The 60948-nt window shown below is 30.3% G+C and overlaps 2 protein-coding genes across 15 annotated transcripts; one reads left to right on the forward strand and one right to left on the reverse strand.

Moving 5' to 3' along the window:
• Positions 1 to 14740: 14740 nt before the first annotated feature.
• On the reverse strand, positions 14741 to 16198 carry LOC119603159. Of its 3 annotated transcripts, XM_037955119.1 has the most exons (5): positions 16069 to 16194; positions 15773 to 15989; positions 15355 to 15711; positions 15169 to 15290; positions 14741 to 15108 (listed from the first exon to the last, which is right to left on the reverse strand). In XM_037955119.1, exons 2-5 carry the CDS (start codon positions 15875 to 15877, stop codon positions 14904 to 14906), a joined length of 789 nt encoding a protein of 262 aa, XP_037811047.1. In that variant the 5' UTR covers positions 15878 to 15989; positions 16069 to 16194; the 3' UTR covers positions 14741 to 14903. The 3 variants fall into 3 exon arrangements, with proteins under 3 accessions (XP_037811047.1, XP_037811039.1, XP_037811054.1); XM_037955111.1 differs by having other exon boundaries at positions 15773 to 16198; XM_037955126.1 differs by lacking the exon at positions 15773 to 15989 and having other exon boundaries at positions 16069 to 16162.
• Positions 16199 to 24983: 8785 nt separating this feature from the next.
• LOC119603179 (embryonic polarity protein dorsal) lies at positions 24984 to 60681 on the forward strand. Of its 12 annotated transcripts, none has more exons than XM_037955200.1 (11): positions 25061 to 25423; positions 26493 to 26599; positions 43110 to 43159; positions 50784 to 51197; positions 51271 to 51449; positions 51519 to 51913; positions 51979 to 52057; positions 55005 to 55109; positions 59054 to 59116; positions 59191 to 59705; positions 60115 to 60681. In XM_037955200.1, exons 4-11 carry the CDS (start codon positions 50803 to 50805, stop codon positions 60415 to 60417), a joined length of 2034 nt encoding a protein of 677 aa, XP_037811128.1. In that variant the 5' UTR covers positions 25061 to 25423; positions 26493 to 26599; positions 43110 to 43159; positions 50784 to 50802; the 3' UTR covers positions 60418 to 60681. The 12 variants fall into 12 exon arrangements, with proteins under 12 accessions (XP_037811074.1, XP_037811067.1, XP_037811071.1 ...); XM_037955192.1 differs by having other exon boundaries at positions 26533 to 26599; XM_037955210.1 differs by lacking the exons at positions 25061 to 25423; positions 26493 to 26599 and adding an exon at positions 30445 to 31000.
• The last annotated feature ends 267 nt before the right edge of the window (positions 60682 to 60948 follow it).

A 60948-nucleotide genomic window follows, 5' to 3' on the forward strand; every position in this document is an offset into this window, starting at 1 on the left:
AGTCTAGTCTATAGTCTAGTCTATAGTCTAGTCTATAGTCTAGTCTATAGTCTAGTCTATAGTCTAGTCTATAGTCTAGTCTATAGTCTAGTCTATAGTCTAGTCTATAGTCTAGTCTATAGTCTAGTCTATAGTCTAGTCTATAGTCTAGTCTATAGTCTATAGTCTAGTCTATAGTCTAGTCTATAGTCTAGTCTATAGTCTAGTCTATAGTCTAGTCTATAGTCTAGTCTATAGTCTAGTCTATAGTCTAGTCTATAGTCTAGTCTATAGTCTAGTCTATAGTCTAGTCTATAGTCTAGTCTATAGTCTAGTCTATAGTCTAGTCTATAGTCTAGTCTATAGTCTAGTCTATAGTCTAGTCTATAGTCTAGTCTATAGTCTAGTCTATAGTCTAGTCTATAGTCTAGTCTATAGTCTAGTCTATAGTCTAGTCTATAGTCTAGTCTATAGTCTAGTCTATAGTCTAGTCTATAGTCTAGTCTATAGTCTAGTCTATAGTCTAGTCTATAGTCTAGTCTATAGTCTAGTCTATAGTCTAGTCTATAGTCTAGTCTATAGTCTAGTCTCTAGTATCTATAGTCTAGTCTATAGTCTAGTCTATAGTCTAGTCTATAGTCTAGTCTATAGTCTAGTCTATAGTCTAGTCTATAGTCTAGTCTATAGTCTAGTCTATAGTCTAGTCTATAGTCTAGTCTATAGTCTAGTCTATAGTCTAGTCTATAGTCTAGTCTATAGTCTAGTCTATAGTCTAGTCTATAGTCTAGTCTATAGTCTAGTCTATAGTCTAGTCTATAGTCTAGTCTATAGTCTAGTCTATAGTCTAGTCTAGTCTATATGTCTAGTCTATAGTCTAGTCTATAGTCTAGTCTATAGTCTAGTCTACAGTCTAGTCTATAGTCTAGTCTATAGTCTAGTCTATAGTCTAGTCTATAGTCTAGTCTATAGTCTAGTCTATAGTCTAGTCTATAGTCTAGTCTATAGTCTAGTCTATAGTCTAGTCTATAGTCTAGTCTATAGTCTAGTCTATAGTCTAGTCTATAGTCTAGTCTATAGTCTAGTCTATAGTCTAGTCTATAGTCTAGTCTATAGTCTAGTCTATAGTCTAGTCTATAGTCTAGTCTATAGTCTAGTCTATAGTCTAGTCTATAGTCTAGTCTATAGTCTAGTCTATAGTCTAGTCTATAGTAGTCTATAGTTAGTCTATAGTCTAGTCTATAGTCTAGTCTATAGTCTAGTCTATAGTCTAGTCTATAGTCTAGTCTATAGTCTAGTCTATAGTCTAGTCTATAGTCTCTATAGTCTAGTCTATAGTCTAGTCTATAGTCTAGTCTAGTAGTCTAGTCTATAGTCTAGTCTATAGTCTAGTCTATAGTCTAGTCTATAGTCTAGTCTATAGTCTAGTCTATAGTCTAGTCTATAATCTAGTCTATAGTCTAGTCTATAGTCTAGTCTATAGTCTAGTCTATAGTCTAGTCTATAGTCTAGTCTATAGTCTAGTCTATAGTCTAGTCTATAGTCTAGTCTATAGTCTAGTCTATAGTCTAGTCTAGTCTATAGTCTAGTCTATAGTCTAGTCTATAGTCTAGTCTATAATCTAGTCTATAGTCTAGTCTATAGTCTAGTCTATAGTCTAGTCTATAGTCTAGTCTAGTCTATAGTCTAGTCTATAGTCTAGTCTATAGTCTAGTCTATAGTTTAGTCTATAGTCTAGTCTATAGTCTAGTCTATAGTCTAGTCTATAGTCTAGTCTATAGTCTAGTCTATAGTCTAGTCTATAGTCTAGTCTATAGTCTAGTCTATAGTCTAGTCTATAGTCTAGTCTATAGTCTAGTCTATAGTCTAGTCTATAGTCTAGTCTAGTCTATAGTCTAGTCTATATTCTAGTCTATAGTCTAGTCTATAGTCTAGTCTATAGTCTAGTCTATAGTCTAGTCTATAGTCTAGTCTATAGTCTACTCTATAGTCTAGTCCAACGGTTCCCAAAAGGGGGTCCGCGGACCCCTAGTGGTCCGTAGCAAAATCCTAGGGGGTCCGCGAAGACGAACGAAAAAAATCATGAATAATAAATATTCTCTATATGTTAGAAAATATTAAAAATATCTCCAAATTTTTCATAAATACTAAAATACACAATTTTTATTCAATAATCCCAGGTTTGTTGGTGACTTTTTGAATTTTATTGTTTCGGTCGTTTATCAGGATGAAGCTAGGCCCTACAAATTTATTGTTTCACTTTTATAAAGTAAAGTATTACGTGATTTGTAATTTTTATAAATGTATATGTATCGAAATAAATGTTTTTATATCAGACGGATAATGATTTGCCTTAGAATTAAATACTGATACTGGTATCCCGGAATATGAAGTTAGGTCACATTTCATAATATTTTTTTTAATTGGAAGCAAAAGTGTTATTCTAGTTAATTTTAAATATAAATATTCCATTCCGACGTAATACACAGATTTTAACTTCATTTTGTTGTCCAATATTATTAATCAACATAAGAAAATTCATAGCGTTTTGCGTAAATAGTCAAAACCACGCAGTAAAATAATTCGTAGGTATTTTAAAATTCAAATTTAAGATCCAAATTCACAGTACATTCGCAAAGAGTTCAGGTCATATTTTATGTGGGTAACGCATTCCGCATCAACTTCGAAGAAGTCTAACTTTCACATATTTTCCCGAAAACTTAGCTTACATACTCACCTCACTCCTATGCAATCGCAAAAAAATTTAGAAACATGACTCTTTAAGCACATGTCGACAATACTTGATAAAGAAACCTTTTCGCTACCTTGACGAGAAATGAACATGAAAGCTCTCACGATCATAAAATTAAACATCATGTTAGAAGTCATTCTATATTTAAAACCATGCAATTGAAAACATCTCCGAAATACTAAATATTCTCAATGTACGGGAATATTTTATAGGGTTTATGGACCAGGACTAAGACAATTTTCGGATGAACAATTATTTATATCAATAAGATATCAAAATATGTATGGGGGTCCCTGAAATTAAATAAATTCCTCAAGGGGTCCGCGAAGTAAAAAACGGTGGGAACCGCTGGTCTAGTCTATAGTTTAGTCTAGTCTTGATCAGTAGATCAATTTTAATAGATATTTATTCAATCCTGCTAAAATGATGGCGATGCAAAACTGTTAATAATACAATAATGTTTAAATAGAAACGGCGTTTTATAGTTATTAATAACTATCGGTTACTAATTTTGCAGCAAAAACTGTTTTTTATTCTGGTGATTTTAAACTGATTTGTAAAAAAAATATAAATGAAAATATTTGACAAGTGAAGGGTGAAAGAACTTCTGAATAATCACCAAATCATGATAAGGTAAGCATAACAGGACCGGTAGCGGCCTATGTGTATTTTTTTCGCCGAACATTAAAATATTTTCCTTTAAAAATTATTACACTATTTATACATAATAATTGTACATATTTTTTGTTTTTCATAAAACTAGTTCACAATTTGTGATACATTTAATACTTAAAATAAATATCACACGCATTTTATTAAATCTCAAAATAACATATTTTGTATGTCCAAAATAAATGAATTTACCAATAATTTACAAACAATTTAACACTCGAATTTAGTTAAAATTAAAAAAGTAAATACTTATTACTTGAAATATTAATGTTTCTTGCGTTAAATGTTAGTAACATTATTTAATGAATAGATACGTCAAATAGAAATTAGATTTTCATACAACAATTTTCAAATGATGTAATAAATTTGAACGAAAAATTAACACCAAAAACCACTCTCTGTACTTTGCGATTTGAAAACCATTTTCAACATTTGTAATATTGTCTACTGTGGGCTGCATAAACATTTGTTTTGATTATTTATTTTTCATTTCGTATTTTTTTTATTTAACATTTTTAGTGAAAGTATACAATTTGTGGCTCAAAAAAGAACCAACAACAACGACAACGATGGGACTTTATGGTTGTATGTACGTTGTTGGATATAAAGTGTTAATTGGGGTTCAACGTCTTACATTTATGTAAATTTGTTGTATTTTAATGGTAATATTCGATATAACTTGTAAATAGAAAAACTACTAATTTAAATACGAAATAATATGCTATTTAAATAAGATTATCATTAATTTCTATAAAACATTCCTGGAAATAGCTAAAAGGTTTTGTTATTGGTCTGCTTTATTTACATTAGGGTCTTGACTATTTTTTACAAAAATGCTACATATTATTACGAGATAGGCAACACTAAGCTAAATAAAAACAAGTAAGAAATTATAGTCGGGCGAGGCCGACCATATAATACCCTACACCTGTTACAAAAATAAAATGTGATTTTGTTTTCATAATAAAGCATTGTAGTTGAATTGTACATTGACTCAGATATATTTAAGCCATTTATTGTTGAATAAAATTGTGGGCATTTAAGTCAAATTTTGAAGGGGGCTTTGTAAAGGTGCTATGGTCAAATGAGACCCTATAATTATAAAATTCAAGAGAGTCATCAAGGCTAGTATAGCACTTGGTTTTGCAGCTTTTTGTTGAGATACGAGTATATTAAACATAATTATGAATTTAAAAGTCCTATTCGTCGGGTTGGGGGCTAGGTGAAATAATGGACCGATGTTAACCATTTTCAATAGGCTTTGTCTCCGGTACCATAGAATATCATGTGCCAAATTTCATTGAATTATCATCAAAATTGCGACCTGTAGTTTGATTACAAGGTTTACAAGCCCTATTCTGGGGTTCAATTGTATGGGGGCTAGGTGAAATAATGGACCGATCTTAACCATTTTCAATAGGCTTCGTCCCTGGGACAATAGAAGATCATGTACCAAATTAAATTATCTTCAAAATTACGACCTGTAGTTTGATTACAAGGTTTACATGGACGGACGGACATAGCTAAATCGACTCAGAAAATGACTCTAAGCCGATTGGTATACTTTAAGATGGGTATAGGACCAATATTATTGTGCGTTACAAACATCAGCACAAACCCAATATACCCTCCCCACTAAAGTGGTGTAGGGTATAAAAATTGTTATTGGATAATTTTGTCGAAAAATCTCACGAAGCAAATGTCTGCCCCTCCGCAGATTTGTTAAAATCAAGAATATCAGATTAATTAAGTTGTTAATCAATGAGAAATTCCAAATATTCAGAAAAATTGTTTTGATCTCGGTTTAAAACAGCTTATTTTCGAACTTATTTCGAAAGTCAATATCAGTTAAAACTATCGAGCTAGATTGGCTGCCGTTACCTCTAAGCTATTGTTAGTGATAAAATAGTCCAAAATAGCCTTACCACTAAGATACCATTACCGATATAAGCATAAATACAGTGATCAAGTCAAACAAGTCTTACTACCGTTACCGCTATATTTTCAGCTATTCGAAACGGTTGCTAACAAGAATATATCGTGATTTAACATACTCGCAAGGAAATTTGTTCCCAATTTGAAAAAACAAAACACTTGATCATCACAAGCGTGTAAGTTTCTTTTTTTTTCTACATTTTGATACTTGATTATTGACACCATTTCGGTTAACCAATTCTATTATGAAATTTCTTATTTTTGTTTTTCGTGTTTTATTTTTTGTTTCGTTTATGTTGATTCGATGTTATTTTTATCTTTTCATAATAAAAAACATAATTTGCAAATAAAAAAAAAATTCAGTCGATGGATCAAAAAGTTCAAGTTTTAGGCATGTGTTTTTTATCATTTATTTATGTCAGCCGCGGTAGGCATTTTGCGTTAAAGAAATAATAATAATAACAAATAATTTTAAGTGTTTTTTACTTTTCTTTTTAATTGTGGGCAACTTATATGGTGCTACTGCGAAAAAAACAACCTTTAGGCTAAAAAGTGTGAAATGTGTAGGCCACAGTTTGGCATTTTGCAGTACCAGTAAAATTGCAGTAAAAATAAGTTTTTACTGTTTGCTGAAAAAATTTTCAGTATTCAGTATAGTTTTACTGATTACTGAAAAAAAAAATTCAGTATTCAGTAAGTTTTTACTGGTTACTGAAAATATTTTCAATATACATATTCAGTAAAATTTTAGTGAATACTGTAATTTTTTCAGTAAAAATTTACTGAATACTGAACATTTTTCAGTAACCAGTAAATATATACATACTGAATACTGAAATTTTTTTCAGTAACCCAGTAAAAATTTACTGATTGCTGAAATGTGTAATGCAGTAAAATTATACTGCAGTGTGCCCATGTATGGTGTAGGCATAGTTGCGCATTTCATTTATCCATAAAATCGGAAGTTTAAGTTTTTTTAACTAATTAGAATACCCTGAGTGCTTTGCTACCCTAACCAAAATTAAATACATACAAAATTTTGATTAATTTTATAGAAAATTTTAATTTATTATAAGTTTTTTTAATGTTTCTGTTTTTACGTTCAATACTATTGAAATTTATCACGTGAATATATTTTTTAATTTCAGTCGTTAAGCTTCCATATTATGAAATTTCGAAAGCATTATTTGAAGAAGTAAAAAGTACTATAAAATACCTATTAAAGATTCTCATTCGATCAAATGTTTCTATGTTCAATATTATAGAAAATTAAAAAAATATTCAATAAGGACCGTCTATATTTAATAATCATGTGTTTTGAATTCATATTATAGAACATAAAAAGTGTATCATTTAAAGAAAAAAAGTACCAAAAGTGGAATAAATTCTACCTTTGTGGAAAGTACTAATAAAAAGAATACCATTTCCCCCTTTTCATCTAGCAATATACATTTTCGAGAATTGAGTTTACTAAATATTCCGTATTTAAGTCTACATAAATATCACAGATAAAACTTATACGATTTAACTCAAACGCATTTATTTGTTCCAGAAAAATTGTGCTTTCACAAAATACCAAACAATTTACCTGAGATTTTAAAGAAATTGGTTCAATTAGTTTGAATAAATTAAATTTCCCGTTTGTCCCCTTTTTGGTTTTATTAAACCAAATTATATTACAGAGTTAGTACACTGGAAAACTTGATTTTGCGCGAGAGAGAAAGAAATATCATTCATCTCCCTCGCGGTACGGAGTTTCTTATGCTCGGAAACTTGTTTTGTTTTGTTATTCTTCTCATTCGTGCAAAAACAAATCAATGCAATTAATACGCAGTTTCTGAAACAAAAGTTTCTATGTGTAGACATTAAGGAAACTTCAAAAGAGAATTAAGAAAAAGTGTCTCAACAAAAGTTTTCCAGTGTGGACCAGGTCTAATTTAATAAGTATAGGTCAATAAAAAAAGTACCAAAAATACAGTTTTCTCCTTTTTACACCCAAAAAGGACTGAATTTTAAAAAAGTACGAAACAGATGTCTCATAATTTTGAAAGATGTATCCAAAATCTTTACAAAAATTTTATTATGTTTTTTAGTTAAAAAGTTATAAACAAAAAGTTACCCCTTAAAAGTACGAATTTCGAAAAAGTACCAGACACCCATCTGCTCTTTTTAAGAGTAGAAATAGATGCATTTAATTTTTTTGTATCACAATATTGTGTAAGATAATCAAGAAAACCTTTTTTACCTGTTTTCCCCTTGTTCCCCCTTTTATACCACAAAATATAAAAATATCCAAAAATCCTTCCTTAGTGGATCTACCTACATATCCAAAAAACATCTATTGTCAAAAATTCATGATTCTAGGTTTAGCCTTTTGGGCTGTGCGATGATGAATCAGTCAGTAACGCTACTCTTTTATATACATACTAACATACCCTGGGTGCTTCGCTACCCTATTCGAAGTTAAATTAAAATAAAATTTAGATTACAAAAGTATAAAAGGATCAACAATTTTATGAAAGAAAAAGTACAAAAAAATTATCTCTTATAGATTGTCAGACTGTGTAGTTTTACTTCCATGTTCTTTGGTTCTATATTATAGAAAATTCAAAAAATAAATATCTTACAGATTTTTAGAACCTTGTTTATTTAATTTTATGTTTGTAAGTTCAATAATTTGTCTAAAAGGTACCAATTGATGAACCCAAATGTTCTCTTTTATATGTTATAATTCAATAAGAACGATGTGTGTTTAAGTTTATGTTTCTATAATATACCTATAGAATCTATAGGTTCAATTTTATCGAAAATTGAAAAAGTACCAATTGAACAACCAAACCAACCAAAAAGGTCTCTCATACAGATTTTTTTCAATCAGGACCCTACGTTCTTGATTTTTAGTTTCTAGGCTCAAAATTATCAGTTAAACAACGATAAAAAAGTAATAAAAGGTTTAATTTTTTAGATTCTCATTCATGCTTCGTGCTTAATTTTAGTTCAATATCAATAGAAAATTCGTTGAATAATAAAAAATGTACTTCTTACAGATTATCATTCATTTAGGACTCTGCATGTTAAATTTTATTTTTATATGTTCAGTAAAACATAAAATTCAAAAAGTATCAGTTAAAGAACAAAAAAGTTCCGACATATACATATATATTCTTTTAATCGGGAGGTTAGTGGTTTAAGTTCTAGTCTGGTAGTCTGGGTTCAATTCACACCTGAGGCACTGGTAAAAGAGCGCACAACAGGCCCGATAGAGGCCTAGGTGTACATCTTCGGATTTGATATATAGACATCCTCCTTTCAAACTAACTATGTACAAATCAATAAGTAGAAAACAATGTTTTACAAAAAAGTACCAAAAAATAAAATAAGATCTTTACCCATTAAACGTCCGAATTTCCCAAAAGTACCAAACTTATATTAGTAATTTTTCAATAAGGTACGAATGTGATATAAATTTTATTTCTATGTTCACTGGTTAAAAAGGTACATAAGGTCCAAAAAAGTACCAAAATACAGATTATACCGATTTACTCCTAAAATGAACCGAATTTCGAAAAAGTACCAGACATCTGTCCCAATAAACAACGATAAGTGTAACGTTTTTGTTGTATCTCTTTTAGTTTAGGAGATATTAAGTTACCAAATTTACCCGTTTTTACCCCCTAAAAATTTGAATTTCCAAAAATCCCAGTCCCAAATATATATATATATATATATATATATATATATATATATATATATATATATATATATATATATATATATATATAAGATGTATATAGATAAATAGATAGGTAGATAGATTGTTGTTAATAAGTTTTTAAACGATTTTAAATTTAAGGCGTGGAGGGGAATACTTCAAAGAAGGGCCATAGCAATACATATAGCAACACATAAGTTAGCCGTTTTACATAATTATTTTATACTTTTAATATAGAATTATAATTTTATAACTTTAACTATTTTATATAAATAATAATCTAAAAAACTAATTAGTTAACAAAATTGTTTTCATATAAAAAATTATCATAAAATCCTTATTCAATTAATCTTGTTTGTACAATTTTAATTGTTTTTTTCACAAACTAATTTATTTACAATTGACGTATGTATATGCAAAATAAGCTTTAGTTGACATACTATCTAAATATTTACTGTCCAAAAATTTGGACTGTAAAACAATTATATAGTTTTTATGTTTTGTAAACAAATTTGCAAAATATGTATTAAACGATCCGATAATAAGCGTATTTAATGTTAGAGATAAAAGCTTAAGTTAAATTTTACGGTAATTTTTTTCATATTGTGTATTCGAGAAATGTAAACAATTGAATTTGTATTTATGCTGGGGGTTTTAAAATATAAACACAACATACAGTGGACACATCCGTTCAAATATTTATAATAAAAAATATCACACAATGATGTAAAAAATTTTTGCATAAATAAAAAATTTTTACAAAATTAAGAGTTCTCCAAAGAGCAAGGTTAATCATATGAGATGATTTATAATATAATACAAAATCATTTTATTTTAAAAATGGAGTGAATTGAGGGGAAGGGATTTATAAAATAACCCTCTTTGACATTACATACTTTTATGCCACTGTGCATCGACTTAATCGTTCAAACAATGCTTTGAAGAGATTGATGTTTGTCAGCTGAAAATTAAAATTCAAGTTGAAGGCGCATAGTCTCGCATAGTATTGATTGTTTTTGTTTTACAGTCTCTAACAAATAGTACTTGAATTGAATATTTAATTATTTTCATTGGCTTTTGTATGTTTTAACGCACACTCGTGTTCGCCTCATTTGTTTGAATTCAATATGTATTTTGTTGCGCCCATAAAAAAACGTTTCCTCTGACGGCAGTAGTTACGATCTGTAGACATTTATGGTAATAACGTATTATGAAATACTATTTTTCTATGTTTTTATACACCTCACTACAGTTAAGTATATGGAATTACCTACATATAAATACATTTTTAATTCCAATTATATATATTAAAAATCTGAATATAATATAAATTTGTTTACATATATAAGTTCTTCAGACATCGTATATAGAGAAGTTGATTTAGACATGTCTATGTATGGATACATATTAGGCTTTTTAAGATCCTAGGTAGATAAAGACATTGCGCGTCATTGCCATTCCTTCTTTACAAAGACCTTCGCGTTTTCTAAGTTTTTTATTTATATTTTGACAATTTAACTTTTGTGCTTGTAACACAAAGTATACAGAGGTGTCACTTTTGACATTTGAAATAGTCTAAAATCAGTTTTTTTTATTTTGAAATTGCTTTGTGAGAAGAGGTATATAAAATACAGGTAAAAAAAGCATTGAAATGGTTTTGCGCGAAAGAGAGGGAAATAGTTTTTTTGCTCGAGACGCCTCTGTATACCCTGTGCTTGTAACTTGTAGCACACAACAACATTGATTCTACTTTTTTGACAGCCGCATAGAATGCGAAGAAGCGTTGAACGCCTGGTGTGGACCTCCAGCTTTAATGTGTGGATTCGACTAACTGAAACGAAGTTTTTTTTTTTCGAAGTTTATACATATGTATATTAACCCAACTTTTACATGATACATGGTGGAGTACCAAAGATCTTAATCGAGACCATAAACACATTAGGTAAGTCCTATACTATGTATAGGTAATTTTCGTATTTATTGGATGAGACTTGCTGGATTGTTAACCTGAAAATAAAATAAACTTTAGTCGGTATAATCCGACTAGGTTAGGTTACATAAAATCCGAAGAAATACACCTAGGCCGCTATCGAGCTTATTGCGCGCTCCTTTTCATGAAAAAAACTTTGTTTAGAAACTCAGTTTCCTGGACGTAATTGCTAAGAATTTTCCATTTCAGGCGAATGTAGAGCATGTGGAGAGGACAGTCAAACTCTGGAGCACTTTCTTTGCCACTGCCAGGCATTCGTCGAAGTTAGATCCAAGTATCTGGGAAGTGGTGTTATTCCGAAAATAACATTCCTAACACTGATTGGAAAATTCTTAGGAATTACGTCCAGGAAACTGAGTTTCTGAACACTGAAAAATAATTCATTCAGCCCCAATCAACCTAACCTAAGAATTTTTCAATCAGTGTTAGTCAGGAATGTTATTTCCGGAATAACATCACTTCCAAGATACTTGGATCTAACTTCGACGAATGACAGTGGCAAAGAAAGTGCTCAGAGTTTCACTGTCCTCTCCACATGCTCTACATTCGTCTGAATCCGCACGGCCAATTTTGTATAGATGTGCTCGTAATACTGTGTGTCCACTCAGAATACGTACCATCATACTAACTTCAGACTTGCTCATTTTGAGAAGATTTCTCGCCTTGTTCTCATCAGGGTCACCCCATAAGATCTTTGTGGTTCTACCCACCGTTTCATTATTCCAAGATGACTTATGGGATTCTCTCATCCATATTTTTAATTCAGCGTTTGTTGCGTCGATTAGTTTTGCGTTTATTAGGTTAACTATCTCGAGCTCCCTTCCCTTTAAATCTATTATATTCGCCATTTCGTTGCGACTACTCCTGAGTGGCCTGGTACTTTTATGATGTAAACCTTATTACAATTCAATATGGTATTAGATTTAATTCTATAACCTGATATCGCGATAATAGAGATCTACACGGAATTCCTCATTTTAAAATTTTCCGGATTTAAACTCATCTGGATTCGCTGAACTTACTGGATGTTCTAATCGGCAGTCCTCCAAGTCATGCAAAATATTTAAAACAGGGTAGGAGGCAAAAGACAGAATTACAAGTTTTGTTCATTGAACGAAATTGGCAAAGTTAAGAATGAACGAAGGTGATTCAAATGTGACCCACGTTTTTGCTTTTAAAAATTGGATTAGCCAGTTAAAATTGGCTAGAGCTAAGACGGATGTGTTAGCGCAATTATTTTTAACACTTCTAGAAAAATACGACCCTCTTCAAAACGTGGATGGTGACAATTTGAATTTAAATCTTGTGGAAGAGCGGTTGATGTCGAAAGAGGTAAAGCTTGCCGATCGTGAAACCGCAGAAGATAAAACTGCATTATCTAGTAAGAAATCCCACAAGAAGAAATTTAAGGGAAAATGCTACAAGTGTAATACAATAGGATATAAAGCAAAACATTGCTGACAAGGTGAAGCAAAAGTGGATAAAACTAAAGCAGTATTTTTATAGAGAATTTGATTTATAAATCGTGATCTGAAATCAAACATACGCTGAAATTTTTAATTGAGATGATACAAAACAATGGGATAAAGCTGTTGCAGATGAATTGAATTCATTGAAGATAAAGATCTAAAGTCAGTAAGTGGGGTAGCAATTTGGTTGAGGGGAATGATGCATAATTAAATAGATGAGAAATCAAATTATAATTCTTGCATAGGAATGGCAACTAATTTAGGAACCAAACATGTAAAGCATGTTGATATTAAACATAATTTTATAAGATACAATATTACAAGTGGAAAAATCAACCTTGTCCCAATTCCTACCGAGATCCAGTTGGCTGACATTTTTACAAAGTCTGCACATTCGAGTTATATTATTAAATTGAAAAACCAGCTTGGACTAATCGATTTAGAGGAGGTGTTGAAATAAGTTTTTCAATTGTTATAGTTTTTGTTTTTAAATTTTTTTATTTCATTGAAAATTTTGTCATTCTGAAAAAACTATTTAAACTAAAAAACGTTCTTCAAGTTTACTTTTTTATAAATAGTCTGTGACGTTATTTTCGGGTACATTACAATAGCTATAATAACATTTTTCCTAGATTTTCTGGTTCTCTTTATATCATTTGTTTTCAGATACTAAAACACCAAATAAGTTGCAACCATAACTTGTTGGTTGGTGTAGTGTAAATGTAAAATATAAATTTTTACATACACGTTTGTGTGTATTTTATATTAATTACAATTATTTATGTGCCAAATACAATTAAATGTCACTTTAGAAATTGTTTGTTTTCGTATATATTGTCATTTCCCAATTTTAATTATATTTATGCAAGTAAAAAGTAAACAAACATGCAATAAATTAGGATGGCTTATTTTGTTATTTTTTCATCTAATTGTAGGCACTGACAAATTAAAAAAACATTCAGAAAGAAGCCTAGGCAAAATTTAAACCGAAATAAAAAATATATTCCCTGAAAATAACACTCCCCTAATGTACATATTTACATATATACATTTAATACATGAAGTATTTGCTTTAACCATCTACGGATGATTAAAAAATGTGCCTTAGAAATACATATAAATTTAAGTACATATGTATGTATGTATGTATGTATTACATACATAAAATACTTGACATTGAACTTGAATTTCTGAACAAAAGTGACTTTTAAAATCTATTAAAGATTTGAAGTATTAATTATATTTAATATGAGTTAGTTTCCATAAGGAGAAGCGTACGGTTTAAAATACATAACAAATGTCAATCGAATTTTTATTATTGCTCATTATCGCATGTCACGCCCTTTTTTGTATAACTGTTTTAAATGAACTTTGGCATATCGATAGGCTCAAGTACAGATTTTGTAAAACAATTATTATACCAAATTTACATTTACACCACACAAAAATACTGAACCAAACTTGATTGGTTAAGACAACACAGAAAAAACCGAACAGATTACTGGAGATTCGGTATCCAAATGATAGAATAGGTAAAATCCCAATGATCACTTCAATTTGCCAATAATTTTTTATATGTAAAACTTAAAATCGGCAAGGTTTTTAGATAAACCGGACAGCTAGTTTTAAAATATTTAGAAATACGCGGTTTAAAGGTTTTGAAAAATAAAGTCCGATACTTAAAGATTTGTATATTTACTTTTAATCCGGAGTTTTGCTAAACTGATTGAGTTGTTTTTAACAGAAATATTTTGAAAATATGAATGATTTAACTTAAAACTAAATTTCCATAAAAAATTAATTATAAACCGTTGTTTATTTAATAAAAAATTGTCTATGAACAAGTCCTTTACTATTTAACGTTGGTTCTAAATGGGTTATACAGACACGTTTATAAATTAGCTACATACCACTAGATGACGCTTATTCAAACAAATTAAATTAGTAAAGACACAAACCAATAGCTGTGTTTATTTTGTACACAGCTATAACTACACAGTAAGAAATGTAAGGTAGATTCTGTTGTTAAAAAAGTATTCAAATTCAAGTTGGAAAAAACAAAATTCTAATTTGTTTTACAAAATTAAGCAGTAACAGTGTAAAAGTTGCACAATGTACTGTATAATAATAATTCATAAAATACTCAACCTCCAAATTTTGGTATAAAAACTGTCAAATATATTTAAAATAGACAGAAATTGAGATAATGGTGCTAAAATTTTAATTACTTTTTATTATATGTAATGTCTATCATATTACAGATCTGCAAACATCTTATTCTATTTAAAACTAAGATATTTGCAAAACAAGCTGCAAAATAATAGCCAAAAACGGATTTAAACAATGCAGTGTTTTAGATGATAATTAGACAATTAAATGAATCAATTAGATCAACTTTTATGTGAATTTTGCCGATGGTGGTGGCATAGCGGGCAATAGATAACAAGTTAAAATATGAACACAACGTAAGGTATATTTTGGATATTCCAAGAAACGTGTCCAGTACATACCAAAACGTCGTATGGGCAGGCTTTTTACACCCACTTTTGACAATTCCTCGGAAGCTTTCGTTGAATTAGTAAAATTATCAAAAATATAATCTCTGAAATACATCAAAAGTTAAATGTTTTGAAAGTGGAAATGTTAATATGTTTTTACTTACTTTTGAGTATCAATTAATTTTGTCTGACATTCCGCCACCGAGTCTTTAACTGTAATAAGTTTATTATCATTAACATTTAACGGTTCTTCTATTGGACGATGTTCTTTTTTAAGGTTACATATCTAAATCGCAATGAAACGGTAGATGAATATAAATTTTTAAACAATTATAATGGCTGCTTCCAACCTGCATTGTGAGATCCTTTTTTTCAATTTCCAAGGACTGCACACAGTGCTGCGCTTTGCAAAGCTCCATTTGCAAATTTCTTTGTTCCATCATGGATCGGAATAGTTCTGTTTTGGTTTGTGACAAAATTTCATGCAGAGCTTCATATTCCTCGTATCTATTTTTGAGTTCATGTTCCAATAGAGCTTTATTTGTCTTTAAATTGGATAATTTCATTGCAGTGATTTCACAGGATTCTGCTTTGCGTTTTAAATTATTCAAAGTTCTTTTCAGTTGAGCAGTCAGTTCATCGTTTCGACTTTGTTCTATTCTCATTAGAGTGCTGTAGACATGAATTTGATTTTCCGATCTCATACACTGAAAAAGTAAAATATTTTTCGAATTAGATCCAACCGTACGGGTTATAAATAAGATTTACCATATTTTTTAAATCTTCCATAGATTGTTTTAACTGTTTAATTTCCTTTCTACCTTTACACCAAACGTGCATTAGAATGAAGGCAAATATCTTTAAACCTGCCATCAATCTAATGTCATGTCTGTTGGGGCGACTAAAGTTATAATTGTAACTGCTATCGCCACATTTTTCATGATTAGATACAATACAGTATTCGGATCTGAAATTTGTAGGTGAACTGATGGCACTTGAATGATTAAAATTCATCATACAATTTCCTTTATTCCCTCTAAAAATTTTAACTATTTTATATTTACGCATATATAAAAACTGCCTATAGATTATACAACCGGAATATGGACCAAAGGACTAATTACAAATATAATTTTACTTATTTGAAGTCAAATATTTATAAAAAATTTAAATGACAAAATAATTAACACAAGATTTACAAGATATTATAATATTTTTACAGGGTTGACGAGTACACTGAATATATCGGGGTTGTCATAGATTGTGACAGTGATTTTTAGCTAACATTAAAGAGAAAAGTTATGTCGATCTTAAAATTATTAAGATTAATTAAAAAATAATGCACTATAGCTCAAAATCAACTAATTATATCCTAAAATTATGTATCTTCCACCAAAATGTTGTAAATTCTATTCTTTATAAAACGTTTAATAATTCTGAATGCGAGATATTTGCAAAAAACTGATTCATGTAACCTTTGACCTCCAATTTCGCTTTAAGCATACACTATATTTACGGTTACTTTTAATCCCTTATTAATAATGTTACGAAGAAGCTACATATGTGCTTATTTCCATTTAAGAACCCATATTTTCCTATAAACTATAAACCATGATCTAAGGCGGAATAGAAATATCTGGAGTTTAATATCACTAGGTTCGCTTTACCACTCAATTTATCTGAATTTTAAAATAATCAGGCATGTGAAATTTTATTAAAATCGGATAAACTACTTAAAGATAGTTTACACGGGAACATAAGTAATATGATCCGTCAAATTTTTGTGTAGAAGAGTACGCATGGGATTCTCTAAACGTAAAATGAAAATGAAAAATTTGAAATGATTCAAAATATAAGATCAGAGATGTATTTTTATGTAAACAAGTGAAGTTATTAGACTTTACGTAAAGTGTACTCGTCTAAGATGGGCTTTAGAAATTACAGATTTAATTTCCGTTTTAAAAGCTTATAAGATTAAATGTCCATATTTTCCCTTAAATAATGAATTCAATATTTACATGTCCTTGTCAATAATTTGCAGGGTGGAACAAACTCAAACAAGGTTTCCTACTTTTGCTTTCCGGTAAAGTCAACGTCAAGGTCGCCTTCTGCAGAACTCATAGACGTACAAACCAACTATAACTACTATATACTGAATGTATGTACGTATTTGCAATTACCTCGTTACAGACCTAAATAGGTAAAAACAAGAGAAAGAGTTTGAAACCGATGGATTACTATTAAATTCAAAGGAAAAAAGGAGGCATGTTTGCTGAGTTCGTTGCCATAACATCAGAAGGAAATCAATAGCAAAAACAAAAACCACAAAAAAATAGCAAAATATATTCACAGTGTGTGGCACGTGTTATAACTACGTGTAAAAGTGCAATAATGGAAAGTTACATACATACATATGTACATATAAATATGTGTTTGTAATATTTTAAAAAGTAATTAACATTAGTAAAAAACTACAAATTTCAATAACGTTCAATTAATAATTTGTAAAATATTGTTGCTTACAGTAGTACAAACGCTTACAAATTTTCATTTCTTAAAAATAGTGCATTTACAGCAAAATACAATGTTATGGGTTTTTACAAAACCAAATTTAAGAACGTTTAAATTTTAGTTGTCGAAAACTTTATTACTAATATATTTTTATATCATCCTCGATGGTGCATAGGGCCACAATAAGGTGGTTCGAATAATCTAAAACGTCGGCTCGATGCTTGAGTTCGTTCCACTTCATGCGAAACCTCGGTATTAGCTGATCTCCATATTTGTCTTTAATTGGATGGGTTTTAATTTGTAATCACCTGCGGACTGCTGGGTCTGAACTATACAACAAAAGAGATTTTAACACTTCGTGCCTTATTTATGAGACTCAATATATGTATCTGCTGCTGTATCAATTGTGCTACCTTGGTAGCAAATGGACTTTACAATTTCAAAATCTTGATCGAATACGAAGAAACTGCGTTACTATTGATCCGGAGAGATTTTGTTTTGGGTATATTTATTTTCAGCCAATCCATTTGAGAATGTGTGAATCGGCACTATCTTGTTAAGTATGCTATTGTTTAGACGATCCCATTCGTACTATTACTTGTGTTTCAGTGTAAAGCTAGCTTTAGTGCCGGTTCACACAGGGAAACTGTGAATTTTGTGTAAGAGGGATGGAAGTATCAATTATATCTATCGCGGTGCGAAGTTTCTTGTGCTCGGAAACTTGTTTTGTTCTGTTATCTACCCATTCGTACAAAAACAAATTAATGCAATCAATACGCAGTTGCTGAAACAAAAGTTTCTCTCTGTGAACCGGGACTTGTATCACAAAAATCTGGAAGTTTTTTGTTGGTAAAAATGAAAATTTAAATAGATTTTCATTATCAAAACAACTTAAAATTATTTCGACTTTATTGTCATATAAAAATTTAATACCTATTTATACTTGTACCACTGTGCGTAATTGAAATGTAGGTTAAACTAAACAAATGGTTGGGATTCCAATTCCTTAGAATAATTCATGTTTTATTAAAACTAAATACATACGTATGTATGTAATATGTTCATATTTCGTAGAATTGTTAGTCAATTACAGCTACTTACTACATTTTTTGTCCACAATCAAAAGGTATCATCAAAAGTTGTTTGATCGATTTTTCATTCTAAGTACCAAAATATAACTAGGTACATACCAAAACGGTTTAGTTGAAAATAAATATGTTTGTAGTTAAATGGAAATTTTGCATTTAAATTTTGTTAGTGCATATACGTATGTAACATATATTGCATATTTACGTATTGCTTAATCAACTTAACTAACAAAATTTACAGGAAGTTCTTTAATATTTTACTAAATTACTGATTTGTCTGAATTGTATTTGTATGCGAAAGTAGTACAATAATCGGAGATACGGAGCTTAATTTCACACTTTAATGATAATCCAAAAGTGCATTTAGAATCATCGAAAAATGCAATTCCAAGATGCATATCCAAAGTATGCTTTTTGTAAATTTTCAGATTTTAATCTTTAGAACGTTATATTACGAAAATCACGAAAGTTATAAGTCCCAAAATTTGTCATTATACGAGTTATATAAGGGGGATTTCATGTCGACTGACCCTACTTTTGCCACCGATGTCTTCCGATTGGGATGAAATTTGCATCAATGTCAGTTCTATTGAAGAGTAGTTTAGACAATTTTTCAACAAGATCGGCGAAGAACTTTCTGAGTTACAGTGGCCAATTACTTCGAATTCTGTAATATTTTTTAAATAGTAGACACAATGGCCGTATCCGCGTTGGTTATTTTTTACTTAAAAACAATACTACTTACTTAACTCCTTATTCGTAGGCGATCGTAGTAAGTACTTACCTAACCTCCTATTCGTAAGCGAGTGTGGTAAGTACCTTCCTCCAATGTCATCACCGTGTTAAAATAATGACTTTAAATGCTATTGTGTAAGTAAATTTCAGCATTTTAACCCTTACTTTTCAATGTAAGTTTTTGCTGTGAACATATGGAGACAACTTGGGACAACTGAGGTGTGATTTCACCATACACGATGTATGGGATTTTTGACAATGTCCATCATCATATGGTATTGGGAGAGTTGGTACCATCCTAGCTATACAAACTATCTAAAAGATGACCTTTCAAATTGGAGATGTATAACACTGCCATGCAAAGCATCTGGGACAATGTCAACAGCATTGGCCTACTAGTAAAGCGATGTTTTGAGGACCAATCTTCTCTATATATTTAATATTCATTGATTTCCGGTTTTGTCACGATACGATCTCGTCTGCCCTTCTATGCAATGTCTTCACTGAGAAAATTAATGTCTTTATAAAAGGGCTTTACCGAGCGTCGAACTACATTATATGGCATGAGGGTAACAGTATTATAGTTAATATAGGAGTCCGACCGAGCTGCATTCTATCGCCAACGCTCTTTAAAACCGTATTGGACGTTGTCATGAAGTATGCTAAAATCAAAGGGGCATTACTTTGGGGGTTTCTGAGCTTTTTCCATGATCTCGACTATGCGGACGATATCTGTCTGTTTGTCCACAACTACGATGACATGGTCCTCAAACTTGACTCGGTTGCTGCGTTTGGTACTAGAAGAGGGTTTCTCATAAATGTTGGCAAAAGTGATGCAAATAACAACTGCTCGTTTGAACTAAAGCCCCCTTCACACAGGTAATATGTTCTGTAAAATTTTTTTGTAGAAGAGTACGGATGGGATCGTCTGAACGCAATATGTAATGAAACAATCACACATTGAGAGAAAATACGGATGGAAAATTTGACAGTCGTATGATTCAAAAACAAGCAAGACTCATTAGATCAGGGATGTTCGTTTATGTAAGCACATATAGAAAAAGTGAAACAGCTGTTACCATCTTACTTTGTTATTGTTTTATACAAATCGTGTAAACACAAAATATAAATCATACTACTTTTACTCTCTTTTTTGTCATACGGATGGAATTTCATTTTACCGTTTTCATTAGACTTTACGTACGTAAAGTTTGATCGTGTGAAACCACACCACTTTGGTAGATACATATGTATATAATCCATCCTTTACTTAGGCCATGCAATCTCAAGTACAAAGCTCAGAGGACATTGAAAGGGGATTCAAAAAGTCACAGCAAGCTTGGCCCACTTAAAAAAATATGGAATTTGTCTTCAATCTCACATCGAATGAAGATACGAATTTTGAACTCCAACGTTATTTCAGTACTTCTATATTTACATATGTATGTAAATCATGAAACACGGTTCTGCAACTTCTACAAGTCTATTTGGCTGACTGACCAAACACCAATTCATGTTATGTTTATTTTTATTAAATTTCTATTACTTAGGTACTATAAAACTTATTAAATACAACGAATGCGGCATGTGAAGTGGTTTGTATGTTTTTTAGTAAAAGATATTCTGCGAAATAATTAATCAAATAATAATCAAAGTAATTTAAAAAAACAGACAAATGCTTAATATCGTCCTAACTAGCCTTCAACTCAAATAGTGATAGGAATATATTTAAAAAATTGGAATGGGTAAGTAGTTACGCTGTTTACGAGTGAATTACAATTGTACACAATGTACACAAACATAAGTTACACTTTCCACATTGATTTGTGTGAAATAATGTCCTGTTTGGCAATGAGTCACGACCGTGGTAATGAAAATGAAATGAACGAAAGTTTGTGGCGCAAACAAATGTCATCAGCAACAATTCCTAGAAATAATCACTGAATCACAATTCAATATGTACTTCGTCCACGAGTACATAGTTGATGAGGAGGCACGATTTTGTATAGTAAATAGTCTATACAACCAATGTGAATATATACAAGACATTTAGGCTCCTTTCCTTTCAGGTTCAATAGAGCTTTTCATTCACAAAAGCTTTAAATTGTTTTGCAGACCAAAGCTTACTATCACTAACAAATATCTATGAATTTGTTACTCATTCATTATTTTTTGTGTCTGACTCATGCCGATTATTAAAATGGAGTTTCGTATCGTGTGAGGAAATAGTGGGATGATTGGAGCATGATTTCTTCTAATATATTATTAAATATGATGTATTGTGCCGATTCATTTGCATTTCTTTATACTTCTATTATTTAGAAGTAGGTGGCACATCACCTGAATATTTTGAATGGCTAACAAATACTGACTTACTTATCCTTACAAATATTAAAATGTTTGACCAAAAAACACCTACATATTTCTATTTATTTTGATTTAAAGACTCGTTAGATATTATCATTTAATATCCTTTTAAAATTTCAACTAAGTTTACTCGTTTGCCTTTTATGTGTGTTTAGACGATATCAGGACGACAATTTTGTTAAAAATATGTTTTCAATAACTTGGAAATTAACATCGAAAAGTTTCTGGAAGGGTCCCTAAAACATTTTGTTAAACAATCTGTGCAGCTGGTTAAAATTCGGATGTATTTTATAATTATATATAAGTAAGCATTATACAAATTAATATCATTCTTCCGCGGATCCAATCGAGTCGCTTTACGATTGAGTAACTCTGGGAAATACTATTAATTTCTTTCAAAATGGAAGCAGTAATCTACCACTGCGTTGAAAAGAAGTTTATACCAAAATGGTCCACACACAGCAAGAGTTTGTGCAAACGGTTTGTTAGAGTGTTTTGGTAGTGGACATATTATTTTCGCTTTTTATCAAAATAGCATCAATTGATAGATATTCCTCCAAAAAAGTGTTCCACGGGTCACCATAATGTACATTTGAGGTGTTCGAAAAATATCGATTTTGCTCAGATAGGTCTTATTTTGTTTATTAGTGTCTAAAACTAAGACTGATGTTAAATTTTAGTCCAATCGGATAACGGGAACCCGTGCCGGAAATTGATTGAAAAGTTTAAAATTGGATAAATAACAGGACTTTTTTGATTTCTTCATTCTCTTCGGAATGAAGGACTCTTTTTAATTTCTTACTTGGACAGCCCCTGCTTGGCACCAGGAAATCTGTTAAGTTGCCATTCTATTCTCTTTTGGAAGTCTATGAATTTCAGTATTGGAAATATACATACATATTATTTTTAGGAGGAATTTTTCACTTAGAGTGATCTAAGACTGAAATAAAGATAGGGAAGCAGTTATTGATATTACCCTTACTAACCAAAATGAGGGTCTTATTAGGGATTGGAAAGTGAATACTGACTATTCGTTCTCTGGCCATAGTCGGATTACTTTCATAGTGAATTGGAATAAATCTAAGCAATAAGCCTTTAGGGCCCGTAGGAAAACAGACTGGTTAAAATTCTTCCTCGACATAAATAAAGTGTTAAAAGAGAGCTATGAGCTATCCTGTCCCATGAAATTTGTGGGTAGGCATAAGCAACCTAAGTGGTGGACAAGGGAAGTACGTGATCAAAGGTCGACGGTTAATATGTTGTACTGACATAGATGATAGGGGCTTAGGTCAGGGGGTCCAAGGACCTGGAGCTTCTAGTTGTTCATCTAGTCACATTTATGAAATTGTTACTTGGGACAAATTGGGCTGGGCGGTGAACACCTTTGACCCGTATAAATCGTCCGGAAGGTGTTTTTCCGGCCATGTTCTGTAATATTCCTGAATATAGCTGATATTTTCAAGAGGTGTTTCCTCCTGGTCAGTAAGACATGCCACTCGAAACCTAAGGACTTCAGGCCTATCAGCCTATCCTTTTTTCTACTGAAGACTTTCGAACGTCTGATAGATCTTTATCTCAGGAGCAATATAGATACCCGTCTTATTAGCAACGCTCAATATGCCTACCTAAAGGGTAAGTCGGTTGAGAGTGCGCTACATGAGGTGGTTGGTTGTATTAAGCACGGCTTAGAGTATAGAGAATACACTTTATCCGCGTTTCTGGACATAGAGGGCGCCTTTAACAACATTAGAATAGAGGCCATTAGGGAGTCGCTAGTCGTACTTGGGTTTCAGGATTTCCTAGTGTGTTGGATAGTATCGATGCTTGATAGCAGAATTATCAACTCAACTTTAGGGGATAATAGGATTCGGAAACGAGTTACCAGGGGTACGCCACAAGGAGGAGTGTTATCACCCCTACTATGGTTACTGGCGGTCAACTCTGTTCTCAGGATCTTTGTATCTAAAGGTAGGAAGATAGTCTCGGATGGCTTGAAGTGTCTGTGTAAGACAGTGAATATCGACCGTAATAGTTAATTGTCACAGGAGAATGGTCAGAGGATAACTCGTATGATATTTGTACAGTAACCAGTGTTGCCATATATTTTTTAAAGAATACTTTTTATTTTTAAGAAAAAAACTTTTTTTGAATAAAAAACTTTTTATGTACTAAGATTACAAAATACTCCAGAAAAATTAGTTAAAATTGAGGAATTTTAAACAGCTTTTGTAACTAACCACCATTGGGGACTTGGCCTAATATGGTGAACCAATATACAAAATATCCACAATAACGTAAAAGTGCATTGCTAAGAGATTAAAGGTCATCAGTACCGGTCAATGTTTACAATTTTTAGGAATATCTCCCATATTATTGGTATAATATATTATTTTATTAATGGTAAAAAGAGTTTTTTATTTAAACTTATTTATTGAATAAATAAAATAAAAAAAGTGAAAAATTTTATAAATTTTCAAAAACCTGACATATGGTCACACTGACAGTAACAGAATTTCTATTAAAATTTCTTCATATAGCAAAATATTTTAAGTCAGGAATTTTTCTAGGATCGGAAAGCCAATAAGTAGGCTGACCGGTGGCTACAAAATCCAACTAGAGTCTTGTACAGCTGTCTGCCATTGGGAAGTTATAAGTAAATGTATTTATTTATTTTTTTACTATGAGTGTATATGATCACACTATACACAAGTGATATAATTGTTTGGCCACAAATGTAATAGCTGGGAATTCCCATTTTCAACGTTAGCGAATTTATTTTTAAATCAAACGATTTCAATAGAAACGAACGATCCTCAAAAAACATAAACAACTGGTCTACATCGTGTAGTACTTGGTATTCAACAAATTTCAAATAAAGTTAATATAGTTTAATATTATTTATAATCGACACTGTTCGTTCGAAAGATTAAAAAGAGAGCTAATAATTTTTAAAGTTATCAAATGTGTAAATGTGTGCGTGTAAAAAGTAGTATTTCAATTAATGCATCAATATTCACCTCTTCGATCGAGCCTATTTTCACCACTATATAAAAACATGTTGAGAGCTGTGCACTTAATTACATATGTACATATCAATAGTTAATCTGCCAAACGTTTCGACAGTAAGACAGTCAGTCGCTGAGCAAATCAATATTATAGGTCAACTACAATAACAACGCAAAATTCAAGTCGTAACGTAACGATCGTTTAAACAAAATTGATAAAATATTTAAAGTAATTGTTGAAAAGTTGTTAATGGGTGTGTGTGTATGTGAGGACAGACTGACGATTGAGTGTTGAGTTTAATTTTTTTTATTTTCTATTTGCTTTGCACTTCACTTTCGCAAAATGCTGTTAGTCAGTGTTTAGCTTTCGTGATAAATCGTGGTAGAAAGCGGATTTTTAAACGGGTTTAAAAAGTGCGTGTGTTTGAAAATTATTATTGTTATTAATATCTACTTGTTGCTTTTTATTTTGTTAGTATTATTTGATTGTTTAATTTGTGTTTTGCGTTGTAAGTGTGGTAACAACGATAATTTCAATGAGCGATCAACGCATTTAATTGTTCAAAAAAACAAGTGAAATTAAAGCAGTGTAAAACAGATCGCGGTTGACATACAAAACATAACGGAAGTTTTTTGTTGACATTTTGTAAAATTTTAGAAAAATCCTCAACCTAAGAACGAAGTATTGCAAATTAAATGAAATTATATTTAATGTACGTTTAAGCCGCAAAAATGTAAAACAAAATGAAAATAGTTATAAAGAAAAACGAAAATGATTAATCCAAGCAACCATACATACATTCACTTGACTTGCTATTTTGAATTAATAATAAACGTTTTTATCGGTTGGAAAAAGCACATTCACATAACTTATTGACGTGTCTCTCATTCTCTCTGAAATCGCGTTTTGTTCATAATTATTTCAGTGTTTGTTATTTATTTTCGTTTTCTTCGATTTGCTCAATATGCAAGTCAATATTGGACTGCGAAACAGTGATGATCGCATCACATTTATACTACACAATAATAATAACAAATATTTAAATATTATACAAAAATAAAATTAAAAAAAAAAAAAAAAAATAGAAAAAAAAAAACGTTTCTTAAGTGGTAACATAAATCCGGGAATTCCCAAAAACGTCACTAACAAAATCGCATTTCTTTTTTTCTTCTTCTCTATTATCACTCTCTCTTTTTACTCTCTGAATATTTTAAATTAAAGTTGTTTGTTATTCTTCTTCTTCGTCTTTCTTTCTTTATCGCTTAGTTTTGTGCGCCGTTTTGTTTGTGTAAAATTTAGCAATAACAACAACAGCGAGAGAAACACTTTTGCAAATACTTTTTATTTTAATTTGTTTTAAACACCTAAAAAGAAATAAATTTTATAAAAAAGAACAACAAAAATAAAAATAAAAAAAAAAAAAATCAGACAAAAACATCACATATTCACATACAAACAAAATAAATACTGGCACATCAACTACATACATACATACATACATACAAACGAATCTATATGTATGGAAAAAAATAAAAATAATAATTTAAATCTAAAACCGGTTTTAATTTTATACAAATTTAATTGTTGTTTAAAATAATTTTTGTTTTTATTTTATTTTCTTTCGTTTAATAATCGTACAATTTTTAAAAGTGCTATCGATCGAATCGTGTTAATACTCAATTCTTCATTGATTTGAAGTACAGATATTTTTATTATCATTATTATTATTAACTTCTCTAATATTTATTCGTTCAACTGAATTTTTTTTTTCATTTTCTAAGAATTTTTCAATATTTTATTTCTCGTAAAAACCCCCTTTAGAAATTTAAATAATAAAAAAAAATAAAAATAACGATTGTGAATTTGCAGCAATTCCTTCTAACAAATGGTAAGTAACTACATACTTGAGTTAAATAAATAATGCTTTGTCGTATCAAATAAATCATAATCATTAGTTAAGCCATTTTCTTTAGCACTTTAGTTATTAGTCCAGAACTTTTTTCTAGCGTCTTTTTATTCTCAACGAGGTCTTGCTGTGGTAATTTTGATATTAGCAAAATGTTTTTACCAACGTTTAGATAATAGAAAATAACGTACTAAATACAAATCGCTCATTTACTAAAATGCTGCCATAATCCAAAAATAGATCTTATAGAGAAAAACGACATAGAACGGAACTTATTTTTTATTATTCAGCTCTAAAATCCCAATCGTTATACTGGTATTTTTAAACCAGTTATAACTGTTAAAACTGTTTTCCGGTGGGTCACTTGTATAGGGGCTATGCGATAACGTGGACCGATTTTGCCTATTTTCAATACCAAACAAAACTTTATCAATAGAGACTATTTATGCAAAATTTCAACTGTCTAGCAACTCCCGTGTGGTCCCTATAGTGATTTCAACAGACAGACGGAAGGACATGGCTAGATCGTCTCAGAATCTAATAAGGGCCCAAAATATACATACTTTTATGGGTCTTAGGCGAATGTTTCAATGTTACAAACTGAATGACGAAAACAATATACCTCCCATCACCCCCGATACTGACATAGTACTATGTAGTCCGATATTTTAAATAACAACAAAAAATTGTTTGACCAAAAGAAATATGAAATGAAAATTCCCTCACAACGGAAGATTTTTGTAATTAGGCATTAGATTGTGGCGCCAATAATTTACTGAGATTGGTAATAAATTCATTAAAATGGACCATATTCCTACAGACTTTAAACTGCATTTAAAATACAAATGTTAATGTACGTAGTTAAACAGCATTTCAACGTAACTTTAAATAAGTTATTCCCCTTAAAATTTTTAATAATTAAAATATTTTTAATTAAATGTTAATTATACTTCATACTACTTACTTTACATTTATTTTTTATAATTTTATTTTTCAATACTTAAAAGTAAGTAGTTGTTAACATTGATCAATCGTAACTTTTATATATCTTTAACAAGTGTTTTTATATATACATACATACGTGGGATAAATGTTTTCCTTTTGAAACAAAATTGCGTAAAATTTTTTCGTGATACATTAATTAATAAAGGTTTTCTAGCAGTGGAATTTATATGTGAGATCTATGTATAAAATTAAGGTACAAATTGGTATCCATTAAACGTTTCCTTCCCTTATACATGTTATTTTTTAAATATAATGGTCTCTGAGAACTAAGAGGTATTTCAGTACCTATCTGTAAGTAGGTTAGGTGGGCAGGTCGTCCTCGCGATGTCATCACTGGGGACGCTCTTGAGTCCAGTAAATTGATCCATTTTCGGTACCAGAAACCAAGAAGATTGTCAGCGTATTAGTACATTCGACCTTATTACTCTGGGTTCATATCCAAACCAGTTTGTCGCACGAATAAAGGAGTCTATCTTTTAGATATCAACCTCTGATAGATCCGTTAATTCATGCAAAAAATTGCTACCTATGATTTGCTAGGACGGTACAATGACAGAGGTAGTTAGTGATACTCTCTTCTTTCTCCTTTCTGATAGCTCATGCAGAGACATTACTGGGTAAGTTTAGTCTTATTACATGGAGTCAGATGGGCCAGTCACCACTACAGTCAAGTTCATGATTCTCGCCTGTCTGCAGGTGGGGTCATTCGACCATCTTAAGAGCAGTATGCCGACAAAAAAGTCAGCATACTTTCTTGCCAGTGAGGAGACCACCTTTAGAAGAGAGTCCGAGATGGTATCCAGGACACATAAAGTCCTTAGGGTAGTATATATTCGAATATTAACATCGCATATTTGGTAAAACCTGAGCCAGTTTTCAGTCCGTTTTATGACCGATAGTTCAGTCTGAAATACGCTACATTGTAGCGTCCCTGAAAACAGTAACCAATGTTTTCAGGGATTACCGCCAGACAATTAAAAATGGTGGAGTATGCCACAAACCAGTTATGTTGAGTCTAATAGTAAACTAATTTCGGAATTAGCACAATTATACTACAATTACATATATAATTTAATTTGGTTTAATCTGAAATTAAGGCTCATATTTTAGAAAATATTTATTTTCATTTATTACACTGTTTTAATGTTTTTTATGTAAATATTATCATCAAATGGAAAACAGGGATTTTCCAAAATAAACAAAATAATATGAAGAGTCATATGATGAACCCTTCATATTGAATAACTAATTTGAAAACAAAATAATTATACAACTATACCGATTTAAAATATGTATTAAAAAATGTAAACTCAATATCTTACAGTGAAAACTTTTTGGACTCAATACATAAGTAGTATTTACATACTTACTTACATATGTTCTTAAATTGTAATTATTTTTTTCTTCTTTTAAATATATTATTGTTTTGCCACAATTAAGTAAATTCTAAAGGAAACAAATACATTTTTGGGTTTAAAAAATTTGCTATTAGTAGAGTGATCTTCGTTTGTTAAATATTATCAATATTTAATTATTTGTTATTAAATATTTATTTACAAAAAGATGTCGAAGAAAACAACGATCCCATAAGTTTCTTTGTTTTATTGTATCTGTCTGTACTTGTTTATTTATTTAATCAGACATGTACACGCGCCCCTTATCAATTTTTTTTAAAGTGGGATTGATCTTAATCAATTTTATAAACCCAGAGAATGGGAACAAATAACAACATACTAGAAAAATAATAATTGTTGAGACCATAAGATTTGACATTCAAAATATGTTGTGTTCAAATGAAAAACTATGATCAATCTATTAATCTCTTAATAAAATAAGTAAAAACAAGGAACTCCATTATTATACCCTACACCACTATAGTGGGGAGGGTGTTATGCGTTTGTGCTGATGTTTGTAACACTCAAAAATATTGGTGCTACATCCACCTTAAATATACCATACGGCTCAGAATCACTTTCTGAGTCGATTTAGCTATGTCCATCTGTCCATCCGTCTGTGTGTCCATGTAAACCTTATGTGCAATTTCAAGATAATTTGATGAAATGTTGATCCAAGGACGAAGCCTATTGAAAATGGTTTAAATCGGTCCCTTATTTCATATAGCCCCCATACAACCGTACCCCCCGAATAGGGCTTTGGAGCTCATTAATATGTTCTTGTAAACTTCAAAAATCGGCAAAACTTAGTTTTATATAAGTCTTAATGATACTGTTGATTTTCTTAATGACCTCATTTGACCCTATCCCCCATAATGTAATCCAATTTCAATAAATGCCTAGTTGTTCTACTATTATATCGATCATTATTATACGAACTTGACTCTGCATTTTAACAGTAAAAACTAAATAAAAATTTAAATATATTAAAGTAAAATATAGGAAAAGAGAGAAGTGCCATGGTTAGATAAACCCGCCTAATCCTTTGGTCTGTAAAGCTTTTTTTAACCCCCACGACAAATAAAAGCTTTTTCACATTAAAAACGCAAACAAGAGCGTGTGAATTGAGACAAACCAACTAAATAATTGATTGTTTATATTTCCTTATCATGGTTAAAGTATTGGACGATCTAAACAGAAAAACAAACATTGGAAATATTGTTTACAAAATAAGTATTTCGTATACAGATATATACTCGCTTACACATTCACACTTAAAAAATCGCATGCGGCAGACCGACCATCAGTCTGCAAAATGAAAAAGCTTTTCAAATGCAGCAGCAAGTTTTCTATTGCCAACATGTGTCGGTTGGATTTGTTTGTGCGACTAAATAAATAAATTGTTAAGAATCTTTTACCACAAGTCCACTATTACAGTTAACGCGGCATTCGACGGATGCGCTTGTTTTAGTTCTTTTCAAAATTTGCTCTTAAACACATTTTCTATTTAAAAATAAAAATAAATAACATTCATATTAAATAGGTAGTGTTCAAATATTTGTGTTGATAATAATTAAAAAAAAAAAAAATATTGAAAAATATTCTTACTCAGAATTTTCTAAGAATTCGAAAGCAAAAAAAAAAAAATACTGGCGCATAAATAAATATAAAACAAATCTTGTGTGTTTTCAATTTGTTAATTAATGTGCAGTTTGAAATAATTTTCAATTAATTATTACAATTATAAACGACAAGATGTTAAGTGAATTATTTTGGTTTTTTAAATAATTTATGTAATGTATGAATGTTTTAAAACAAATAATTTGTGTTTTTAATAAAACTACTGAAAAGATATATGAAAAATTTTGTTAAAAAGAATCTAACTAGAAAACGTTAAAAAAAATAAACACAATTTTGTAACCGCAAAAATAACTTTTTTGGTAGATCTAATCCAATAATTAACGGATTAAATGTGATTTACTTGGTAAGTAATGAATTTAACAAAATATGTACAATAAGTAGATACGGCTTTCTCGAACTTACGTTGTAATTAAACTTTAAATGATTCATTCATTCATTATACGTACAAACATCAATAATAATGAAAGACCAACTCTGTTTACTCGTTAGGCATTTTATTTACGAAATCGTTTGAAATTTAAAAATAAATGTTTGTATGTTAAACCACAAGCAGCATTGTCAACTTAGTGTTTTTAGCACCGTTTTTTGTGCTTTTGAAAACCTAGTATATTTTAATTCAGTGTGTAACATATCAAAATATTGTTGTTCATAAACCCCGAAAAGTACAATATCGTCACATGAAACGCAAAAGGCCCTAACTAACCAATAATTCAAAATGTATTGCATCAAAACAAATTTGCAAAAAACTACTAATTAGCGATTTTATTGACAAATACCAAAAGGCCCCATCTACAAAAACATTTAAATATTAAAAGTAAAAAGTCCAATTTATCCATTTTTATATACACCATTGTCAACTATCACAACAAATGATAGGTTTCACTTTTAAACAATACTGATAAAAAGTTTAGATAGGACCGTTTGCGTTTTAGGTGACGATATATGTATATGTGTATTCCGGATAGATCTAGATTTATCTGTTGCTGGCACGACACCATCCACACAAATAGAGCTAGAAAGATGTAATTTTCCCAAAGATCAGAAATTTTGGATATTGAAAATGAGAAATGAGAAATGACCTCTCGGAATACCGATTAAGAAGTTGCTTTTAAGTACCAAGAATTTATACTGTGAATTATAGCAAGAAACGGGCCACATTTCATCAAATTGAATTTAAAATATAAAAAATGCTTTTTGAAAGATCTTATTTTGTATTCAAATTCTGTAGTGCTCGATCTTTAATTTACTCAATTTACCCATTACACTCTTAAGACCATAGTCCATGTATAGATTTACCTTCGGAATAGTTCTGTAAAATGATTATAGTTGTTCGTACTATAGAAGCGGTCTAGATCCACGTTCTTTAATCTATAATTTTATTTCAAAATTGTGACCCTGCTTCTACGGAAGTTACTGTTCCAGGTAAATACGTGGTTCAATCCGTCAGACATCATAAATGAATAATTTAATCCATATTTCAATTTCGAGGAATGAATTGTTTTTAGTTTGATTGATTGATTTTAATTTTTTTAAATCTTTTCCAAGAAGTTGTTTCGAAGCTAATACATATACGTAGAATGTCCCGAGGAACTGCCTTTTTAAGAAACTCATGCAGAAATACCATTTAATCGATGCGTATTAATGTACTGAACTCGAAAAAAATAAAAAAATATATTTTTTGAAAGTGGCCTCAGTTCCCACCCAGCGATTGAATACCGTAATTTTGAGATGATTACAAGAAAAATAATTATAAAACAAGTAGAAAAGTATAGTCGTGCATGGCCGACCATATGATACCCAATACCATGAGTATATTTTACAAATAATTTGTTTTTCTTTTATGATGAATTTTACCTTAATTCCGATATATTTAAGAACCTAATTTATTGATCAATTATGGGCCGATCCTTAAAAAAATTGGGAGGACGGATGTATATTTATATAAAACTAGTTATGCTGAATTTCATAGCGATACTATTGGTTATAAGTCCATTTTGGACGTTTAAGATATTTTTTAAAGGGGATTTTGTATGGCGGCTAGGGTCAAATAAGGGCCAATCATTACAACAATTGGCTTGGTCATTTATGCCGATATAAAATTTAGTTGTGCCAATTTTTGAATAGTAGTATATTTAACGTAGTTATGAGATAAAAACTCTAAATCCGATGGCCCGGTTGTTTGGGGTCTAGGTGAAATAATGGACCGATTTCAACCATTTTATTCAATTTTATCAAAATATCTTGAAATTTGCGGCATGTAGCTTACGCACAAGTTTTACATGGCTGCCAGCAGGACAGACGGACATGTCTTAATCGACACAGAAAGTGATTCTGAGTCGATCGGTATACTTTAAGGTGGATGTAGGACCACAATTTTGGTACGTTATAAACATCAGCACAAACGCATAATACCCTTCCTCACTATAGTTGTGTATGGTATAAAATTATTTTAGAGTATTTCTGGTCCACAAAATGGGCTTGAGAGGCATATTATTTTTGCTATTTATCAAAATACGAGTCAAAATTGTCGTAATTTTTAGCTTACAAAGAGAAATATTAAATAAATTGTTTGTCATTTGGTTTGATCCATTTTAGAATATTTTATATTATTTTGGAATTTATATGCCCCATATAATGCACTAAAAGGCATTTTGCAGACCAGAAATACTAATTTATCTCGTATTTAGTATCTTAAAAGGCATTGTTTGAAAGGCATTCTTCAAAAAAAAAATTATCCCTAATGTATGTCCTTTCTATTTATGTATTCTTGAACTATTGTATAACTGCTAATAAAGAACTCGTTCCTTAAAATCATTATACATAAATTTTAAAAAATCACACAGTGGCCACATAACTAGTTCCAAGATTGACAAGGTCTGGCATATAAAAATCTCTTTGAAAATTGGAAAACATTTTTCTTTGAGATTATTTACGTGATATACTACACACTTTGTGTTGAATTTGGTGCTTTTTGAAATTGTAAAGTTAACAACGTCGATCACAAGATTTTAAAACAAGTTTACACAAGTCGCTCAATTTAGACAAAAATATTCGTACAATATGTATGTACATTGGGGGATTTTTTTATCCTCAATACCACTATAGTGGGAATTGTACAATTTATGTGTTAAATACTACTCTCATTATCTTGTAATCACCTGGAAGAACTTATAAAAATCAAATAAATTTCTGATTGCACTTTTTACTTTCACATGCATCCAACTATATTTTGTATGACCCAATATAGAAAGTCGAATTCCCACAAAAGTATATAATAACTTATTGGTTTTTGCATATTTTTTTTAAACAATTTCCACTCTTTTTTAGCGTTTTTGACAATTATCTACAAAAGTATTAAACTCATGCATAAATTGTTGATAATTCGAAATTGTTTTAATATTCACATGTCTGTTAATTAAATATGATATATTTATATTTAATTACTTTTTAATACCAATTATTTCATAAAGACAGACATACATACATTCTACAATTATAATTGAGGGAAGTTTTTTTTTTTGATTCGAAGATACCGATGAAAAATATTTGTGTTTTTATTGATAAGAAAAAATACGTGGTATATAACAAAAATTTGGAGATATATTCGAATCATTTTGAGTTTTCATATTGATTTTAATTGCTATTTGCAAAAATGTATGTCAAATTCTGTAAATTATTGTTCGACCCTCGTATGTGATATTCGACTTTTAATCAGGCTGTCGGTCAATCACATAATTTTACGTACCATTTCTTTTCTATCGGTAGGAAAAAAGAATTCTTATGACTTTCGGAATTTTTAAGTAAAAAAAATAACCGAAAAGAATTTTTTTCAAAAGGGGTTTCCTAAAAAGAATATTTTTAACACGTGATGGTGACATGTTAATCAAAAAGTCTCAGAATTTATGTTGTTCTAGCACTAACCAGGGTGCTTCGCTGCCCTCATCGTAATAAACCATATCAATATTAGTAATTACTCATTCGCGGTTCAATATCATGTACCAGAATTTAATGTTTTACTAGAATACCCTGGGTGCTTCGCTACCCTAACCAAAATTAAATACACACAAAATGTTGATTACTTTTATAGAAAATTTTAGTTGATTAGACTTTTTCGAGAATAAAGTTTACTAAATATTCCGTATTTAAATCTATATAACACAGATAAAACTCAAACGACTCAAATTTTAAAAAATTATGCTTTCAAAAAGTACCGAATAATTTACCCGAATTTGGGCCCTTTTATCCCTTTTTAGTACTTTTTCCATCCAGTGAAATAGCAAATATTTTGATTCAATAAATTTTACAGAGTTATTCCGTAGTTTAATAGGTATACGTCAATAAATCGAAAAAGTTTTCTTAATGTGCTAAAAATGTACCAACAAATGTACAGTTTTCTCCCTTTTACACCCAAAAAGGACTGAATTTTAAAAAGTACGAAATTAAAAAGTACGATAATTTTGGAAGATATGTCCAAAATATTTACAAAATTTTTATTAGGTTTATTAGTTAAAAAGTTATAAAGGACCAAAAAAGGTACCAAAATCACCTTTGTTACACATTTTCACCCCTTAAAAGTACGAATTTCAAAAAAGTACCGGACAGCCATCTGCTCATTTTAAGAGGAGATACTGGTACATTTAAAATTTTTCTTGCATCACTAATGTTGTGTAAGATAATTAAGAAAACCTTTTACCCATTTTTTCCCTTTTTAACCCTAAATGTACAAATTTCCATTGGATCTACATAACCAAAAACACACCCACTGTCAAAATTTCATGATTCTAGGCTCAGCCGTTTGTGCTGTTCGATTATGAATCAGTCAGTCAGTAACGCGACTCTTTTATATACATATACATATATAAGATGTGTGTTAAGTTTGCTGAACATTCAAAAAGTACGAGGACGAAAAATTGCACTCTTTCAACATTGCAGATAATTCAAAAAGTATTAATTGAAGAACAAACAAGTACCACAAAGTCCCATTATGTAGATTTATTCAATAATCAAAATGAACTTTTTAATGGATGAATATATACAAACTCTTATTTACTCAGGGCCCTTCATACAAAAATTTTGGCCCTATCACCGCACAATAGCCAATTTTGTGCACGCACATATTCCGTTTTCTAAAATCTGACAAACAATATAAATTTAAATTTTATCCGATCATATTTCCTAGATATTCGAATTTCCAAAAATTCCGCTTTAGTGGATCGATTTGGCAGAAGTCGAAAATTTGGTCGAATTTTTAACTTTTAGCTATGAATATAAAATAAAATATAAAACTCTTCGAAAGCAAAACATTCCCCAGTACATAAATATATTATTTAATTTTAAGAACAATTCTTAAAACTATTCTTTGATAGATTTGCAGAAAACTGTGGAATTTTATTTTTTTCAAAAATATAACACAAAATTGTGGTGTTGAGAGGAATTCCAATAAATCAATAGATTTTTTTATGACGGTTATTTGTTGTGTTTATTTTTTAGCGCTTTGTTTTTATTAAATTTAATTCTTTTTATATTTTTAATTTTATCATTCTCTCTGTTTTTATCTATTTCTCGTTCTGAACATAATTTGTGACGATGGCGCCAAAGCAGTCAATATTAATGGAATAAATTAAAGTTTACGAAATTATTAACATTTTTTTTATTTTGTATTATCTTCACTTATTAGTTCTACGTAACTCGTTTCGATTCAACAGAATGATAACAAATTAGGCAAATTAAAGTTTCTTTTTCTATTATTCTATTTCATATTTATTTAATAATTTTTTAATCACCATTTCAAAAGGTTTTAATGTTACAGTTTGATATAGCGTCTGAAATATCTCACATACTTATTCATAATGAAATTTTGATTTTATTTTGCACAGCAAACATTTTGAATGTCAGGAATTTTATAACACTAAATATATTAATACGATATTTATGTGCTAGGATAGGAAAATAAAAATATATATATATCGCTTGTTATAGTTTTACCCTACACCACTATAGTGGTGTAGTAACACCCAAAAATATTGGTCCTGTATTACTCGGCTCAGATAGAAATGTTGAAAAATATTAGTTTAAAATACATAATTTATAAAACCCTGCAAACTATGAGCATTTTATTGTTTTCAATATAAAAATTAAAAAAAAAAAATCTGAAAAAAAATTCAAATATTTTAAGTCAAAGATTTTATATTGTGTATGAAAAAATTCATACCATTTAGGAACTTATTCTTAATTATTATGAACTTTTGTCAATGAAAGCAGTTCATAATATTTATGCTGAAACTTTTTTCTGTGTATTCAACTCACGTTTATCTAACCAATATATACATATTTGTATTTGGCTAAATATATCTGAATTTTAGATTAATTTGTTTTTCATTTAAGCTAAAAAAAACGCTTCTATATAAGTATTAGGGATGCCAATCCCGAAATCCCGATCCCGAAAATCCCGGGATTTTTCGGGATTGGCAAATCCCGAATCCCGGGATTTGGAAAATAAATCCCGGGATTTTTTCGGGATTAGGATTTGTTTCAAAAAACTGTTTTTATTTTCTTTTTTTGAGCCATAATTTTCATTAATTTGAAAATTACGATCTTATTTTATTTTTGACTCATGCAAAACAAAATTCCGCAGAGCTAATTTTATACATATTTGAACCTTTTATTTTTTAAAGTGGTATGAGTCCATACACATAGCACATATAAATTTATTTATTCACTTCGTTTTTATACCTTACACCACTTTAGTGGGGAGGGTATATTGGGTTTGTGCTGATGTTTGTTACACACAATAATATTGGTCCTATACCTTAAAGTATACCAATCGGCTCAGAATCATTTTCTGAGTCGATTTAGCTATGTCCGTCCGTCTGTCCGTCCGTGTAAACCTTGTAATCAAACTACAGCAATTTTGAAGATAATTCAATGAAATTTTGCATGATCTTCTATTGTACTAGAGACGGATCCTATTGAAAATGGATAACATCGGTCCAATATTTGACCTAGCCCCCATACAACTGAACCCCCCAAATAGGGTTTTTAAGTTCATAATTATGTTCAATATACTCGTAACTCGACAAAAAGCTGCAAAACCAAGTTCTATACTAGCCTTCATGACCCTGATGTATTTTTTGATGATGCGGCCTCATTTGACCCTAGCCCCTATGCAAAGCCCTCTTCGAAATATGACTTAAATGTACACAATTTTATTCAACAAAAAATAGCTAAATTATATCTGAGGCAAGGTACAATTCAACTTAGATGCTTTATTATGAACAATAAATCACATTTTATTTTTATAACTGGTGTAGGGTATTATATGGTAGGCTTCGCCCAACTATAACTTTTTACTTGTTAGCACATTGCAATGTTGGTCGTAGACCGACCCAAAAAGTATACACATTCTGTGTCTGTAAGCTGAAAACACGAGTTAGAAGACTCATTCTATTTGGGCTGCAAATTTGGACCAAAATTGACACAAAAAAACCTAATTGGACCTCCTCTGAAAATCACATTGATGCTGATATTAATATCAATACATTACAATATTTTGATGGTGGGTATTTAATTTCGGCACAGTCGAATACAAACTTTATTTTTCAATACTAGAGGATTTTACATTTCTAACTTTCTACAAATCTGAATGATACCGGTAAAGGTAAATTACCTTGTTCTGAATGCACCTAAAATTTTAAATTAATACTACGAATATAATAATATGTTCCAAAACTAATATGTATTTTGAGTAAAATTCCAAATATTTTTCAAAGAATAGGTTCTAAATTGATGTTCGAATAATTGAATTGGTATCTGTTATAATTATTAGTTCACATGGAACAGTATGAGGTTTTAAAAAGAGCTTATGTCTAATTTCGGAACTTGATATTTATTTTTATTAAGTTTCAGAAATTATGCAATTCTGAAAGTTTTTATTTAAAAATTGGAATTAATTGGATTGTTTTAATTTAAATATATCTTCTGTCTGTTAAATTTCCACAAAATTAAACAATTTTCTTAACAAATATGATGATTTAAAGATTTTCATATATAAAATAATTAAATTCATGTAATCCCGAAATCCCGTAAAATCCCGAAATACCGAAAAATCCCGGGATCCCGAAAAATCCCGGGATCCCGAAATATCCCGGGATCCCGGGATTGCATTTTTCAAAATCCCGAATCCCGGGATTTGTAAAAGCCAGTCCCGTTTGGCATCCCTAATAAGTATGTACATATGTACATTAGAGGTGCACAAAAAAATCGATCTGAAACTAACTGTTGAAAATTTCAGTCCAATCGGACAACATAAACACGCGCCGGTAATTGATTGAAGTGTGTAAAAAATTTTAATTTCCTCAAAATTGTATTAATGTTTTTTACCTTATTTGAATGCTAATTTACTCTTAATGTAAGGAGTTGAAATGCTAAAGTTTACTTACCCCCTTATTCACAAATAACGTTTTTATTCTATAAAAGGTTTATAAAACAAAATTTCCATTTAAAATCGAATTTATAAACCGTTTATAAAAGAAAAATTTTGTTTGTTTGCATTTTATGTCATTATTACGGGGATGACATTGGACGCAAGTACTTACCACGTCCACTTACAAATAGGGAGTTAGGTAAGTACTTACTACAATCTCCTCCAAATAGGTAGTTAAGTTAGTAGTTTTGTTCCTGAGAAAATACATTACATTACTAAACTCATTCTAAGTAATGCAGACGGTATGTAGTAGTAATTGAAAAGCAAGTTGTTGAGTAAGTACAAGTTATTACCATGTTTTTGCTGGGTATTTAAAAAATATTTGTAATTTAAAAGTAATTGTTTTTGATGAAATCAAATCCAATTCTACACTTTTCAATAGATTTCCGTTTACAGTTCTGTTATATGATTGGACTAATATTTTACACCTATTAGTTTTAGACATTAGTAAACAAAATAAGACACATTTGAAGTAAATTGATATTTTTGAGCCCCTCTAATGTACATATTATGTACTTTGTAAATATGTATGTATGTATGTATGTATGTATGTATGTATGTATGTATGTATGTATGTATGTATGTATGTATGTATGTATGTATGTATGTATGTATGTATGTATGTATGTATGTATGTATGTATGTATGTATGTATGTATGTATGTTTATGAATGTTTTTATACCCTTCACCTTCGTGAGAAGGGTATATATAAGTCTATCATTCCGTTTGTAATTTCAATAATATAATTTTCCGAACCTATAAAGTATATATATTCTGGATCCTTATAGATACCAGAGTCGATTAAGCCATATCCGTCTGTATGTCCCTCTGTCTGTCTGCCTGTATGTTTGTTGAAATCAGTGTTTAGAGGACCCCAGATATCGGCGAGATCCGAATCTTCAATAATTCTGTTTCGTTGTTTGAAAGGTACTTTTTGAATTTTCTATAATATTGGACCTAGAAACATGAAATTAAGTATGAAGACCCCGGGTTAAGTAAGATTATATAAAAGCGGACTTTTTTCGTTATACAGAAGGTACTTTTTGAATTTTCTATAATATTGAACCTAGAAACATGAAAATATTTATGTAGAGCCCGGAGTAAGTGAGAACCCATAAAAGGGGATTTTTTGGTACTTTTTCGTTCTACAAAAGGTACTTTTTTCTATAATATTGAACCTATAAGCATAAAATTAAGCATGTAAAGCAATGGTGCCCAAAATCACTATTCCCTATCACGCGAGATAGGGCAAGAATATTCTGCTGACGTTGCGTTGACTCACGTACACTATAAGCTTACTTGTGTATTTTCTTATTTGAGCATGTGCTAGTTGATTATCTCTCAACTTGCAAAACAAAATCAACTCAGTTGCTGATCAGCATTTGTCGAAGTAAGATCTGTACGCAACTTTTTTAAAATCCACACAGAAATACAACAACAAAATTTTGAGAAAGCCGAATTTATGTAGGTGAATGAGAGAGCACAGCTGATAGTTTTTTATATATGAACTTTAATGTACGCTGTCTGTCAAAATCCATAATATCAATTTGACAGTTAGAATATACTTTTTAGTATGCAGTCATTTTATTAGTACAGTTTTATTTTGGGTTACATTTTGTTCTCTGCTGCTTTACCAATGCAAATGAATGTGTAACAGTGTGTGTATGGGCAACACTGATGTAAAGCCTCGATTATGTGAGAACCGATAAAAAAGGTACTTTTTGGTACTTTTTCGTTCTTCAAAAAGGTACTTTTTGAATTTTCTATAATATTGAATCATGAAATTAAGTACTAATAGTGGGAACATGTAAAAAGGGACTTTTTGGTTCTTTTAAATTAATACAAATCTGGAGGAAACGATTTTTTCAACTTTTTTGTTCTATGAATGGTACACTTTTTGGCTTTTATGCACATACGCAACAAATGATTGATCGAAAATCTATAAAAGTTGACTTTTTAATACTTTTTCGTTTTTGTAATAATTTTTTTTCTGGCTATTCTATTTAACACGTCATAGTGAAGGGTATATAAGATTCGGCACAGCCGAATATAGAACTCTTACTTGTTTATTTTTATTTCATCATTAAATTATACTATTTTTTTTTTAATTTTTCTTTAAAAATATCGAGGAAATTTTGGATTTTCTTCGAATACTGTGACAGCAAATATGTTTATATTTAATAAATAAATCCCAAATAAATAAAATTTTATACATTTATTTAGTTCATTGACCCTTTAGCCAATACATAACTATATGCAAACTAGTTTTACTTTATATTTAAAATAAATAAACATACATGCATTTATTAGAGAGTCACATTTTAATCTATAAAGACCCATTGTGCAAAGTTCAATAAGTAGAATCGGTAGCTTATCTGAGTGTTTTATAAGTAGTAGTGTTATATTTTTCAAAGCCCCCACCAAATTCAATCAACTAGATAAATATGAATCTAAATTACTCATATGTATATGGTTACTTTGTTCCCCAAAAAATTCAAATAATTTTTCAATTAGAACATAGTTTATATTGACGCTAAACTGACTACTAAATGTCTAAAATTAATTAAGTTAGATTTATTTTTATTTTTTTTAATTTAATTAATTTAAGTACATTTCAATCTATTTATAGCTGCGATAATATATTGGCTCCATAACGTACATTTTGAACTTAAACTAGATATTTACTTATCAAATATGCGTGAAGACTTGGGTTTTATTTTCTAGTATTCTCTTCAAAAATCCCGAATTTTGGATTATGCCAGTCTTGTAGTAAATGAGCGATATGTAGGTCGTATGACAAGATTCGTATACATACATATCTATGGATATTTGACAAAAAGCCTTATTTGAAAAAAGTGAATTTTACAGGAGAGCATAAAACATTTTTAACATGACAAAAAACGTTCCAATTTCTAAATAAGTTGATTTGATCGGTGTCATATCTTTGGACCAAGAAGGTATAGACTTACCCCTACTAGATAGAAATATCAGCCTTTATGTTGTCATGTTGACTACACAAATTTGGGGAAGTGGTTTTGTCAAATATCCACAGATATGTATGTATCAGCTTTATAAGCAGTTTGATATATTGCAATAATCGAAGTAAAATTTTAAAGTCCACTGCTAATAACACATAAAATACTCCTCTGAGTTAAAATTATCTGAGATAATTGAAATTAAGTGGCAAGACTGGGACGTACAAACATACATAAATAAAAATGTATGTATGATTTCTTATGAGCATTTCTTATACGACACATTTGTGAATCTCTCAGAAAATTCCCATAAATTTTGGCCTTTTTCCAAAATTATTGTTAATGTCCAATATTTTGAATTTTCATACATACAAACATACATACATACATAACTTAAAATTTGTATGTATTTATGTAAATTTGTATGTACAGTATTCATATTAATGTACATATTAACAACTTGTTTTATTTGTTTTGATTTCAGATTTTTGTTTTTGTCTTTTTCTGTGATATAAAAATTTTATAATAGATATCCTCGTGTTATTGGTATGGTCGAGTATGTACATATGTATGTAGTTTGTGTATATTAAATATAAATATTTGCTATAATATTCATATAGTACATCTATATATACATATATTTTTCAAGATTATGTACATATATGTATATATGTTCGTATTTTTAATGAATATAATTTCTCAATGAATTTTCGTGATTCATTTGAAAACAATTTCTGTTTTTAAGAAATTCTTTGGAAAAAATTAAGAAAAGTTCATTCCTCTAATGCGTGAACATTTAAAATATTTTCAATAAATTTGTATTTTTCTTTTTCTTCATAAAAACAAAAAAATGCATTTTATACTAATTTTGTTGAAATATTTGCAAATAATGTTTATAATTTAACAATTTATTATACTTTTTAAATAGTAGTAAATAAAGATTTATTATTGCAAATAATACATATATTTCCGTTTCTTCTATTTTCTATTTCAGATCTACAAAGCATTATGTGAATAAAATCATTAAAAACACAAATACAGAATGTAAGTATGGTTTTTAATTCAAATTAGATATGTATTTATATGTGTAAGAAAACTTAGAACTTTACCACAGAAACATTTCCAACATTCCAACATACATTTCATACATATCACAGTGGGACAGAATGGAAATTTTTTGGAAATAAATCTAATATTTCTAAACAGTTATTTTGATCAGGATAAAATTTTATATGCTTATATGTTACAGTGGGACAAAATGAATTTTTTTGGAAACTAATATAACACCTTAAGCATGTCCTGATCGAACTAGCCGTTTAGAAATTCCAGATTTCCAAAAAATTTCCATTCTGTCCCACTGTTGAAGTAACTATGTACCTATTACTAGTTGAGTTCTATTTGAGAAATCTGTGATTCATTGGTGATAGTAAAAATAGGATCTTATTAAGTCAAATCCGTTTATAACGTACTCGGTTTTTTTAAGTCCCTACACGTTGGTAACTATTTGCACACAAAAAACAAGTAAGAAATTATAGTCGGGCCATATAATACCCTACACCAGTTAAGAGAATAGAATGTGGATCATAAACGCAAGTATAAAACTTAGTTGTAACGCTTTTTGTCGAAATACGATTATATTAAACATAATTATCAGTTCAAAAGCCCTATTCTGGAGGTTCTGTTGTATGGGGACTAGGTGAAATAATGGACCGAATTTAAGCATTTTCAACAATTTTTCGTCCCTGGGACAATAGAAGATCATGTGCCAAATTTCATTTAAATTTCTTCAAAATTGCGATCTCTACTGTGATTACAAAGTTTACAATCCCTATTTGGAGGTTCAGTTGTATGGGGGCAAGGTGAAATAATGGACCGATCTAAAACATTTTGAATAGGCTTCGTCACTTGAACAATATAAGATCATGAACCAAATTTCATTGAATTGTCTGACGCGTAGTTTGATTACAAGTTTTACATGGACGGTCAGACGAACGTACACGGATAAAACGAACTCCTTTTTTAGTCCTTTTTGTTCAATTTCCTTTTTTTATAACGAACTTCAAAAATTATGTGTTTAAATCATAAGAAAATATTCAGTGGTGTTTTCGGTAAAGAAAATGAAATAAATTTATAATTCACATTCTTTTATTTTTTGATCTAAAAAATCACCCTTATTATTACTAACTTCGCTTATAACGAACAAATTTTACTGGTTCTCGGAGTTCGTTATAAACAATTTGACTGTAATTTGAAATATAGACCAAACTGTGAGGAAGATACGTCTAAAATTTGAAATGTATACTTGTAATATATACTTCCCTATGAAATGAAGAAACGTAGAAAAATTTTCAAAAAATTGATTTTGAATTGAAAACTACTTCTATAAGGGATAGGGACTTATCACATTCGATTTTTACAAAAATTTGCAGTATGAGATTCATTTTCAATACCAAAGAACCTTAATCATCGGAGAATACTCACGTTCGTACCCACAAATGTTTTCCACAGTCGTCTTGCAATCTAATAACGACTCAGAATATATACATAGTGTGGATCTAGTACCAATATTTCGCTTTAGTACAAACGAATTAAAAAAATCAATGAATATTAACTGAGTTTTTATTAACTTCCAAATCTTACTACATATTTTATTAAATTTTTGACCAAATAAGAATACACCTCTTTTTTCGAGTGTACAAAAATAGAATGTACTAAAAGCACACATATGTATGTATATAGACTACAAATACTGCGATCGGAAAAGTGAAAAATAAAATCTTTCAGATACAAATTGTCGTTCCTGTTGTCAGTTCAAAAGCTCAAATAAAGAACAACGGATGGTCGTGATACCGGAAAAAAAGTAAAATTTTCAAAAAGTGAAATTCAAAAGCGAATGAAAACAAATTGAAAAAAAAGAAAAAAATATTTTTATGGCAAAAATAAATCACACTTTATGTGTTTTAAAATCAAGCGATTTAACTGATAAAATGCATTAAAGCAAAACAAACCGAAAATAAAACTAATAAATTTGAATTGATTGTAAATTAATAAAAAATAAAATAAAAGATTCAGTAAAAAATTGTCTACCAATACTTTTGTTCACTCACTCCCCTGGAACTTAAACTCCTCAAGTGTTTCCAAGCGATCAAGTGTGCGAGTGTAAGTGTCAAGTGTTTATTTTTTTGGTCTAAGTACCTAATCAATCGCCCGCCAGTCTTCTTCATCAGTAGTTAAACAGTTTAATTGTTTGCTGCCGTTTTTTTATGATTCGCATTGAAGTGGTGACGGTCTCGGGCCAGGCATATACATACATACTTGTGATCGATTAAATATTTGAATGGTGTTGCAGGTGTATTAATCTAGAGATAATATATTACAAAACCAACTAGAACTACAACAAATAAAAATATTAATAAAATCAAGGAGATTAGAAGCAGTCAATAGTCTACATATCAATACGTATAAACATTTTATCTGTTTATCTTTCTATTACCCAATTATTATAAATTTATTTATTTATCTGTATTAGAGATAAAAACATGAATTCAATCGAATAAAATTTCAAATCCAAAAAAGCGTGCACGGACGAACGCCTTTCTACTCATTTTAAGAAAATTTATACTAGACCAGAATTTATTTATTTATACATATATTTTATTGTAAAGTGACATAAAATGAAAACGAAAAAAGGCAAAATCATTTAAGCAGGCGAACATTTTAGCATGATCAAAATTTTGGCTTTAATCCAACTGGCCAATTGAGCTTCTAAAGACAGTCTACAAAAGAATTTTTACGAAATTCGCTTTTTATTATTATTTGTTTCTTTGCTTAATATATTAATTAAAATCATGACATCAAAATAATAGGAATACGTCAAGGCTATTTTAAGCATTAGATATTCACAAATGTTCTCAAACAGATGTTTGTGAAGAGAATCAGTCAGGCGTTTTAAAAAAGTTTACGTTATTAATCCCCATTTTCTACTATATAGAAAAGATTTGAAGTATGACTGTTTGTAGTTCTGTAATAAGAGTAGATATTAAGTTTTTACTTTATATAAATCATATTTTAAACTTTGGCGAAGATAGCATTTCTTTTAACTCTTCTGTAATAAGAGTAGATATTAAGTTTTTACTTTATAGAAATCATATTTTAAACTTTGGCGAAGATAGCATTTCTTTTAACTCAAGCCCCACTATATGGCCTCTTTGTTTTACTTATAAATGTTAATAGCAAACTGAAATTTGACTTAAGGAAGTTTTATACTATATATGTAAACTTAAATCACTCTGCTAAATTGTGACTTTCCAAATTATGTGAAGATCGGTATGTTATCGAATCAAACTTCCAAATTAAGACTTTGAAATATTCTCACACTTAGTTTAGGATATCATATAGTGTGGCAACACTTCCTTACCTACTTTATTTTTATATCAGACTTTATTAGAAACAATTTACGACTTACCTTCGACTTATGCGACACGTGTCAAAATTAGCTAATTGCGTTTTTGGATGAGGGTTTTTTTTGAAGATCTAATATAACAAATTTTAATAAGTTTTATCATTAGTTTTTTTTAGTGAATTTATATTTGATTATATTTCATTCTTATACATATGTATGAAATTATAACTAATATTATAGGATTTGAAATATAAAATTTATTTTCACCACATTCTCAATTAACATGATTCAATGACGTCAGACTCTAACAACAAACAATGAGTGGTCAAGATGCTGAAGGGTTTGATTGTTTTAAATAAAAAACACTATACCGACTTGAAAACTTTTCGCGCAAAAATTGTACAACATTTATATAAATGAAATAATTATGACTCGTGCTCTTTTCAAAATGACTTCGTCAATTTCCCTTAAGTCCTTTAATGAAGTGTTAAATTTATAAATATTATCCAAAAAAATGGATTGTGTTGGCTCAACAAAGTCGACTTAGTGTGATCAACCATAAATTTATCTACTTGTTAAAAACAAAACAAAAGAAATTGTGAAAACTAAAAAAAAAATAATTTAAAATTGTGTAAATATTTTTAAAATTTCGTCATTTCCGATGGTTTGTAGCCAAAAAATATATATATTAAAAAAAAAAAAACATTTTAAATTGCCAGGCGCTCATCAGCAACCTTATGGCTGCGTGGGAATTGTTTATTAAAATAAATCAATTTCGATTTTTCACATACAATACCAATTGTGTTTCTTAAAATTGCACCTTCAAATGTTACAATGAATTTGAAATTTGTCCAGAAGAAATTAATATTCTAAAAATGGTTAAATATTATGATACTGTTTCAGTGTACAAATATTTGTTTGCTGGTTTAAACGTCCAAGAACCAAAAAGTGTCAAAAGTGCGATCAGCTGATTATTTTTAATTGTTTAAATACTTAAAAGCTTAAACTAAAAATTTTTAAACAGAATTAATGTTAGATTCAAAAAGTATCAGTTGAAGAACAAAAAGTAGCAAACATTCACCCAGGACTCTAATTTCTAATACTATAGAAAACTCAAAAGATACCAGTTAAAGAACGAAAAAGTACTAAAAGTTTCCTTTTATAGGTGCTCATTTACCCCAACTTACTTAATTTTATGTTTCTAGGTTCAAAATAAAAAAAGTACCTTTTGAAAAACGCCAAAGTTTTAAAAAGTTCTCATTTACTCAGGGCTTTATTATATGCTTAGTTTTATGTTTCTAGGTTCAATATAATAGAATATTTAAAAAGTACCAAAAAGTCCCCATTCTATAGGTTCTCATTTGCTCCGGGCTCTACGTACTTAATTTCATGTTTCTAGGTTCTATATTATAGAAAACGCGAAAAGTACCAGTTAAAGAACCAAAAAGTACCTAAAAATAGACCTTGGTACAAGAGTTACAAATAACACCTCATTAGCGCATATATTTTTTAAAATTAATTAATTTTTGGATATTTTATTTTTTCCCATCTGACAGAATTGTTGAAGATATGGGTTCCTAAAAGGGTCCATGTGTGGATTATTTTTAATAATAAAGCATTTGAGTTGTTTTTTACCTTAATTCCGCAATATTTTGGCAATTTGTTGAAACACAAATAAGGAGACTATATTTGCCTTTGCCGAATCTTCTATACCCTTCACCATAGTGTATTTAAATTGTTGTTTTTTAGTTAAAGCATGAAATTTTGCAGAGGTTGTCTCGGATTTTTGCTCATGATTCCATTATTTATGGACGAATTTTGCTGATTATACCCTACACCACTATAGTAGTCCTATACCCACCTTAAAGTATACCGATCGACTCAGAATCACTTTCTAAGTCGATTAAGACATGTCCGTCCATCCATCAGTCCGGCTGGCTGTCCATGTAAACCTTGTGCGCAAGCTACAGGCCACATTAAGGGTTTTTAACTCATAACTACGTCAAATATTCTATTATCTCACCAAAAATTGGCAAAAATAAGTTTTATATAGCATAAATGACCGTGCCAATTCATATAATGATCGGCCGTCGTTTGACCCTAGTAAGTAATTTTGTAAAGGGGAGCTTGGGGGACTATAGTCAAATGAGGTCCGATCATTGCAAAAATTGGCATTATTTAGACTTACTATATAAAATTAGATTTTGCCGATTGTAGAGATACTAGATCTTTATCGGCTACGAAAGTGATTCTGAGCCGATTGGTATACTTTAAGGTGGGTGTAGAACCAATATTTGTGTGCTATAAACATCAGCACAAACGCATAATACTCTCCCTATAGAAGTGTAGAGTATAAAAATGAAATTTCTTTTTTTTTTTTTTTTTTTTGAAGTTCAGAAATATTTTTTTTGCTTAAACTTATTACGGATTGATTTGGATAAAATTTGGAAAGCTATCTCACATAACATTAATATTTCGAAATTTATTTTAGGACAAACTTATTATCTTTTTAAGTTTTTAAACAGTATTGAAGAAGAACTTCACATTTATAATAATTCGAAGAAATTAATATTAACTGTTTAAAAATAAATTAAGAAACTGAAATGTTGTCTCAGTTTCGAATGTTTTGACCACTACTGTATTCCTATAATTATAGATATACAGCGCCGTTTTTGTTATCCATGCTGAAATTAATCTTAAAAACATATTTGGCAATTTAATAAATGAATTCATAAAGTTAAGATGTAAATTTGGTACAGTTAGAAGAATTACACTGGTCTGCGAAAAATATTTTAGTATATGATTATGATAGCTTAAGTGCTCTTGAAGCGATATGTGGTTTTAAAATATCTCTAGCATTTTAATAAATAATCTAAACTCGAGCCTTGATGCTGGTCCTGAAAATAATTTTTATGAAAGATTTTTGTCCTTAAGTGAACTACCGGTATAGTGTCATTTATTAAATATTGGACTTTGTTTTTGCAATCAAAAAGTTTTATAAACCAATTTAAGAATTTTTTTCATCTTTAATTTTTTTCAAATTTTCAACTCACTATAACTAAAAATACATATTTTTGAGAAATAAATGTCCATTTTATTTAGAAATTTCCTAATTGTTTATGGTTCATAAACTAATGTGTTTTCTTTTTTTGCATAAATAATTTTCCAGTTAAGATCTATTTGTTAATAATTCAAAATAATATACAGTTTATTTATATATATAGAAATTAATAAAAACATTTTAGTTTAAATCTAAACATATGGAGGCCAGCCAATGTCCATTTTCAATGCAATCAGTTGGTACGATTTTTTCTCGTTTTTCTTTTTGTTTTTTTATACTTGACGACGAGTTACGCAAATGTTATTTTTATCAATTTTTCCGGAGCTAATAGAGAAAATTTTGTCGCAACTCGACTTTTTTGTTTTGGGACAAAAATTGTGTTAGTTACTCTTTTGAAAACAAATGGATGAGAACAAAAATTTTACAATAAAATGAACTAAACATATAAAAATATCTTGAAAGAAATTATTGTGCACAATTTTTAATAAAACAAATTTTGTTTTACAACGTAAAAACTTAAATAGTGTCGGTCGGATAATAAAGTCCTCCTCGAAAGATGAAGGAATGGTAGAGTAGAGTGTTGGAAAAGAAATAATACATCCATAAATAATTTTTGCGTTTTGCTGTCTTCTTGTGGTCCATATACCCATGGATCTAAATGAGAATGAAATCGTGAGAGAATGAGAGAAGAATGTTTTGCTATATTTTCTTACTTTTATATTTTGGCGGTGTAAAACGTCTCGATATGATTTTAAATCTTCAGTATCTTTCGACACTTTCCTCCGTAATCACCGCAGACAATATTTTTGTAAAAAATAAATAATAAAAAAATAATAAAAACGAAGAAGAAAATAGTACAGAAAATATATATTTTTTTAATAAAAACTTTTTTGTCCATCTCAACTAATAGCTTAATGTGTGAGTAAGTGAAAGAGTGCGTGAGTTTGCTTCTCTATCATTCCACTATTCTCAAGGAGAAATATTGAAATATTTGTTGCTGTTATTGTCGATTGTTCTGTGGTCGACGTCGTCTGGATTATTTTTAGACTATATTCATCATTGTACCGTCTCAAGACATAAATTTATGTACAACTTATGCATACGTATAGAACAAAATTTTGCAAAATACAAAAGTTTAACTATTATTAATTTATGTATATTTTAACTTATAGTAATGTATTCGTTTTAATTTTTCTTCTTTACAGTTGATATTTTGATCTACTAATGTATCAAAATCCTGCCAATAATAATATTTTAGCTGGTGGAGGAGGAGCCGGTGGCGGTGTGACATCCAATAATCCAAACGCTCAAATTATGGATCCAATTCAACAGCAGCAGCAGCAACAACAGAATATTAATTATAATGGAATGCAACCACAACAGCAACAACCATCAAATAACAACAAAAATGTACGCAAGAAGCCCTACGTAAAAATAACGGAACAGCCGGCTGGCAAAGCTTTGAGATTCCGTTACGAGTGTGAAGGGCGTTCAGCCGGTTCTATACCAGGTGTAAATTCGACACCAGAAAACAAAACATATCCCACCATTGAAATTGTAGGCTATAAAGGACGTGCCGTAGTTGTTGTATCATGTGTCACCAAAGATCAACCCTATAGGTAATATATCCACCCCCAAGCGTTCTGATTTGCGAATGCGATTTTGACAAATTATACATATTCTTTATTTTAGACCTCATCCACATAATTTAGTCGGCAAAGAGGGTTGTAAGAAGGGTGTATGTACGCTTGAAATCAACTCGGAAACAATGAGGGCCGTGTTTAGCAATTTGGGTATACAGTGCGTCAAAAAGAAAGACATAGAGGCAGCACTTAAAGCTCGTGAAGAAATTCGCGTAGATCCATTCAAAAGTAAGAATCCGTTTTAAAGTTTCTTTTGTACCATTTATTAATGCTCGAACCGTTTACATATTTATTTAGCTGGATTTGCGCATCGGTTTCAACCCTCTAGTATTGATTTGAACTCAGTTAGGTTGTGTTTCCAAGTGTTCATGGAGAGCGATCAGAAGGGTCGTTTTACACAGCCACTACCGCCAGTGGTCTCTGAGCCAATATACGACAAGAAGGCCATGTCTGATCTGGTCATTTGTCGATTATGTAGTTGTTCCGCCACAGTGCTGGGCAATACACAGATCATTTTGTTGTGCGAAAAAGTAGCCAAAGAAGATATTTCCGTGCGTTTTTATGAAGAAAATAATGGCCAAACGATATGGGAGGCATATGGAGAATTTCAACATACCGATGTACATAAACAGACTGCCATAGCATTTAAAACGCCGCGATATCGTAAAATTGACATAACAGAACCCGCGAAGGTAAGCATGGCCCAGATTAGGGTGATGATTGTTGATCAAACTAATCAATCATTGGGTATTTTCAGGTGTTTATACAACTGAAGCGACCATCGGATGGTGTTACGAGTGAACCACTTCCATTCGAATATGTACCCTTGGATTCAGGTAGGAAACGATTTTTGGATCTACGTCGGAACCTCAAGAGGAAACCCGACTTAGATATTTTCCAAGAAATTCTTGCTAGCGAGATAAAGGAGCAGGAACCAATTTCCAATGAAAAAATGGAGGTGATTGACTTAAATACTCCAACCGCTGAGGAATTGCCACCACCTCAATCTCAGCAACCCCAAGGCGACACTGTACCGACAACGACTGACACAACGAACGTCGACGACGAAGAAGCCAAACGACGCAGTCAACAAGAAATTGATACAATTATTGATGAGAAAATGCGTGAACTTGAGCAACAGCAGCATCTGCAAACACCTCAAGATCAATGTGATTCCTTACAAGAAGTGGTTGAACTATTAAATGCTGGTCAACAGCACCCAGAAGAGGGAAATCAAGAATCGGTTATGGATACTAATGAAAAAATTACAGAATGGATGAATTCAAATGAAATGCAAGAGTTGGAAAATCCAACTATAAATGAATCTATTGAAACCAACACCACTTCATCCACTACTACTGCAACGACTCAGGTGGCAGCCAATGATTCAGAGGACAAGACACTAAGTGACCTGCTGGAACAGGTTGCCGAATTGGATGATATATATTCTGACCATGTCATGCGTCGCGATACTTATAATAGTACATTGATCAATGAGTTGAATGGCATGGATTCGTGTGTCCCAGAAACTGATGGCACCCTAGTAGATGGGGGCCAAACAGCAATGGAGATAGAAGAGAGTTTCGATGATGCTGCAACTTATAGTAGTTTACAAATTGCTTTTAAGAATCCCATTTCCATACCAATGGATGATATTATGCCACCTACACCACCAGCTTCTAATTTACAGGCTGATTTTGAAAATGATCACTACGATCCAATTGAAGTTAGATCTAGTCCAGCATCAGCAACCTCTTCACCTCCAGCACCAGTAGTCAATATTCAAAAACCTGATATTTTAGCTCAATCTCAACCACAATTACAAACACCACCCAGACCAGCACCACCAAAAATCACCTCACCTCACATGCATGTTACGGCCGCCGAAGAGGAGAAGTTACCACCTCTACCACCAAAACGCCTACGCAAGCAAGATAGTAATGCTGAAAATCGATCAATTGAAGCGAATATTGGCGGCACTTTAGATCGCAAATCACGCCAACAAACACCCATTATCATTATGAAAACGCCAGATCAGTCTCCACCTACTAAACGTCTGCCACAAAAGCCAGGTGCTGGTAATTCTAGCACCTTACCGAAACAAAAGAAACCGGGCTTCTTTTCCAAATTATTTTCACGACGCAAAAGCAAATCCGATCTTAGCCAGGCCGGTGACCAAACAGCTGGTTCAAAGGCCGGATCCAAAGCAACTAGTCCCACTGTGAGCCGTGAACCCAGCATTGGTCATTTCAATTTGAATGATTCTAATCGTGCATCTATGCGCTCAATCAAATCCTTACAGCCCACATCCTTGCCAAACTCCCCCGAGAAAAAGGTCCAAAAAGTGGGCAAACCGGTGGGACGTAGTGTTAGTAGTGTTTCGGGAAAGCGTCCAGCTCACTTAAATGCCAATGTCATACACATTCCTCTTAAGGGTGACAGCGTCAACAGTTTGCCTCATCAAGAGGAATATTCCCATGCCAGTACTCTAACACTCAGCAACACATTAGATCGCAAGACAGTGTCGGCTCTTCAACTAGCTGACATACCGATTTGTGATGGCAATATGGAATTGGTGGCCATAGCAGATCGACAAAGTTTGCGCAATTTATGCGAGGGCGAATTCAATGTCCAACTTGATCCCAATGTCGATTTAACAGAGGCTGAGCATTTTGCCTTGTACACTAGCATACCGCCTCAAGCAACAGTCAGTGAATTTGACGAGACCTCCGCATACTATGCTCCAGTCGATGCTGGCGAAATTTTAACGCCCGAAGAGGTGGCAGAACGTTTAGTAGCTGCGAATCGCATAAATTAATTAATTGGAATTTGAGTGGCTGAGAAAACTCTCCACTAGTGTTTGTTGTATTTGTTGTCAATGGACAATGTATATTATTATTTTTTGTATACAGAGAATGAGATTTAACGGTCCATATTATCGAAATGGATTTTAATTTTGGTGGTAGTAGACGTGGTGTTAATGAATTCGGACTCCGTTCTAAACTCCCATCGTGTTGTATGTCTCTTTCTCTAACTCCCTAAATACATGCATACATACATGAATATACTTATATGTATGCATGAATGTGCATGAATGAGTGGGTGAATATTTGGGTGATTGTTTGTAAGCGATAATTAATTATTCTGGAGCTGAAATATTGTAATCAATCGCACCCTCTCGACGGCACGTTGTTTTTATTGGATACACTTTTTATTGTGTGTAAAATTGTTGTACTATTTGCAAATATTTAATTTGTTAATATCTGGTCATTTTTATTTGAAATTAAACTCGATCACATATTAACTTTTTTTAATATATAGCTCTTGTCTTTTTACTTAAGGTGCTCAATCGTCGTCATGAAAATGAGCCCATCGAAACCAAATTGTAATCGAATAATTAAAAAAAAAACTATATGTATTTTGTAATACTATTTAAATTTAAAAAAAAATTTTGTACGAAAATTTTGAATAATTGTTTTTTCTATTGAAAACTAAATTTTGTATTAAATTAAGAAAACAAAAATTAACTAATTAATTGTTATACATAGTATGTATGTATAATTATAGTACTTAATAGTGAATCTATAAAATAGTTCATTGTAAAAGAATTTTTAAACATTAGTCTTTAAGTACATTTACTATTTATAAAAACAAAACAACAACAAGTGAAAATATTTACTTTGAGTGAATATTTCACCATGTATTTAATTTTGTTATGTTTACTATTATTTTTCTTTTTGTTTTAATTATATATAAAAATAAAAAAATTGTACTCTTTTTTAGATCCCGCGCATTTGAGACGTAAACGTCAAAAAACTAACGGTGATCCAGTACATTTGTTACTACAACAACAGCAAAATCTACACCAAAATGATCACCAAGATGGTCGTAAGTTTCAGTTACAATCATATATTTGTATTCATATAGTATTTGTATTATCTTGGTAGTATTTGTCTCACAATATCTCTTCATCTATTTCGTTGTAAATACTATATTTTGGTGATGGTTGGTTGTATTTTATTATATTATTTATTGGTATTGGTATCTTTTAAATCTATATATACATATTTGGGATAATACGTGTCATTTTGGGTATATCCTATCCTTGATATTGTGTATTTGATATGAAATTGTAAAAGTTTTGAAAACTTGGACTGTCTTGCTTTCACTCGGAATACAGATAATTTTGATTAATTTATATTTTTTAAAGAAGTGTCGAAATATCTTTTATATTTATTATTTAAAATTTAAATTTACTTAATTTATGTTTCGCTATTCCGTACGAAAATGTTGTACATATTTGGAAACGTATCATTGGAATTGAAAAATGAGGGCGTATTTTTATAAAAATTGCTCAAAACTATAAAATACACTTGCCCTAAGTATACGATTTTTGTCTAAAAATTATCAAGTTTTAAATAATAAAACAAATATTTTGTTCATGTTCCTTGGTATTCAAAACTTATTAGGTACTTAGTATAGAAAAAATAATTGATGTCCATGATGAAGTGGCATCATTATCTCATATTGTTCAAAAAAGAACACTTACATAGTGTCAACAGTCCACCGATTTTTAGTCAAAAGTAATAAAATCGTGCAAAATACATAAAAGACCTTAAAGTATAAAATATTTAGGATATGAAAGCATGTACCTGTAGTCCCTCAACTAATGTTTGGATAAAAAAAAATTAGAAAACAAATAATTTACAATATAATTTACAACAATTATAATATATATATTTGTTTGTAAACGAAAAAAGATATATATAGGTGTATGTAGGTATTTCTAGGTGTCGTGAGGAGTGTTCCTGTAAGTTTTAAATTTATCCGATAGTTTAAAATAAACATATATCGAATGAGTTTTTAACAAATTAATGTAACTGAATGATGTAACTAAAACTTTGACATTGCACAGTAGGATCCTTCATTAATAAAGCTATTCTGTAAGATCACAAATAATGGCAATCAAATTCTCAATGGAATTTAAATGGAATTTTCAATCGCTTTAATCGTTAATATTTGTCGTAGGTTTGGAGTTTCTAAGAAAATAATTCCTGGGAAAATAATTTACTTCTAAAATTTCGTTTTAGATGCAAAATCTATACTTCTAGTAATTCTCTTCAGAGAAGCTTTTATTAGATACTTGACCAATTCTAACTTTAATGTCCATTAGCTCAATCTCTGGCTACCGTCTAACTAGAAGATATTCTGCCGAATAAAAAAATGTTTGTTTGAAAACATTCACGATAAAACAAGCTTACGATAAAAAATATCACACATTGAAAAAAGTAAGTCGGGCGTGGCCGACCGTATGATACCCTACACCAGTTATGAGAACAAAATATGTTGATTTGTACCTTGTTTCCATGATCGATAAAAAAAATAATTTTCTAAAAGTCTCTTTATATGGGGGCTGGGGAAAATATGAATCGTTCCACATGAAATTTTGCTGATGGATTTACGTTCACATAAAATATTTTTATGCTGCGGCATTAGCCTTTTTAATTATATTTTGGACATTTAAGTAATTTTCTAATGGGTGTCTTGTATGGGGACTAGGGTCAAATGAAGCCCGATCATTACAAAATTCGAAAAGGCATTGTAGTATAAAACTTAGTTGTGCTACTTTTTGTCAAGATACGAGTATGTTACACATAACTTAGAGCTAAACATCCTAAATCGGGGGGTCCGGTTGTATGAAGGTCTGGTAAAATAATGGACCAATTTCAACCAAATCTCTAAAATTCCGACCGTACTTTGATTACAAGGTTTTTCTGGACGGACATGGCTTAATCGATTCAGAAAATAATTCTAATCCGATTGGTATACAAATCATAATATTAGCTGAGGAATTTAAATTATTGGAAACGGATAGGCCTAAAATGAAAGAGTGGTAAATCTAACAAATTGCAAAAATCTTTGAAGCATTTTTAGAGAACCTTTACAGAAAAGTGATTTATGCCCGAATTCAATGAGAAGAAAAGGAAACAATTTTTAAAATTTTGTATAAAACTACTTTTTGTTTTTGTAAGTGTTTTTCATATATAATTTTAAATATTGTTTTACATTCTTCCTTCTGAATACGAGCCTTAATGATAAAAAATTAAATTTAATAAAATATAAATATAATATTTGTTTTATAAAAAAACAATTTAAAGCAAAACTAAACTAAAAACAACACCTCATTATAAAATTTGAACATCTCGATATTTTTACCAACAAAAATTAAACAAAACTTTGCCAATAATAAAAAATAAGTAAGATATTAAATATTTAATTGTTAAAAATATTGAAAATAATAAATAATTGAATGCAAAAATAAATGCTTTAACGAATTTTAAAAAATAAACATATTATATTTAGAACAATCTCTTACGTCACACCGAATAAGATGAAAAATCTATAATAAAAATTTTATAGCAAAAGCTCTTTACACCCCTGAAAAGCACATTATTATAGACACAATGACTTTTTGCACTATAAGCTTTTTGAAATTTTTTAAATGTGGAGCGAAGACAATAATATTCACTTTTAGCAAAATGTTCAAAGAGGTAAATTTAAATTTGAAAAAAAAATTAAAAGTGTTTTCATAAAAGACTTGTAGCTAAGAAAGTGTATGTATGTAGTAAAATTAACGTAAAACACAAATTATAAAAAATTTTGCTCCATTTTATAGAAAATAAATTTAGAAATTGTTACAAAAACATAAATATTTTAATGCCCTATTAACGATATGAAATTTAATATTAAGTAAAATACAATTTAAACAAATTTGATAATCCAAAACTAGCAAATGAAATAATTTTTATAAAGTTTATGGTCGAAAATTTTTAATAATAAAATATAGAAAAATTGTATCTAGTCAATAGAAAATTGTTTGGAAATATATAAGTTTGTCATTTTATACTGATGTTTCATATTAGTATAAAAATTTAAACTTTGAAATTTAAAAAATAATAAATATATAATGTAATTTTATAAAATTTCAAATATTGTATGTGTGAGTATGCATAAGTTCCTCTTTTTAAGAAAAAAAAAAAAAACATTTTATACTGACAAATAAAAGTAAAGATGAAACAACTAGCAAAATAAATCAATATTTTTTAAATATTTTAACATTTTTTTATAATATTTGAAAGAATAGAAGTAGAAAGTGTTCAAATTTGTTTCTTGATTTCTTTGGAGTCAAAATGTTCCCTGTTATAAGTGCTGCCAAGTTTTAAAAATCCATTAATGATCCACAAAATGTGGGGTCGATAAAACAGTGAAAATTTTGAAATTTATTTAAGAAATTTTCAACAATTTATTTTTTGTAAGACCTTTATCTATCGCCAATGTTTATCTCTCTCTTTAGTAATTTGTCCATTTTACTTTTACATCGGATTTTTTAAAAATGGATTCTCTATTCGGTAATTAAATATTACATTTTCCTAATGATTTAATGGCTTTAATAATTTGCTTGATTTTAATTTTCTAATATTTTTTGTTTTGCTGTAATGAATTTAATTATTGGTTATTATTAGGTATTTTTTTTTAAACGTTTAACCTCACTATAAAAATGATTCCATATAAATTTATTGAACAATTTCTAAAAGCGAGGTGAAATTATTTATGAATCGATTTTTTTTTAATTTTTATAAATAAATATTATTATTTAACAAATTACGCTAGACATTTTTTTGTTTATTAAAATACTGAAATTAACGATTATTTATGTGTTTTAGCATTAAAAATTTATTGCATGTTTGCTTTTGTTTTCATATAATTTCGATATTTTTAGAAATATTTCAATGTTATACTAATACGACCTACTTTTTGATTAATTTTTATAGGTCAAGCGAATATGCCCTGCTGGAATGCTTCAAATATACCTGCGATTAAAACGGAACCAAGAGGTATGATTTTTTACCATTCTGAAGGCATTGACGATATTAAAAAGTATCAAATAAAAATATTTTTTGTCTTACAGATACATCTCCCCAGCCATTTGGAATGTATCGTGCACCACCGGAACTAACACCATCGCCCCAACCATTGTCACCATCCAGCGCATATACTCACAATACACCATCGCCCTACAGCATCGCCTCGTCGGTGGGCGCAGCAACCCAAGGTAATCAACAGTTGATTTCGCCAAACCAACAGTACAATGCTACCAATCCAGGCCCTGGTGGCGGCAATAATGTCAATCCAAATGCTCCACCACCGATGGATATTGGTGATTATAATGCTTTTGGCCAACAGACGCAACAACAGCAGCAGCAACAACAATATCATGGCAATAATTTTGGGAGCGCAGGCGCAACCCATTGGGAGACAAAATTTAATCCAGCAGCTGCGACTGCAAACAATAACCTGAGCAATCTCAACAATACAAATACATTCACCATGCACAATCTGTTAACGCCCGCCAGTGCAGCTGGTGGACCTGGAAATGGTACAAGTGCTGCCGGAGGTGGCTGGAACTTAACTCCCAATCATTTTGTAAGTGAAAATGTTAATCTAGTGTTGATTAAAATGGCTTTAAATCAGACTTGGGGTAATGATTACATTACAATTACTTCAAATGTAATAACAATTGAAGCTTTACCAATTACAATTATTTTTAATTACAATTCAAGTTATGTCAATTACTTGTAATTGTGAATATCTTCACTTATAATTACATTGTTACAATTGTAATTACTAATACATAAATTACAAGTAATTGTAATTGGTAAACTTCAATTGCAACTGCAAATAATTGTAATTAGTTATTGCTTAATTACTTATTACAAGTACCCCAAGCCTACTTAAAATAATTTTAATTTAAAGCCATATTTTTCTTATCTAAATTGATCTTAATTATAAAATATAAAAATTCTGTTTGTTTTTTTCCTTCCCATAAATGTAGCATCCTCATCAACATCACCTGCAACAGCAGCAACAACAACAGCAGCAGCAATATCAACAGCATCAAACTGGAAATGATGCTGTGGCAACTAATAATAATGGCGGTCTTGCCAATACAGCGGTGACAAATGCTAACAATGGCACTAATACCAATAACAATAACAACAACAATAATGAACATGGTCTCAGTAATCTTCTAACCTTTGACAGCGAGCAATTAGTTCGCATCAATTCCGAGGATCAACAAATGTTGCGACTTAACTCAGAAGACCTTCAGATTTCAAATCTGTCAATATCAACATAGTGATTATTTAAGTTATTCAGTTTCCTAACCCTAACCTACCAACTCCCCATCCCTCCTCTGTCCGTCCCACCCCTGTCCTCTTCACTTAATTTTTTGTAGCAATTTTTCATTGTTCTAAATTCTTTCATTGTATTTAAGTATTTATAGATTTTGTTTAGGCAATGGAATATTATAAATAATTACATTAAAATTAATAATACTTATTTAAAAATAATTAATGATGATGAAACAACAAATTGAAATAAAAATAAATAAAAAAAGAAAACATTGTTTAACGTTGATCTGTTTCTCTTAAATGGCAAAATAAAGATGTTAGAACAAATAAGAATTTTTTATTTAACTTGTTTTGAAAATATAATAAACAGGATCATGTACATAATTAAAACATTTATCATTTATCTAGTCTGTACTAGAGATGAGCGATCCAATAACAACGTATTTTATTGGGTCTTATATTAAATATATACATAAATATTACTGAACAAAATAAAATTGGTGACATCAGACATCAAGAGGTGTTTACTATATGAA

This window comes from Lucilia sericata, unplaced genomic scaffold, assembly GCF_015586225.1.
Source record: "Lucilia sericata isolate MDLA Ls3-8-SP2 unplaced genomic scaffold, ASM1558622v1 Contig000009F_arrow, whole genome shotgun sequence".
In the NCBI taxonomy this organism is placed as follows: Eukaryota; Metazoa; Arthropoda; class Insecta; order Diptera; family Calliphoridae; genus Lucilia; species Lucilia sericata.

Coding starts and splice junctions, on each gene's coding strand:
- LOC119603159 (XM_037955111.1), bottom strand. CDS start 16,072: ATGCGTAAATATAAAATAGTTAAAATTTTTAGAGGGAATAAAGGAAAT. Junction 15,712..15,772: donor TGGAAGATTTAAAAAATATG/GTAAATCTTATT, acceptor TTACTTTTTCAG/TGTATGAGATCGGAAAATCA. Junction 15,109..15,168: donor AAATTAATTGATACTCAAAA/GTAAGTAAAAAC, acceptor GATGTATTTCAG/AGATTATATTTTTGATAATT.
- LOC119603179 (XM_037955146.1), top strand. CDS start 50,803: ATGTATCAAAATCCTGCCAATAATAATATTTTAGCTGGTGGAGGAGGA. Junction 51,198..51,270: donor ACCAAAGATCAACCCTATAG/GTAATATATCCA, acceptor TCTTTATTTTAG/ACCTCATCCACATAATTTAG. Junction 51,450..51,518: donor TCGCGTAGATCCATTCAAAA/GTAAGAATCCGT, acceptor ATATTTATTTAG/CTGGATTTGCGCATCGGTTT.